Genomic DNA, 72,089 nt, shown 5'->3' with positions numbered 1-72,089 from the left:
CACGGTGCCTGCCACAATATTCTGCTCCACAAATAGTAGTGGTAGGATTTGAAATCTGACAGCCAGAAGGACATTCAACTGTTTATACTCAAAAGAAAGATACATACCCTTGCCATATCCTGATTCCATGTCTACAACAAGATTCTGTGGTCCCCATATCTATATTACTCAACTTTGTGATCATGGGCACCCTCAAAGATTATTGCAAAACATTTAGTTCTAGAAGATTCCAAGGATTATTTATACCAACTGCCCAAGTCTGGTCAATTTACAAAAGAAAGAGGTTTAATAGACATACAATTCCACGTGACTGAGAAGGCCTCACAATCATGGCAGAAGGCAAGGAGGAGCAGCTCCCATTTTTAAAGCCATCAGATCTCTTGAGACTTATTCACTATCATGAGAACAGCACAGGAAAGACTTCCCCCCATAATTCAATTATCTCCCACTGGGTCCCTACCACAACATATGGGAATTCAAGATGAGATCTGGGTGGGGATACAGCCAAACCATATCACCAACCCATGCTTAAAAAGCTCCTACTGATAAATACTTTTGCTGCTGCCTATGTATGTAACATTTATTTAAACTTAATAAAAGGAATAGTATTTATTTTCAAAAATATCCCCTTAAGTGGTATGATATCACTTATTACCTATGCATAGTTTTATGTATATCAACCTAAACTGTATGTTATACAATTCCTTCTAGCTGAGTTTCTGTTTTTCTCATTCTTTCATAGAGTAAGTTATCAGATCTAATTTTGAAATATGAAAGCTATTATTCAAAATGTACCAATATTTCCAGGTGCACTTTATGGAAGTGCAGAACTATTTCTCAGAAGTATAAAAGAGTCATTGAAAAATGCTTTAAAGTGTCAACAAGTTAAAAGTCTTATGAGTTGAGCAGGGTCAAACTCAGTTGAGTGGAACCTCGAGATCCATTTGTGCCAGTCCCACATTCATGATGGGCTTCATATTCAGACTTTTGACAACCTATGGTAAAAAGGGAATTATAATAATTATATATAATAAGTTTTACTTTGAGAGATAAAAACATTATTTTATTCCTTGTACACATTTAAAATATACTACAGTTATTTTAACTCCATGTAATGTTTATTGTCTAATACACTGCAAGCATCAAAAACAGTCCAGGGTCTCTCAAACTTAGAGAAGACCTGGAGGAGACAAAAGATGTTCAGACAGCCTTTATATTCTGATATATTTAATTTGTCAAAGCTTCAAATTGGAACATCAGTGATCAAACAATTTCTCTAGTGATCAGAATTTTGGAAAACTTACACAAGTGAAGGTCATGAGAGTAACTTATAGCAAAACCCCAAATTAATGATTTACTCTTAGAAGTATAGCATATCATTTACACTAAGGACAGGAAAGCTGTTAGGAAAGTCTATTTAGGGGCTGCCATCATGAGTGGAAGCAGTTTGCTGAGTTTATATCTTTTGTTCTTCAACAAGCATTGATTGAACACCTAAAATGTTCTGAGTAGCACCTCAGGTATAATGGCAAGTAATAAAGAGATCAGTAGAATTGGTCTCTTTAGGAGATTTCACTGGCCATTACAGTGGATGCTTAATCCTTAATGCTGAGCTAAACTTTGATCCTTAATGCTGCAGTTGCTCCTGTAGGAATAATTAATAGTTAGCTCCCTACTCTACCTCATTCTAGACTTCCCTCATCCTTGGCTGGCATTGTGTTGACTTACTGGAATTAAACAACCATTCCTGAGGAGTCAAAGCCTTCAATTATACTCTTATGGTTAATGGAATTGCCCACTACCCCTTATCACTGGCCACGGAAGCACACCAGTAGACAACCTAGTGAGTCCTTTGGCTATCAGACATAATTATTCCATGCCCCCAAATTTGTAATCACAACCCAAGGTCCTAATGATAATCAGGATTAACTATCCCAGGCTTTGTTGGTCTAGTTACGTTTAATAAAAAATGGCCAGGTAAGAATTACAGCTTTCAGGTCAGTGGATCTGACTTTGTCTTCTAGAAGAAGTCACTACCATCTGTGACCCAGGAACTCTAACTCAGCAGAGCCTAAAGAGGCAGGTCAGGGAAACAGAAATTCCATAAATGGACTACTGGGAATGGATAAATCCTACTTCCACCTTATATTAATTTGTATCATCATTCAAGAAATACTTTCTACCACTCCAAGATGGTATTGTTTGTTCAATTTATGTATTAAGGAAAAAGCTTGTGGTGGATAAAAGGAAGAAGAACAGGAATAAGCAGTGAGAGAGTGCAATTCAGGTCTGACAACTGTGAAAGAAAGTAGGGAAGGTGAAATACTATCTTTGCAATGTAAATGAAATTGCTGTTATTTCTTCCTACTGCTAGAGATCAAAGGAAAGCATTCCCCAAATTAATAGCTGCATACCAAGTGTCTTGATGCTGTAGTAGCCGAAAATGAAGCTAACAATGCTCACCACCACTAACACACACACACACATATTACATTTCCAGTGCATATAGTATCTGAACATCATAAATCTCCACTCTACCCAGAGAACCATCCTGGTTCAGATCTCCTATTATGAGTGTCAGCTCAGCCACCATATCTTGCAGTCTTCAAAAAGTCTGGATGTTCCATTTTTCCCAGAGTAAAATTACCCTGTTCACGGGGTCTTTGAGAAAAAGACCTGTATATATTTATCATATGTATCTGAGTTGACACTTTAGGTTGTTTTTCCAAGAGGAATAGTCCCTTTTTCACTAGACTCTGGTGCTGTGAACTAGACCCTGTCTGGAAACCGAAGGGTATAGGTAATGATTTTTCCATCGCTATAACTGATGTCGGCTGTCTGCTTTTTAGATATCAATTATTTTTGTTATACAAATCAAGCAACCCTCAAGTCAACTTCCCCTCTATCTTGGTTCTAAGAAACTTATAATCTATTAGCCATCACCATAGATCTGTGGTCAAGGCTCACTGATTGCTACTCTTGTCTTACTGCCAATTATAGCCATCATGTCCCTTTTACCTCTGATAACTAATGCTGCTACCAGCCTCAGTTGTTATATAATAACACCATCGCCATTGATATTGGGATCCAAGTTCTGTGGCCTTCAGAGGACAACCACAGCCAAAGGTCTCAAAGATATTGGGGGTTCCCTTCACCAGTGCTTACTGCTTTAGATAATGGATTTTCCCTCTTTCCTCTCAGGAACATGGTCAGGGGTCCCATGTGCAAATTCAGTTCTAAGATTTCCACCACACTGAGCTTTCTGACCTTTCTTCAATACTCTGGAAAAAAAAGTTCTGACCTCACTACCTTACTTACTGTAGACCACTGCATATCCAAACTTCAAGGAGTTATCTCAACAAATTATTAAGACTAGCTATAGACATACTCATTAGAACACTGAATTGTGTGAAATCCCTATGAATTCTCTTACCCAACCCATATGCTGCACCTCACCCCAGTTAACCCCCTCAAGATCCCATCCTGCATGTATTCCTATTTTCCTGCTGGTGTGTGTGTGTGTGTGTGTGTGTGTATTCATGTATATATATACACACATACATATATATGTGTGTGTATACACACACACACACACATCCTGTTTCTACAATCCTGTTGGTATGTAATTGTTTCTTCTGAATCAGTTCCCTGCTTAGGCTGTGCTGGCACCTAATCCCAGTTACTGTCTGGAAGCAATGAAATATAGTGGGAACAGATCTTAATGACCACGAACATCATCTTCTGAGGCATCGACTTACTCGAAGTAATCACATAGTCTCCAAGGCCTGGCAAAGGTTACACACACTCTCCTTGGCCGCTGGCAAGGACTTGCTTCCAATGGCCAAGGGATTCAGGAAAATTGAGGGTTAATGGCTCTCAGGCATATTCACCCAAGTATCTGTACCCCAACTCTCAGAACTCTTTTCCTTATCAGAACTCTCATTTAGACACAAAGGAACTATTGAGGCTGCACATTTAGTTTTTTTTTTTTTTTTTTTTTTTACAGACTTGCCATCTTATAAACAGATCGAGGGACTGAATTTCAGCCCAGTCAGTCATGCAGTTGCAGGAGAAGAAAGTTTTGTTAAAATTGCTGTAAGGTCCTCTGACTATGTCACATGACATAGGTTATCAGTTAGCTGTCTTAAGCCCATATATATATATTATTTTTTTTGCAAGGCTTCTGTTGATGTCAGAAGCAGCCATCCAACACTGCAATCCTTATAATTATTGTTTTCTCTGATAATGTTCAAGTCCAGGAGATACCATGTTCTAATGCTATATTACTCACCTGTACCTCAGCCAAATTAACCATATGTAACAGCTTTAACAATATATTAAAGCATATTAATATAGTAAAACATACCCGGGGGTTAGTACCATGACACTTCTATACCAATTGCCTTATACTGTGTTTCTTACAGCTTTGTAACTCAAAATGTGATCCACAGACCAGCTACATGGCATCACTTGGGAGCTTGTTAGAAACACAGAATCTCAGTCCCCAGCCCAAGGGTATTGAATCAGAATTTGTACTTCATTGAATTACTCAGGTAATTTTTATGAACATTAACATATGAGGAGGTTTACTCTAGAAAACAGATCCTGAAGCAAAGCTTATATGCTGCCACTTTTTTGGATAATACAATCCCAATGAAACAAGACAAAGGGAAAACTGAGGCAGAAAAAAAGGAAAGCAAATGCATTGTCAATTCACCATAACTCCTCAGGAAATCACAGGCTGAATAATTGGTCACATGGTATTTCTTCAGGGAGACCACATATAATCACAGTAATTTGGAAAAAAGAGCCTGTTGTTGGGAGGAAATGGGGGGATGTGAGCAATTTATGTGCTGACTCATTTCTGGTTCCTATCTATCGGTCAAACATTGCCACAAGAGGCTTTAGTTTCCCAGCACTTCTGGGTGTACTACCTAGCCCCTTTACACAGCCACCCCAGAAGCCAGAGTTTCTTCAGGTCCCTTGAGACCATATCTAGCTGCTGGATCGTACCCAGACACCCAGGGAAAGTCTCTGTTATAAAACACATTAACCAAAGTAAATCTAGAAGAAGAGCATCTTAGAATAAACAGTATAGTGAGGTGAAAACTTTACAAAATCTATTAATAGTTGCAGAGAAGATAAGGTAAGAGAAAATATATTGCTTATTATTTATAGAAAGTGTTAAATATTTCAGTTGAAACTTCAATTTAGTCGTATATCTTCTAGAGTAATTTATATCAGTCTCTTTTCTGCAATGTTACATGATCTAATCTTGAAATATGAAGGCTATTAGTCTACAGTGAAATGAGAGATAAAAGATGGTGCATTTGTAAGGCAAAACAGAAGGATATTTTTAAAGAAACATTCAGGGTAAAAGGGAAGAACCCTTCACAAATAAAATATGATAGCAGAAATGAAAACTATATGGAAGGAATGGAAGTAAATTTGAAGAAATTTTCAAGAATGTAGAGCATAAGGACTAGGTAACATATGAAAGAAAAAGTAAAAAATAAATAAATAAAATAAATAAAAGGTCAGTTTAGGAAGTCCAACAGTTAAACAAAAGAAGTTTTAGAAAAAAAAGAAAAAAGATACAAAGCTAAGGGGAAAATCTACCAGGTAATTTCAGAAATGTTTTTGTATCTGAAGGAGTTGCGATTCTAGATTGAAAGCAGCCCATCTAATGTTCAGTATAATAAATTTTAAAAAGATCTACACCAAGATATGTCACCATGAAATTTTAAGACACTGGGAAGAAAGAAATTATAGGACTTCCAGTAGGAAATAACAAGTTACATCCAAAGAATCAAGAATCAGAAAATCAGATTTATCTATAGCAACATGGAAGCTAGAGGAAAACTGATACAAATAGTGGATTTAATGACTTTAAAAATTGATATAATAAATTTGGAGGAAAATTGATTTTCACCTGAAATTCAATATCAGCAAAACTAAGAGTTTTTGCAGCAGTAAACAACGCAAGAGTAAAACAAATACATTTTAAAACATTCAAGCTCTGAACATTTTTACTCAGTGTGTGTACTTTATCAAGAAGCTATGGAAAGAGGTATTCCACCAAATCAAATAGTACACCAAGAAATAGAAAACACTGAGTCCAGATTACAGAAATCCAAGAACAGAGAGAGAAAAAGAAACTCCCCAGGACTCCCTTAGATCCCAGAACCAGAACTGTGCTTAGAGAGTAACTAGGACAGATTAGAACAGGTCAAAAGACTCTGGGATGCAAACCTAGTAGAAAGTGTAATGTGTCTGAATATATTGAAGAGAGGATTTGACATTTAGGTATCAAATAAGCTCACCTGCAATACCATTTCCATAGTTATATTAATGCAAATACTAATATAGATCTAAGTAAAATTGTGATGTAACTGTATCTGAGGAGGGGAGATGGGAAGTCTGCAAGTGAGTGATGAGGGAAAGAAGAGGTGTGAGAGAGAATTAATTTCCCCCCGACCCAGTGTTGAAAGTTAGTAGATAATGCCTTAAAATGAAACATTAAGAATCTTAAAAACATGGTTTATTTGTAAAAAAATTATTTGTTAACACAATTTCATGTTTTAATTATGTTGCCATGAAGTGTTTGGTGCCATCTGGACCTATTCCTCTTCATTAATCATATTTTTAAGTATGCGCACAAACACCCCTCTGCCCCAACGCATGCGTGCACACACACAAATGCATGCACACACACTTTATTTTTAAAACACTTTTACTGAGATATAGTTCACATATCATACAGTTTACTCATCCAAAGTGAATTTAATGTTTTTAACATATTCACAGATACATGTGAGTGTCATTACAATTTTAGAACATTTTAACCACCCCAGAAAGAAACCCTGTATGCCTTAACTATCATCTCTCCCCACTCTCCCTCAATCTCTTCCAACCCTAGGTAACTACTAATCCACTTTCTGTTTCTATAGATATGCCTGTTCTAGACATTGCATAAGAATAGAAGCATGTAATATATGGTATTTTGTGACTGGCTCCTTTCCCTTAGCATAATAGTTTTCAAGGCTCATCAATGTTGTAGCATGTATCAGTACTTTATTCCTTTTTATGGCCAAATAATATTCCATTGTGTGGATATACCACATTTATTCATCCATTCACCAGTTAGTATTTGGGTTGTTTCTACCCTTTGCCTACTATGAATAATGCTGCTGTAAATTTTACATTTGTTTCTGGGTGAACATACATTTTCTTCTCTCTTGGGTATATATTTAGAAGTCGACTTGTGGACTCATATGACGATTCTATGTTTAATCATTTAAGGAACTGCCAGACTGTTTTCTAACATGGTCACACCCTCTTTTATACTCCCACCAGCATTGCATGACTTCCAATTTCACCACATCCTCACTAGTCCTTGTTATTATCTGACTTTTTGATCATAGCCATCCTAATGGTGTGAAGTGTTATATCATGGCAGTTTTGATTTACATTTCCCTAGTGGTTAATGATGTCAAACATCTTTTCATTGGTTATGGGTTATTTGTATATCCTCTTTGGAGAAATGTCTGTTCAGATCTTTTGCCCAGTTTTAAATTGGGTTGTCTTTTTATTATTCAGTTGTAAGAGTTCTTTGTGTATTTTAGATGCAAGACCTTTATCAGAAATATTATTTGAAAAATATGTGTAGAATTTTGTTTTTATTTCCACAGGTTTTTTGGGGAACGGTTTGTATTTGGCTACACGAGTAAGTTCTTTAGTGAGGATTTGTGAGATTTTGGTGCACCTATCACTCAAGCAGTGTACACTGAACCCTATTTGTAGTCTTTTATCCCTCACCCCCTTCCCACCCTTTCCCTATGGGTCCCCAAAATCTATTGTATCATTTTTATGTCTTTGTATCCTCACAGTTTAGGTCCCACTTATGAGTGAGAACATATGATGCTTGGTTTTCCATTCCTGAGTTACTTCACTTAGAATAATAGTCTCCAATCCCATCCAGATTGCTGTGAATACCATTAATTCATTCCTTTTTATGGCTGAGTAGTATTTCATCATATATACATGTGCCACAGTTTCTTTATCCACTTGTTGATTGACAGGCATTTGGGTTGATTCCACATTTTTGCAGTTGTGACAAGGGACTAATACCCAGAATCTACAATGAACTCAAACAAATTAGCAAGAAACAAATCAAAGAATCCTATCACAAAGTGGGCTAAGGACATAAATAGACATCTTCAAAAGAAGATACACAAATGGCCAACAAGCATATGGAAAATGCTCAACATTACTAATGATAAGGGAAATGCAAATCAAAACCACAATGTGATACCACCTTACTCCTGGCAAGAATGGCCATAATCAAAAAATCAAAAAATAATAGATGTTGGCATGGATGTGAACAGGAACACTTCTACACTGCTGGTGGGAATGTAAACTAGTACAGCCACTATGGAAAATGGTGTGGAGATTCCTTAAAGATCTAAAAGCAGAACTGTCATTTGATCCAGCAATCCCACTACTGGATATCTACCCAGAGAAAAAGAAGTAATTACCTGAAAAAGATACTTGCACATGAATATTTATAGCAGCACAATTCACAATTGCAAAAATGTGAAAAAATATGTGTAGAATTTTATTTGGCATATTTTGGTAACACTCTACATGATCACAATCTCCATTGAGACACATTTTCTGTATTCAAGTTAACTTCAGCATGTTTTGTAATTAAACCCTTAGAATTAAAATTAGATGTGGATACATATTCAGTATTTTCCTTCCCCTCATTAACAGTTCTGTTAGAGTCATGCATACTGTACACACCAACACATGGAGGGTTGAAACATATATACCGTAATGGTTATGTAGGGAGGAAGCACTCTGGAGCAAGAAAGCCTAGGTTCTAACACAGGCCTCACTACAAATTAGCTGTGTTGCTTAGGATGCTACTTCACTTTTCTAAGGCTTAATTTTCTCACCAGTAAAATGAGTCTAGGGATAATATCTACTACATGATGATGTACTAGTGATTAAACTGGGCTAATAGAGTAATGATTTGGCTGCAATTTCAGACAAAAATAGTAAAAGCTATTATGTTTATTATTGTTATTATTACGATGTGTACTCTGTTCCAAGTATTCTGTTTGTCTATGTTATCTAATTTAAACCCTCAGAAAATTATATAAAACCAATATTATCATAGATAATATTTTCCTTATCTCAAAATTCAGGAACACTTAAAAATATTATTGTTCTATAACCATAAATAAAGCATTCAGGCTGGGAGCGGTGGCTCACGTCTCTAATCCCAGCACTTTGGGAGGACGAGGCGGGCGGATCACGAGGTCAGGAGATCGAGACCATCCTGGCTAAACGCAGTGAAACCCCGTCTCTACTAAAACAAACAAACAAACAAACAAACAAACAAATAGCCAGGCGTGGTGGCAGGTGCCTGTAGTCCTAGCTACTCAGGAAACTGAGGCAGGAGAATGGAGTGAACCTGGGAGGCGGAGCTTGCAGTGAACTGATATCATACCACTGCACTTCAGCCTAGGCCACAGAGTGAAACTCTGTCTCAAACAAACAAACAAACAAAATGCATTCAATAACCACTCCCTGGATTAGATTATTTGTTAAAATCATTTAAATTCAGTTTTTCAAAATCCTGGTTTATTTACCTATCCTTGTGGGGTTTAATTATTTAAACCTAGTATGACTTAAATATATACTTGATTTGTTTAATGAAAAATATTGACAGTGTTTATTTTGGCATCCAGATAAATTTTTTAGCAAACATTCACTTTTTTATTAAATGGATTTTCATAGTCTTTCCTCAAACATGTTTTAGTGATTTATATTCACTCATCACATTAATAAAATAAATGATAAGCAATTAATTAAAATGTTTATTTACAAAAATACCAGAGCATAGTATTTCAGAAGACAGAAGTTTTTAAAGCAGCACATGTTAAAAAAGAAAGAAGGAAAATTTTTGTGGCATGTACTATAAAATTCCATTGTCTCTGAAAACAGTCATCATGTCTTGTGTATTTGTTTTTAATTTATAGATGGCATGAGAGTGCTAATTATAAAGACACCTTTTGGAGGGCTGCAGCAAGTTTCTATAGGCAGTTATTATAACCAAATACAGTAATTTGTGTAAGCTATTTCATCTTTGGATAAATAATATATATGCTCAGATTCCACAATTATTTGAGAACCAAATGCTGAAGTGAATGCTATCATATCCCTGGAATATTATTTCTTTTACTCCTAAGAGCAATGAGTAGAGGCAAGTTTTATTATTACCCCTATTTATACAGAACAGAAAAGAGAAGTTAAAAGACGTTGTGTGTCTTGGCAAAAGTTCTTCAGCTCCGAGTATTTAAGAAAAATCTATTCTGTTGCTTGTATCATGAGTAGGTGATGAAGTCTTAATTAGTGAGTAGAGTGGGCTCTCCTTCTCCTCCCCCTCCCCCTCCCCATCCCCCTCCCCCTCCCCCTCCCCATCCCCTTCTCCCTCCCCCTCCCCATCCCCTTCTCCCTCCCCCTCCCCATCCCCTTCTCCGTCCCCCTCCCCCTCCCCGTTCCCCTCCCCATCCCTTTCCCCCATCCCCCCTCCTCCTTCTCCTCCTCCTTCCTCCTCCTCCTCCTCTTCTTCTTCTTTTTCTTTTTGTCCAACAACTCTTCCATTCTTGGTGCTCTACAGCAGTGATACTTCAAGTATAGCCCTGGACCAGCAACAGCAGGATTACCTGGTAACTCGTTAAAAATGCAAATTTCCCAGGCCTACTGAATCAGAATAGGAGGATGGAGGGTGGGTGTGGTCCAGTATTCTGTGTTAAACAAGCCCTCCAGACGATTCTAAAGTGTAAGAATCACCACTCTAGAAATTGCTGTCTCAATGATCACTGTCAAACTCTTAATTCCAAATTCATTGACCTTAGTTTCTATGAAACTTGCCTCTTTGGTGGCATTTAATATAACTCACCAACATCTCATTCTTGAAACTCTGTTTTCTTGAATACATTTTTGTCTGGTCACCCCGTCTGAAACATCCTTTCACTAGTTTTCCTCTTTATTCCTAAAGGAGGAGATTTCCTAAGGTTCCTAAATTCTCTTTTTACCTCTGCTCGATTGTTCATTTCACCAGCTCTCACAGCCTTGAGCATTATACATGTATCACTGACTTCCAACTCCCATCTCCTCCCGAGAACTTTCAATTAGTAAATTACTTTGTCATTAACACCATTTGTTAGGGACACTACAGGAAAAAAAGAACAACATGCCCTCAGGAGCAGATTATAGAAATTTACAAAACATTTGTGTGACCATTAAACCTTCATGTTTTTGGGGCATTATCTCAGCTTTCCCCAAGTTACTAAAATCATCTTTCTCCCTCAACTTTGCTTTTTGAGTTCAATATCAGTTAAAAGTACCATCATCTATGTTGAAGCTATCTGACTCCTCACTTTCCTTTATCCCACATACCTGCCCAATACCCAAGTCTCTGTTTCTGTGAAACCGTGTCTCACATGCATCTCCCTTCCTCACAGCCGATGCCTTGTGTCATGTTCTCATCTATGCTGTAGTAGATTGTAGTATATAATAGACTGTAGTATATTACTACCTGCTTTTCCATTCTTTTCTCCATCTGATACATCTTTTACAGTGTTATCTGACTTATTTTCCTAATATTTAAGATTTAATATTGAAAGTCACAACATTACTCTGCTTAAAAACACCCAAATAAACAAATGAATCACTTTAATGCTCCAAAGTGCTCACAAAGACAAAATTCATAAATGAAACACTTAACGTTTTGAATGTAGCTTTAAATTCACCTTTCCCACATATACACTAGGCTGTGGTGGAAGGTATCAAGGCTCCATCTATCCTGTTGCTGTGTTTTACATGGCCTCCATTCCCAAGGCAGCTAAACATATAAAGCAATTATTTCCACATTCCAGTTATTTTCCTTTCAGGAGGCTTCCCATAAGTTGTCACAATAAGGTAGCTTAGAGAGGGTGATCATAGCCTCTCTTAAAGGGGCACAAACTTGCTATAATAATGGAGAGAACAAACTGCTCAACAGTGCACAAATTGTACCCTGAGTTTGTGGCTAGAACATCCTGCAACAAGGGAGTAAAAGAGCAGAAGGGAAATCCTCATATTCATGCAAGTACAGAAACCCATGATTATTCTCCTTGGGCTGACATATGCTCACTATAATAATAAAAAACACACCCCTGGGTGGAGAATTAAAATGTTAATGAGACATGTGATATATGTACTAGTACATACAGCAATATCACATGCACATCCAGGAGACCACCCACAATATACTCAACAACAATGCCCATTCCCATCCCTTTATGAATAATGATGCAAGATTCCCATAAAGGAAGTTTCCTCAGTGCCAGATGGTAATGTCTCATTCTAGAACAGTCTGCTCTGACCAAACTATCAGAGTGTATTTTCATTTTGCAATAACTTCTTTACCTACCTTCACTTGGACTTGCTCTCAAATTTTGTGTGGTGAAGTCAAGAACCTGAACCAGCCCACTGAAAAAACTTCTGCTTACATCCTATTGTCCAGAATTTAGCGCATAACTGCAGTAATTGCAAGGAATCTGGGAAATGTAGTTTCTATTCCAGGAGCTATGAGTTCCCCTAAAGATTATCAGTTCCAATACTAAGGAAGAAGGAGGAATAAAAGGTGCAAGGCCATCAGCATCCTCTTACCCAGTATTTCAACCTTTCATTCTCAGAGAAATTCCCTAATACACAGTCTCAGTCTCACTCTCCAACAATACATAAAGGAAGCATTTCTGTACTTGAAAGAAATGCTTTTTTTAAGCATTTAAGTGGCCCTCCCACATCAGCATTTTACTGTCAGAGTAGAAAATACTTTAGCGATCATCTCCAGTGATAGTCTATAAATGGTTTGTTACTAGTCCATAAAGAGGTAAGATAAAAAGTTGAGAATAAACACTTAAAAATTCACAGAAATTTTACATTCTGTAACATCTAAGCTCATGATCAGTATACTTACCTCATTGAATAGACTACATACCAGTTTGAGTGTAATCTAATTCTCTCAGTAAATCATATGTGGCACAAGCTGTGTGTAAGTCATGTATACTAGGACCATGTATCAGTACAAAAAGAATTGGAAAATTTTTAAGTTAGTCCTTCACAGAGAGTTTGAGAAGCATGGATCTAAGCCAATTTAAGGGAAGATCTGGGGCCAGAACATGGGATTTCTGACTTCTGGACCAGCATTAGCTGTCAGGTTCTTAACTCTTCAGATGCTGGCATTTATGCCACCAATCCACATCTCTGACCACCTCGGGGGTTCCATAGCCATTTCTCATTAGAGCTCTAAACCTACTGTGGGTACTTCTGAAATCTGATTGGCTTCTTTATATCCAGACTTCAGTGTTCCTGGGATGGTCTTGCACATCTGAGTTCTATGGGACGCATTCCCCAGCATTTGCCTCCACTCTTATCTTTTACCTTCAACACCATTCTATATCCTTCTCCAAATTGCATAAACTGTAGAAAAGTATGACTCTCTTACCCAGCTTTAAAATTTTCCACTGCCTAAATGACACCACTGCAGTATTCCCCCTTCCCTAACACACACACACACACACACACACACACACACACACGTGCGCGCACGTGAAGAAAGCAGTTTGGACACAACCCACTCTCATTTGATCAATAGTCACCCTTTACTGGTCTGACCAAGTTGTTAAATAACTAATTCACTGAATTGTTATTGATTTTTTTCAAAATGTTAGTTTTAGTGATTGTTCACATCAGTAGTTTTCACAGATGATTTCATATGTCTGTTCAGTTCAATATCAATTTCCCATGTGATTCACATTTCCGATGCTGAAGCATTTTTCCAGTATTTAACATTTAAAACATGAGCAGACAAGCTTTCCTTTACATACACTTTACAGCCTTCTCTTTTCCCAGTGGCATATGCCCCAAGCTTGCCTCTACTTCTGCTCATGAGAAGTCTTTTAAAATTCTCCTCTTTCTGGTAAAATGTATTTGTTGGATGGTTACCCTGCAATTGGTAATTTGGCAAATTGATTTTCAGACAACTGATCTAGAGTCACCACCAAGGGTTACCTCCTCTCATAGTTAAATTATGTCTTCATTCTCAAAGCAAATGTTTTCAGCAGCCTGCAAGCAAATGTTTGGTGGAAAAATTATTCACTGAAATTACTGTTTTTACATATATTCAGGATGCCAAATAGCATATCAAAAAATTCTCACCCCCATCCCACCTCCCCAAAATATGTTGTTTCCTATTGGCTTCTTCCATGTGCTGAAATGAAGAGTCACAGCAGTTTGTCTGTGGATGTGGGGGTGTGGAGGGGGGAGAGGAGAAAGCAGAGAGGAGAGAGTGAGATGAGGAAGTACAAGAATAAGGCCTCTCCTTGCCTTTACTTGATGTGGCACTTTACCATCCTAAAGCACTTTAAAATGTATAGTCTCATCCAACCTGCACAGTCAGTTAATGCATTTGCCAGGGCCCACATTACACTCTTCATTTTTCATTTGAGGAAATGGAGGCTCATAAAAGTTAAAGAACTTACCCAAAGTCATACAGGTAGTGAGTGAAAGAATCTGTACCAGAAACAACCTCTCAATTGTTAAGGTTTGCTTTGTCCTGACTCCTACTTGGACACTTTTTGACATTTTTCCCTAAGAGAATATTAGCCAAATATTTTTACCTACATTTCCTTTAGGTATTTTCATTGGTTTGCCTCTGACTATGCTTTCCTTGCTTTATTAGTAGAGTTAATTGATTTTTGATTTACCCTACAGTTTACTTGGCTATAAACTCCTGAAGGCCAAGGTCACATCTTCCGTGGTCTGTACAGTTTATAACATGTATCTCCTGTCACTCAGTGGATCTCCATTAAATTATTTTCTTTGGCTAGAGTCTTCCTTGGGTGTTTTCAATATGGCCAGTGAACATTAGCCAATTAAGCAATTTCTAAGATTTTGGAGGACTTTTAAGACTACCATACAAGTTCAGAAAAAAGAATAATGTTAAGCTATTTTAAACAATAAATGCAATTGTTCTAAAAACAGACAACACAGATGTTTTTCTAGTCTCTTTGACCCAATACAGATTAGCTTGCAATGTCCATTGTCTGTCCTAGAATAGAAAGATTTCTAGTTTTCTTCTCTGCTGTACTTATCATCTGGAAAATGTGATGGTACTGGTGTTGAACCAACTATCCTAAATGGTATTACAATATACTGCTCAGTGAGAAGGTAAAATGCAAGACTGTAATGGAAAAAAGAAACTTAACAAGAACACTGTAACCACTTTTTGGAAGTATAAAGCTCCTTCCACAGGGTAGTTGGGACACTAAAACTTCCATCAAAGCACATGCAAATAACATCAGTGGTCTGTTATCCTCTCATAAATTAACCAGAATTGAGCAAAGACGTTAGAGCAATGTCAGCCCTTGTCAAACCAATAATAAGATTTGACATCTGTTAAATCATTAACGATACAAATAAAGTGTTAACCAAGACAGAGTTTGAAGGATGAGTGCTGATAGCATGCCTTGGACTAAAAGTAAAAGACCAGAAAGGAGGTGATAAATCGTGGATTTTGGAATATCACTACAGCTTGTTGGCAAAACTTTCCCAAGTTTCAAGTCACTGGCAACTACTCTGGTAATAAAAAGACTATGGAAATCTGTAATAGAATGGCTTTGGGGCTTTTAACACTGATATGGCAGTTACCACAATGTGGGTATCCCTTGGTTCTTCACATCCTCAACTTCCTGCGGACACCTTGTTTCAATTCCATGAAATATAATTCTCCCTGACCTCAAAGAGAACTTTGGCCTTGAACCAGTTCCATAAGTGCAAAGCCAAATAATGGCCTACAGCACCCAACCTAGTTTTTACACCTGATTCAACAGTAGATTCTGTTTGGATGAATGGAGGCAAGATGGCGCACTTCCGGGTTCTTCATCCCCCCAACTTTTCCCACGCCCGTGAAAATCCAGCCGGCGACCCGGGAAGGTGCAGACCAACTAGGCATGCGCCAGGTGATGTCAATCTGAAGAGACCAAGATTTACCTGGTCGCACCTGCGGAACGCCCCGGACACGCCCGTGCCCCGCCTATCGCCCTCCCACTCCTAGAAAAGCCGCTCCGGAGGATCGCCAGGCCCGGACTTCCCAGCTTCCCCACTGCGGTGGGTTCCCCACTGCGGTCGGGACTGTTGGAACTCCGTCCGAGAGCTGTACGGGTGACTCTGGGGGCCCCTTTTGTCGGGGGCCAACAGACCTCTCCCTACCCACCTTCTTCCCTTGAAGCTAGGTGACCAAAATAAACTTGCAGTTTTGCTCCTACCCTTGCCTAGTCGCTGGTTCTTTTGTACCCGCTCTGGTGGTCTTAGAAAAACAAAACAGATTCCACTTTCTCTATCATTTGAGTCCAGGGGCATACTGGCCTTGGTGTTTCTCCAGCACAGGAAAGAGAAAAGTTTCCCTTCAAAACTTACGACAGAAAGCTAGGTAGTCATCAAATTGTTTTATTCTCTTTTTCCTGGGCACAAAGACATGCTACATTTCTTCAGATTCTTCTGCAGGTACATTGGGCTTTGGGGATGATATCTTGCCAGTAGAATGTGAACAGAAGTCACAATGTCACTTCCAGGCTGAGGTAATTAAGAACAGGTGCACTTTCTCTATACTCTTTCCTCCCTTTCCACTGTAAACATGGAAGTCAAGTTCCAAATGGCATCACTACAAAAAGGAGTTAACTTCTGGGTCCCCTGAGTCACAAGTTTAAAGAAGGATGCACAGAGGAGCCACCTGATTCACTCAGGGCTCTTAAGTGAGAAGAAAACTATTGAGTTATTCCACAGTTATTCGGGGATTATGTTATATTGTAGTTAGCATTAATTTTAATGACTAATAAATAACTGCTAGAATGTTGATAGTTCCTAAAATGAATAATCCTAAGATTTTCAAGATAAATGTGGCAAAAGTGTATCATATAAAGATTTAGGTGATACATGGATGGGAATAAACATACATCCAACTGAGCTCAAGGAAACCTAACTGGCCTGAAGGAGAACAGAGATCAGCCTCCATGTGTCAATACATAGGGACTCCTACAACTACAAGGAGGGGTACAAAGGAAGTACTATTTAATATCACACCCCACCACACCCTTGGACCTGGCAGTCAAGGAAAGATCTTCAGCAAGAATAGCCAGAGTGCCTTAGCTCACTGAAAAGGACTTTCACTGCTGTGTAGGGATGGGGCTGAGAAGGGAGGAGAACCCAGAGCAGGAGGAAAAGGCAACAAAACTGGACCACTTTAGCAATGCCTCCAACATGCAAGATCCAAGCTTGTACCCAGGCTCAGCAATGGGAAATTGGGTTGACCATGGAGATGGCATCAGTAACAGAAGCAACAGCAAAGTTCAGCAATTTGGTGACATTTAGTAGTAGCAGCAGAAGCTCCAGAAGCACCAATCTTCTAGGGAAAAAGTGTGTGAATTCTGGGCCAGCTGGCCTAGGCTGAGGCTCTGGGTTGCCTACCGCATAAAAGGCTGCTTGGGGGAACTTCAGTTTAAGGTGAGTATAAAGGCCTGGAGGAGGAGGCAGTGCTGCAGTCCCAAAGACCTCACTGGTAGAAGCAGCAAAAAAAAAAAAAAAAAAGACTATAGGGGATTTAGCAGGATTACTCTAAAGATCTAAAGAGCAGTCTACTGGTTATTCTGGAATCCATTACAGAAGAGGAATCTAGAGGCATACCTTTCAAACAGAGTACAGCTGTCTTCTCATTCCTTTTTTTTAAAATCTCCATTTCCCTTGGAGAGTTTTACAGAGTTGGCAAATATGGCCAAGAAAACCATGCCACAGGAATAGGCAGGCCTCTCTGTGTGCCCATACTGGGGACTAGGAAGACACAACTCAATACCCACTACCTATCTTCATCAGATGAGAAAAAATTTCCCCCCATGTGCCTTTCTCCTTTCTGCCATTATAAAGCCTGCTTCTTTTCTGCCAAGAGCTGAATAATTGTTCTAGACCATTTGGCCTGTACCTTCAAACAAAAATAACAAGCACAAGCATGACTGTATATACCTGGCTGACATGCAGACAAGACAGTAATACTTGACAGAGAAGGAACCTATGTGTACCAGTACTACCAAAGTCTAGCTGTCTCTGCCAAACAATGGCAGAGTGTTAGCTTGCTCTCTAACTATTTTTATTTTTTTGAAGCAGGGTCTTGCTCTGTCATGCAGGATGAAGTGCATTGGTGCAACCATGGTTCACTGCAGCCTCAACTTCCCGGGCTCAAGCGATCCTCCCACCTCAGCCTTCTGAGTAGTTGAAACTACAAATGCATGCCACCACACCCAGCTATTTTTTGAAAAAACAGAGACAGGGTCTCACTATATAGCCCAGGCTGATCTCCAACTCCTGAGCTCAAGCAATCTTCCTGCCTCAGACTCTCAAAGTGCTGGGATTGCAGGTGAGAGCCACTGTGCCCAGACATTGCCCTCTTTTTATACCAAATTAGTGTATGTTATAAATAAAGGGTTTATTCACTCAAAAGTACTTATTAAGCACCGTTGTGCAAAACACAGAGCTAGCTCTTTTGGAAACACTGATGTAGGCACCTGTCCTGAACTCATGGGGCTTATGCCTAACAGAGAAGATAAGAAATAGTTTGCAATCACTATAATACAAGGTAGGAGTGCTATATCCATCAAAAGAGGAAGACAGAAAATTCCATGGCAGTTAATTCAGAGAAAGATGAAGTTACTCTCAGTTATAAACTGGATTCAGGATCATAAAATGTTGGTGTTATGTGTCACCATTGGGATCATCTTGTCTAAATACTTCAAGTAGAAGCTCAGGATGTTGAGTAGTTACTCAAGTTCATAGAGCCAGTGATGGAGCCAACAAGCCTTGGGCACCCTCTTCTGACTCCAAGTCCTTGTCCTCCCTGCTGTCATGTGGCTTCTTGGCAGTTTACTCATGGGGCTACATCAAGCTGAAACAAATTATCTGCTGTTCTAGATTTGATCAATCAGTACATAAACATCATAAGGTTTCTGATATTAGGGAGCTTACGATCTACTAGAATACATCAAACATGCACATATATTTCTCCATACTTTTCTAAGATACCATTAACCTTGGGAAATACAATATAGGGTCTTAGATACATGGGATTGATATTTAATCTATTATCAACCCACAAGTTTTTGCAGGAAGAGAAGGGTAAGAGTTTAGTGGATGCTTAGCAGGTGAAAGAAGGGAAGACAGAAGAGGACCAAAAACAGAAGACCTCTCTGGAGGCCAATTGTCTGGATAGTCTTAGGTGATGGATCCAGAACAGAAAACTTGTCTCCACAAAACCTAGCACCACTGCTGGGTCTCAGCAAATACTCAGTTTAAAAGCACTACACAGGAAGTGGCAGGATGAGGAAGGATGCAGGGAAGAGAGTGTGACCATTTTTTAGGCTGCTCCAAATCCCCAGTACTTAATACTGTAAAAGAATATTGACTTTCCGTAGTGACATGCAAAACCTCCCACTCCAAAATAATATTCTTTACCTTCTTTTGGATATACTTACCTCCTTTTGGAACTAATTCATGCCATGACTTATCCCAATATTAAGGCAATTCAGTCAGCTGCCATCCCCACTGGTGACTAGGAGTGTGGCTGCTACAGAGAGCAGTCAGGGACTGGCCCCTCCTGTACTTGCTGATCTAATGCACATCTTACCAGCACTCACTTCTCTCTCCCAGAAACTGACTCCACTCTTTACTACAGACAAGCAGGGAAGGTGAGGGAGCTCAGAGATCTTGCTCATCTTACTGTACCGACAGTTCTTTGAGTTCAAATTTGGCATTATCCTCTGCTCTGAGGCCCAAAAGAAGAAGTACCCTTGAATGGTATGAAATTGTGAAAAGGGAGGAAGGAAACTGACATTTGTGGTACATTGATGACAATTAAAACAATAATAGCCTAACACTTATAAAAAGTTTCTGACATGTCAGGTTATATAATAGTCTCTCTTTCAGCTAATAGGATAGATTTTCTCCATTTTAATAAAAAATACTGGGTCTGAGAGAGAGAGAGAGAGACAGAGAGAGAGAGAGACTACGTGCCTTGCCAAGGGTTATAGCGGAGCAGGAAGTTGGCACTCAATCCAGGTCTGTCTGATTCCAAAATTCAACAGCAAACTGCCTCTCTGTAGAGAAGCAGCTTTAATCTATATGTCACAAAGTAAAAATAGTCCAGGAAGAATAGCTGTGTGTGTTGAGGTGAGGCAGGGACAGTTGGTTTCCCAAATAGAGCAGCATGTTAAACATACTATTGCTACTGAAGCAAATATCATACGATCATCATTATCATCATCATCATCATCATCATCATCATCATCATCTTAGGGAATATATTGCTTTCTGTAACTGATATGATTTCTTCTCGTCTTTTGATAGGGTCATGTTTTGCTTTTTACTTTTGCTGCTAGGAAGCTCTGAGACAAATTTGAAGTTCCTCTTTAACAACTATCTAGGCCCGGCGCGGTGGCTCAAGCCTGTAATCCCAGCACTTTGGGAGGCCGAGACGGGCGGATCATGAGGTCAGGAGATCGAGACCATCCTGGCTAACACTGTGAAACCCCGTCTCTACTAAAAAAATACAAAAAACTAGCCTGGCGAGGTGGCGGGCGCCTGTAGTCCCAGCTACTGGGGAGGCTGAGGCAGGAGAATGGCGTGAACCCGGGAGGCGGAGCTTGCAGTGAGCTGAGATCCGGCCACTGCACTCCAGCCCGGGCGACAGAGCGACAGAGCGAGACTCCGTCTCAAAAAAACAAAACAAAACAAAAAAACAAAAAACAAAAAAACAGAAAACAAAAAACAAAAAAACTATCTAGTATTTCTATGACTATCAGAGTTCTCATTTTCTTCTAATCTTGACTCTGGATTGTGATTTCAGTTTTACCTGGTTTTAATCTTTTACTCACCATTTACATATTTATTATATGTATTCTCCAGAGACTTCGCAAAACCTTAGTGGAATAAGGTAAGGTATGCATGACATTAAAAAGAAAAGTAATTTACCTGGGTAGGGCTTTCATCTGTAGCATCACACAGATTCTTTAATCCTTTGAATTCTACTGCTAAAAAAATTCTGAAGAAAAATCAAGACACCATCTGGCTGCCTTTGGAAAGACAGAGGTAATTCGGGTCTTTGATCTGTTCTGCACATGGATTGGGAGAGGGAGAGAGGACCAAATCTCCCTGACACAGACAATCGTTTGCTTTATTAAACAAGTGTCTTGTATTACACACAGAGAGTATGCATTATGTGGATGCACACAAAAAATATGATGAAAAGTAGATACTGAGCATACTGAGTACTTTGGGTTTTGAATCAGTAACATCACAGCTGTTTCTAATAATTTTTCCCTAAATGCAAGCTTATTTCCACAACATGTACTAATGTAACTGTAACTGCCCCAAAATGTTTCATTTAGTAAAAAATGAAGTCTTAGAAATAACTATGCAACTGAGAGTCCGTAAGCACTTTAGAACACCACCCCTATATGCCTTTACTTTGCTTTTTTTTTTTTTTTTTTTTTTTTTTTTTTTTTTTTTTTTTTTTTTGGTCAGCTATCATTCTACATGGGGGCAGTTTGAAACGGTTGATCTACTTACAAACTTGTGAAATCTGCCTTTCTTAAAAAAAAATGGGGCAAAAATAACTTCACTAATGAGAGAAGTCAAAGAAAGTTATAGGTGGAGTGCCCTGGGATTTTAAATGGAAATGCAGTGGAGGAGTTGCTCATTCATCAAACACTATATGGAGCGATGATAACGGTAACGGATTGTGGGAACTTGACTGGGAAATATCCCTTAGCTGACCAGGGCTTGGGGATACTTGGCATTTTTGTCAGTTGGTTCGTTTGTTCCATTAAAATTCTGAGGTTTAGACAAACCTCTTCATCATAAAATAAAATCTGGGGTTACCTCACACTCAAGCGCAAAGAACACTTATGTTAATATTCCTTTCAGGTCCCTCCTCCTAATTACCTTTTATTTTTAATTGTTTCCCTCCATCCATGTGGTTGCTAGCTTTTCCAAATGGCTTCATATTTTTGTAAACTACTGGGAGACTTAGAGTCTATCTCGCGGAGGTTCGTCAGGCAGAGGGCAGTGCCTTCTTTAGGTCGCTTCTGAGACGACCTCCCTCGAGTCCGCAGCACAGAGCAACCGACAGGGCTTCCCTTTCAGTCTGGGTTGCCATGGGCACAGGTCCTGCTCCTGCCCAGTGTGCCACAGTCTCCCAGGGCTGCTGCCTTCAGCCAGGTGGAGGGGTCGGCGCGGAGCCAGGTGGAGGGGTCGGCGCGGAGCCAGGTACAGAGCTCCTCCGCGCCTGAGGCGGCGGGAGGTGCCGCGCTAGATTGCGCCTCCCCAGGCGGGACTCCAGGCAGTGCGGCGGACGGTCCCCAGAGGGCGCCACATACTCACCCGCCAGCAGCCCGGGGAGTCCGGCGGAACCTAAATTGTCCACGATCCCCTTTCTGCGGGGTGGGGAGAGGGGGCGCAGGCCGGAGCCCGAATACCTCCCACCCTACCCCTAAATCTGGGCGGATTGTGAACAGCCACACAGCGGGATAGTTAAGTGTCTCTGCCCAAGCCCGGTCCTTCCCCCACCGGGATATATTGTCCCTCCACCACCAGGCAGGCAGGCCGGGGATTATTATCCCCGTTGTAACGCAGAGGAGGTTATGGCCGGGACGCGGTCAGGGTCACGAAATAAAAACATGTGGACCCACGTCGCGAACTGAGGTCTGCCGGCCTACCCCGCCCCCGAATCCTGTAGTGCCCGGCTGGCCGCCGGTCGAGGCGAGGCCCAGGCCCGAGGCCGGGGCGTATTCGCCTTTATGTCTGCGGGGAAAGGCGGTGGGTGGTGTGGCTGGCGAAGTCGGTGAGGGACCGAAGACAGCCGGGCCGGGAGAGTCCGGGCGCGGGCGCCGCTGAGGCTCGGAGCCGCAAGGAGGCCCAAGCTCCCCAGGACGCGGCCACTGGACCTTCACAGCCAAAGCGGCATGCGCCCAACGTCAGAGCGCTACCGACGAGAAACCCGGGGCCGCGCGCCCAGGAACTAGAGCTCCTCGGGGGACTTTTAAGTTTTCACTCACTTGGCTCTGAACCTATTTTTAAAAAGCAACTCTTTATTCAAATATCTAGAAGACAATGACAGCTCCCTCTCCGCAACACCATTCCCACCCGAGCTGCCCGGGTATTCGACACCAACCGCCTGAGACGAATCCGCGGGCGCACGCACGCACGCCGCGCGCCTTCTCCGGCTTGGCCTCGCCTCCCAGGCTGCCGGTGCAGTGCGGGAGCGCAGTCCGGGAGCGCAGTCTGGGAGCGCAATCCGGGACACCGTTTGCGTGGTGGTGCGGTCTTATAGGTTCCAGGGTTTCTGAGGCTTTTGGCGAGCATTACGAGTTCCCCTTGGAGTTGCCCGGCGCCTTGTGTGGCTAGTGGTGTGCGGTGGCCGTGACTGCGCGCCCTTCTCGGCCGGCTCTGGGAGGCGCAGGCGCGGCGCGGACGCCCGCACTAAGCTATAACCCTTGACGGGCTCTGAAACGCAGGGGGCTAAGAGGCCTGTTCAAGACAGCCGCCCCGGGAGATGATGTATTTATTCTTCGCACTTACTGTGCACTTAGCACCGAGAGGGCTGTACTTTGCACTTATCAACAGAAACCCGCGTTCCGCGGCCCATGACTCCCCGTGGTCGCCGAGTGACGTGCCCTCGTCGCTGGCGCGGTTCTTGGGCCTGGGCTTTCCAACAGGTGGAGAGAGCTAGAGGCGACCGGTCGGACAGCCCCGCTTAGGCTGACACCCACGCCTCGGGGGTTCGGGGGCGCGGCCGGGCGGGTCTTTCCCGGGAAGGGGGCGCGGGCTGGGCTGGAGCCGGGCTTCCGGAGCGGGGCTTACACTGGAAAGTGAACGCGCAGGCGGCCTCAGAACTCCCAAGAAGCCGTGCTGTAGACCTTCCTAGGCGCCTTCTTTGATCTCTCTTAAAAAGGGTATCATTGTTAATCGCTGAGACGAATCTCCTTTTCTAGTGACTTAAGCAATCAGAGGGACTCCTCTGGGATCCAGAGAAGTTGCGAATTGTTTCGCCTTCCTCAATGCTCCCCACCAAAGTTTGCCCCCCAGGTCTTTTTTATTTTACACATATGCACACACACACACCCCAGTGGAGAATTCTCAGTGATGAATTGATTAGGAGGTCGCTCCTGCGTGGTCTTGCCTTTCTCTCCCAACACCCCCTTTCCCCAGATGACTCCGAACCCCCGGCGGAATCCGATTCCTGCCCGGGCTCCTGCGGCCAAGCCCCGTTCTCTCGGGCTGGGCGAACCTAGAGGCTACTGAGTGCGCCTCCGAGCGCTCAGCTTCCCGACGCCACTGCGACGCTGATTTATGGTCCAGTCGCTCGCTTGAACCCCAACGCTTTGGCTGGGTTAATTTTTGTCCATTGTTCCTCATCACACTCAGATAGTTTGTAGCTTGAGACGGATTTTATTTATCACCCTGCACATGTGAAATACAGTCAGACATAAAAATAACTGACTCTGGAACCTGGCACAGTATTGGAGCCGTCGGGGAATAATTTGGCTAACCGATTTGGACGTTTCACCTTCTAAACAGAAATGCAACTCGCAGTCAAACTGTAAATCAGATTGTCTTCAGCAATGTAAAAAGAAGAAAAAAAAAGCACCAAAACCAGAAAGAACGAAAACTAAATGAAAGAAAACGCAGATATTGCCCCAAACAATATGAGCTTCAGAAACCCAGACTAGATTTTAATTTCAGGTGTGGAACTTCATCGGAAATATGAATTCCTTATTATTTTACCAGTGGGAATAGCCCCAGGGATTTTAGGGTGTCCCCGGAAACTGGACTGACTTATTTCTTTTTACTTTATTGAGAGTTTTGTTACTAAATAATATCAAGTAATAAATGCTACATAAAAATGAATAATCCCGAACTAAGCTTACTCTCGGGTGGAGCCAGGTTGGGGTCCCCTTACAAAGTTCTAATTATAAGTGGAAACAAGGGGACGTGGAATGGCCTGTACAGGGCCGAATAGGAGCTCAAGAAGCAACAAAAACTTAGAAAATAAAAAAATCAGAAATTTCTGCAGCGCTCTCCTTGTTTCCACCTTTCCGTAGGCAGATGGAAAAGAAACTGAGCGGGTTTTCTGCGCCTCATTTCGTCTCCCTCGTCTTTCTGGAATCCCATAATATGAACTGCTGGATTCCTCACTGTCTCACAAGGACCCAGTGATCCAATGCCTGGCCAGGGGGAGCACTGGGCAAGGCAGGAACTGTGAAAGAAGAGAAAACCAATACAGGCAGACCACTCGATAGATCGCAAAGGGGAAATTCAAAACACAACCAAATAAAACTTCTGCCTGGGTAGGGAACATCTGCTGTAATTTTGCATTATTCTCTCCGCAAATCCATTTCATTCTTCTACAACAAAGTGGAGACCAATCTTGAGTGTTTCCCTATGCCTGCACGATGGAAATCTAAAGATGGTTTTCTTGAAGTGAATTCACAGCGAACTTACCTGTAGGCACCTGCCTACTTTCAGGGTATTTATTTGTTTGAACCCATTTTTGACCGAGACCATTCAGATAACTTGCGTCAAACATTTCTCCAAATAAACTGAAACAAGAGAACTCTGAATCTTAAAATCTACAAAATTAAATGTATATTTAAAGATAACAGGGTGCTTCAGGTAGAAAATTAGAGCGATTATTTTTTAATCACTTTGAAGGTGAAGGGAAGATGTCTTGGTAGTTGATAGTATTTGATATCCATTAATAATACTGAGTATGTAGTATTACATTATTATTGCAATCAAAATGTGGTTTCAAACGTGTTAAATAATTAAATTGAATATTTTGATGGAAAAAAAGTCAACAAGTACTTGGAATTTTTTCTCAAAAGCAAGTTTAATTGGTGTGTTTTTGACATTTGCATGGTCCAGATCTTAATCTGATGGTTTTAATATCAGCCCCAAGCTGGCTTTGCTCAATTGATATATCTGCTTCTTTGTATAGGGAATTCAATAAATATAGCACGTCCTGCTGACGGGTACCTCCCGTGTTGTGAGTAATTCTTTGCCAATAGATGGCCTGATGTCCTTTTCAGTATAACAAGTTGAGAAATAAAAGAAAAATATTTGCCACTCCACATATTTATTTGTTAGGGATTTTTTTCTTGATTTTTAAAAATACAACAAGATGAGTTCTTTATCTTAGAATCTCAGACCACGAATATCTCAAAAAACATATTTCAAAAATTAAGTCTACAGATGTAATACACACTGTGAACCCTATAAAATGCGTTTACAATGCTGACTTAAAGAAAGAAATTTATAACTTTCATATGTACCTTCCTTGTGCAATAGGCAACTGCCATATGTTTCCGACTTCCATAATTCAGTTTTCCTGGACATCTGTAGCAGGTAGTGAGTGCTTCTTAAAGTACATTTTATGTAATTTGAGAAGGAACCCGCACTGAAGACTAAAGGTGAACATTAAAAAGCACAAGGCTTTCTAGAAATGCTAGTTATTCTAAATTTACATCACCTGTTACGCATGGTCTGAGAGGTTTTTTTGTTTGTTTTTTGTTTTTTTTTTCATTCCCTTTTCTTCATATGACTGAATTTGATATTTTGGTAGAGTTCCTCTCGTTATGACTACTCTTAGCCTTTTACTTGAAGATTCTCATTTGACTATTTCTGAAAATTCAGCTTGGAAATATATTCCAATATGATTATTGTATTTGAAATAAATTTTAAGAATTTTATATTGAAGTGGGAAAAAACCCTAAGCTCTTTCATTTTTCATTTTTCTTAATTGTTTATGATACACTTTTTAAAGGACAGAAGAGTTTACACAATTTAAAGTGAAGACAAAACCAAAGCAAAAGTCATGCTGCAAAGTCATAACTTCTTGTCAAACTGTTGCTCGTGTGTTTAAGTGCACGGTTCATTCCTAATGCTAATACTATTTTTTAATTTTTCAATAGCTTATTTCTTTTTGCATAATTGCAGTGCTGGCTTTAAATTAATCCATTAAAAATCCTTTCATTCAGCTAAACTGAAATGCCTCATCTGTCAGTACAAAAATATGAATAAATTCCAGCCACGTTTTTCATTGTTTATACTTCCAGCAGATTATATGAATGTGCACAAAATTTCCACTGTTTAAGAACTGTCGGTATCTACAGATGTAAAATATGAGAACAGGACCTAATTTACAGCCAATTAGAGGGTGTAATAATTTTTATTAAAAGCAAAACACTAAATCTAGTGACCGTTAAATAGGGCCTAAATGGGGACATTTAGTTCCATTTTCAATTCATTTTATAAAACCAGCAGACTCAAGGTAACTTTTTGTCTATAAGGAAAGATAACATTAAATATTTAATTCAAATAATAGGAAGCTGTGTATTTTTAAATATCAATTTAAACATGTTTTTATATAGCATAGATTATTAAAATGCTCATTATAACTAAATTAGAGAATATTAGTTAGCTTCCCTATTCAATAGTTTATGTCCAAATTGATCTGTTGCAATGTTGGTATTAACAATGTCCAGCTAGGCATCTTCGAGTATTCATTTACATCTGGGTGTTAATTTCAGTACCTCCTTCAAGCCATCTTATATGTCACATGTTAGTGATAGAGACAAGTGTGGCCTTCTTGAACATTTCTGTTACTGATCCCTCAACACTGTAGTGTTGTGGGAGGGGTGTGGGTCAACAAATGAGGGAGATGGGGTAGCGGTTTTTCACCCACGGGGTGAAAAAAATAATTGCAGTGTTGTTTGGAGGTAAAGCAGATACCGCTGGAGATAGGCCATGCATGAATACGGAAGCTCATTCTCGCAGAGGGTGAATTTTCTTCTGGACGCATTACAGATTCGTTACTTCCTCAATATCCCTCGACTTGGTGGACCAAAAGCCCCCTTCTTTCCTTTCTTTCTCCAAATTGGAAAACTGGAGGGGGGGGCGGTTGGAGGGAGAGAGGAATGAAGACAAGCTTACCCTGGGAGTATACGCTTCATTCCACACTCCAGAAACCGCGCACCTCCCAGGAACCCCAATGAGAAATGATCATTGATTAAAAAAAAAAATCAGCGCTTAAAGAGAAACTCCGCGGGCTCAGACCTGATTCTGATTCTTCTACCTGAGAACTGTGGAGTTCTTCCGTGAGCTGCATAGGTCCTTTGTAGAGGGCCTCAGTCTCAGCTAATCGGAGCCTCAGTCTCAGCTAATCGGAATTGAGAAGGACGACTTGTTCAGGGTGAAGAATGGAAAACAGTCGCCAGCAAGTGGGGAGGCGATGTCGGTGCGTGCCAGTCAGCCACAGGAGTGAGCAGGGAGGAATTGCAGCTCCGGATCGCTTTTCTTCACGGGGCCTGGGTTTGCAGCTGCAGCTGCAGACCCGGCAGAGAAATCCGCAAGAATGCAGTCGTTGAGCCCTGGGACTCCTGAATTTACTCCCATAGCCTTTATAAACTTGTACAAGTTAAAATATTTTCATTAACCCAGATCAGAAGGAGAGGCGAGAAGAGTATGTGCAAAGAGAAGAAAGAGAGTGGGAAAGAGTAGGGACAGGAATGGCGGAGAGGGGAAGCCCTAGCCCATTTGTGCGGCGCTGCCTGGTGACTCAGAGCGGAGGCTGAAGTTCACGTCCCCAATTAGGCTATGGCTCCTTCCCAGATTAAACTAAAGAGGAACGCGGCCAAATAAGTACCCCTCTTGGTGTTTGGATTTGGCCCTTGCCCACCCCTACTCTCCCTCCCATTTCTGCTTCTAGCTCACTTAATCTTTTACTAATAATAAACTTCTCTATTCGTGGCAAAGAAGTCTGGGTCCAGATTATTTGAAGACTCGGGGACCATTTGATGTGCCCTGAGATCAGGGGCAAAGAACAGACTCTTGTCTGAACAGAATCAGGGCTTACCTTATCAAGTCTGAGAAATCAAATATAGGGGTTAAACACAGCGAGTGTCAAGTGTAAAAAAAAAAATTCAGTCTTTCGAAAGAATGAAGACCAGACTCATAGAGCTTTAACATTTATAACTTTAAAAGAAACAATTGTTTATAAATAAAATGTAAGTATCGTATAAATCAGGTAAGATGAAATAGCAAACTATACACAACTGGCCATGTGTCAATGCTATGTAAACAGGCTCCAGGCTAAAAAGCAGAGTGGAAGCCGACAGAGAATTTTTTTAAAAAACAAAACAAAACAAAAACACTATTTCGGAACTGTCCAATTTTAAACTGCACCAAGAAAAATAAAGAAGAGACCGGATGTGCTTTTTAAAAGTCCATCTCCTGGCCCTGCACGCCCCCTCCCACCAGTTAGTGTTGCAGGACATGGATTCCACCCTATACCATTGTCCCAGATCTGGGAGCTCAAGGATCTTTTGCCCTTCCCTCTCTCCGCAAGTCCCTGAGACTGATTCATTCTGACAATATTCTCCTCTGGCTGACTTTTATTTAACATAGAATCCGGCTGGTCTTGAGAGAGGCCTGACAGTTGATTTCAGTTTTGTTTCCTCAATGTAGCTGAATACTGGGAAGAGACATTTTATCTCCTAAAGCAACAGAAGACACACACTCTCAGGTACTTAGACCCCAACTGCCAACAGACACATTTACACTTGAGCAGGTGCACACGCTCACGCACGCATGCACACACAGACACGTGCACACGCGCGACTGGACATAGCCGAATTTTCCCGGGAGATTACATGACCTGTCCCCGCTTTCTTTGCTCTCTTGACTTGCAAAGGGCAAGGGCGTGGCGCTCTCCTTGCAAGGGCGTGCCACGCTGTTGGTAAAAGGCCTTGCTAGGACGAGGCTTTGCTGTGGACACTCTCAAGGCTGCCACTCTTCCCGTCAGTCAACTCGGAATGTCTTTCCCTCCCACGCCCAAGGGAGGTTCTACGCCCCATCTCCAGAAGCCAAGGCTGGAGTGGGCTGCAGTCTGTGACACACTGCCCCTTGGGACCTGTGTTAGCTGGTCCTGCTCAATCCAGTAGCCTGAGCCGAACTTTACGGAAGTCGGAGGCGGCGGGGAGCAGCGGTGTGGCTCTACTGCTATAATTCTCCTTAGCCAGTACCAGGACTAGGGGGCAAACGCCTTGTCCTGTCCTCAGTGCCCTACTCGCACTTGAATTATTTCTAAGGGCCACATTCTAGAAACATCGTGGATGTCGACGAGGCCCTCCTTTCCAGCCTTTCGGCTGTGTGGACACCAGTCCCCGGGTGTCCGCCCCTTCTGGGGTCTGCTGCCAAGGGTGAAGGAGAACAAAATAAAGAAATGGCAGAGGAAAAGAGGAGGGCGTGAGGCTGTATGATCCTGAGAGCACCTTGCAGGCCTGTGTAGCCCTTTCTAAATCAGTTTGAGCTGCAGGACATATACAGGGAGAACTTCTTTGCGGAATAGGCTTTGCGTCAGCAAACAGTGTTTGTCCCTGACAGTTTCTCCGGCTCCCGCTACCCTGGCTGCTGAGCCCCAGCAGGCCCGAGGGCTCCGACGAGTCCACCCCTGGGCAGCAGCGTCTACGAGTCTCTAAAGCTGTAAGGACCACTCGGAGAAGCACCGGGTCCCTCCTTTCTTGGGGTCCCGGAGAGCCTGGGATTGGGGCGGGGCACCTTAGCTGAATGCAACTTCGGGCGTCTACTCCTGCTAAGTTAGCTCCCGTCTTGTCCCACTCCCACTCCTGGCCCAAACTCCCTAGGCGGCCTCTCAGCTCTCCCCGCCGGCGCCCACCTTCGGCTAAGTTTCAGAAATGGAATTTGCGTTTCTTTTTAAGGATATAATACCGGCCTAGGGTACCCCGGAGCTTGGAGACCCACCAGGGACGAGACAGCTCTAAACCGGTCGCAAAGCCTTCATTTTGTAAATGCAAAACAGCTCCTCCCAATTGAGTTTGTTTCTCAGGCGTCTAGAGGACGCTTCCTCCGCAAGGATATTACAAAATCATTTTTGACCTCAAGGCTGCCAGGTTTGCCTGGGCGGCTTGCTCGTGCCTCTGCTCATCGCCTGCCAGGCTCCTGCCCCTGCTGTAGTGTCTGGCCTCCAGAGACCGCGTGTTCTCTTCTACAGTAAAAGGATCAATCTCAGTGGCGAATCTACCCCCAAATACTACCCTACTGAACGCTTACAGAGAAGTCAGAGATAAAAGGGCAGCCAACGGTTGCGGAGATTGAACTAAACAAGGGAGACGAGGGAGAGGAAAAAAATCCTTTGTCATATATATATATATATATATATGTATATATATATGACAAAGGATTATATAGAGAGAGATGTCATATATATGACAAAGGATTATATGTGTGTGTGTGTGTGTATATATATATATATATATATAGAGAGAGAGAGAGAGAGAGAGAGAGAGAGAGAGAGAAGAGCGAGAGACACAGACACGGAGTCTTGCTCTGTCGCCAGGCTGGAGTGCAGTGGCGCGATCTCGGCTAACTGAAACCTCTGCCTCCCGAGTTCAAGCGATTCTCCTGCCTCAGCCTCCTGAGTAGCTGGGACTACAGGTGTGCACCACCACGCCCAGCTAATTTTTGTATTTATTTATTTATTTATATATTTATTTATTTAGTAGAGACGGGGTTTCACCATGTTGGCCAAGATGGTCTCGCTCTCTTGACCTCGTGATCCGCCCGCCTCGGCCTCTCAAAGTGCTGGGAATACAGGCGTGAGCCACTGCGCCCGGCCTGCTGTGTATTTTATACTAAAGATGGAGTAATATTCATGTTTAATTTTATTCCACAAGAGATTTGCTCTATTTATACCAAACATATAAAATTGTTAATCCTAACAAAAGTCGAGTGGAAACTACAAAATAAATTGTACATATATATGTTTGGTGTCATTTAATTAAAGATCACTGGTTTTATTAAATTTGTTTTAAATATATCAGTGGACTCCTTAAAAGCCTGAAGTAGCCGGGCGCGGCGGCTCAAGCCTGTAATCCCAGCACTTTGGGAGGCCGAGGCAGGCGGATCACAAGGTCAGGAGATCGAGACCATCCTGGCTAACACGGTGAAACCCCGTCTCTACTAAAAAATACAAAAAACTAGCCGGGGGGCGAGGTGGCGGGCTCCTGTAGTCCCAGCTACTCAAGAGGCTGAGGCAGGAGAATGGCATGAACCCGGGAGGCGGAGTTTGCAGTGAGCTGAGATCTGGCCAGTGCACTCCAGCTTGGGTGACAGAGTGAGACTCCGTCGCAAAAAAAAAAAAAGAGCCTGAAGTAACAATGATAAATTGTCAAAAGTAGGACAAATGCAAAGTTAAATCACAGAGAAGTTTTTCAAATGGGGAATTTTATTGCGTCTTTATACTTATTTCATTTTGTGAAGTTTTAAGGGGTTTTAAAGTTGTCCATATCGTTAAAGACATACAGAATTAAAATTCCATGACCTACGTTTTAAAATAACTACCACTCTTTGAAAGAAAAGCGGGGCTGCGGAAAGGGCGTGCTTTTTCTGACATTTATATGAGGGACTGAGAGTTAATGTAACATTTTACACTCCTAAACAATTTACATATTTCTTAACCTGGTATCCCCCAAGAAAAAAATCACGGAGTAAAATTTAAAAAAGCCTAAGCCATATCTGGTAGACTGAGTGCTACCAAAAGCAGGAACGTTTAAATGAGAAAGGAGGGGCCTGCGAATTCTTCCCAGCTTCCCCATATTCTGAGTTGTAGCAACATTAAGTGACACGGAAGTGGGACGGCAATTACGGAATCTTGAAAGATTCTTGATATTCTAACTTGTTGAACGTCTAGTTTAAAGCCGGGAGCTTCCGCCTTCCCAGGTCCTGGTGAGGAAAGCTGGAGACTACGGGGCTGGAGTCAGCTAGGGACGTCAGAGAGACAGATGGAGTTCAGCGCGCGTGGGGCTGGCACATCCAAGCCAGACGGCGGCGCTTTTCACTCCTGGCTTTTCGCTACCTTGTAAGGAAGTGGGCGCGGGCTGCGAGGAGTCGGCGCCTCCCGATTGGCCGGCCGTCTGAGTGATGGACAGGGTACCGGGCTCCGCCCCCGCCGCTTTATTGACACTAATGAGCAAGTTCTTCCCACCGCTCTCCTGCCTGGAAGTGCTGACAGATCAAGGCAACAAATTTCAATTACAATCCCTAATTTGTGTCCACAGAGTGTTTTTTACCCATGTTAGTCCTCTCTGGCGCATCAGTTGAGGCAGACCTCGGAGCAGCAGGAGGAGGTGGAAGGGGTGGGAGCAAAGGAGTGCATCAGTGAAAGAGCACGCGAGAGACCCAGGGAAGGAGACTTGGCCGGCGCGTCGCCGGTTCCTCGGATCCCAGCACAAGCGAGAAAGAGGAAACGCCAAATCTGTTTTTTGCCCGCGGTGGGGAAGGGGCAGATCTCGGGAGGCCCCGAGAGCCTATTAGTTTTTGGTAGGGGAAGAGCGAGGACGCGCGTGTGCCCGCGTGAGTGTATATGAGAGAGGGGCGGACAGGCGCGGGGCGGGGGGGATGGCCGAGAAGCGAAGGGGCTCGCCGTGCAGCATGCTAAGCCTCAAGGCGCACGCTTTCTCCGTGGAGGCGCTGATCGGCGCCGAGAAGCAGCAACAGCTTCAGAAGAAGCGGCGAAAACTGGGCGCCGAAGAGGCAGCGGGGGCAGTGGACGACGGAGGCTGCAGCCGCGGCGGCGGCGCGGGCGAAAAGGGCCCTTCTGAGGGCGACGAAGGCACTGCGCTCCCGCCGCCTGCTGGGGCGGCGTCTGGGCCGGCTCGGAGTGGCGCAGACCTGGAGCGCGGAGCCGCGGGTGAGTGGGCCCCTTTCTGCCTAACTTCTCTCCGGCGCGAACCTGAACTTCTGCGAGTCTGTGGGTGTGCGTGTGCGCCGCGTCCCTACGTGGCCAAGGCCACTCAGCCGCGAGCGCATTGGCCGTGTCAGGCGCAAAGCTAGCCGCGCAACCTGGTCACTCTCCAGACAGTTAAGATGCTGCTTCCAGCCTTGCATCCCGGGCAGCCGCCGCCCACTTGGCGACCCGCGCCTTCGGCCGCGGCTGTTTGCGGCGTCTGGCGGTGCAGCTCTGTGTGCTTCCTGCATCTGCCTCCCTTGGGGTTCCAGCCAATGGGTGCTCTTTTTTCTTTCCTAACTTTTAAAAGCACAGGGCGGGGAGGAGGGGAGCGACGGCATACCCCACCCCGAAACCGGAACGAATGCCCTAAACCGTTTGTGCAAACCAGGAAGAGGGCGGCGTATGTGGAAACTTGGTTTCCCGGAGGGTAGTTGAGCGGTTCCCTTCCCTTCTCCTCTTGATTTCTCTGCCAAGGCCGACGGCGACCGCGGGATTGCTTTTCACACGTTCTCTGCTGGGCTGGAAGCGCAGGGCGGCCGGGAGTTTGGCGAAAGCGGGGTCTGCAGAGCCTTTTAGAAGATGCCTCCCGCCCGGCCCAAAACGAGGCCCAAAACGAGGCGCCGCAGACGCCTATGGCTTAAGGAGGCCCAGTCTCTTGGGACCAGAGTCCGGGCGCTTTTGCTGCGTGCGCTTAGAGGCGCAGGTTACATCGGAGTTTGTACTGGGGACTCTGGACTCGGGAGCTCCTCTGACTCCGTGGGGCAAGCGTCCCAGACCCTGGCGGCGGCGTGAAACCTTTTCTGCTGGGGCCTTGACAGTGCGGAGGCCCAGCGGGTGGGATGGACGCTGCCCGCGCGCCTCTCCCAGGCTCGGGACTCTCGGGGACCAAGCAGGCCACACTGGAGCTCCGAATGCGCCCCTTCGACAGGCACAGTGTGGGTGTCTATCGACTGGCTTGTTCTTTAGGAGGATCCGATGGCACCGAAGCTTCCCCTTTTCTCCCGGTCATTTCCCCCTTCTCAGCCACCTGGTGGGCCAGTCTCAGCGGCTGCCTTCCCCTCTGTTTCCCTCACCGGTACCCTCTCTCTGTCCTTTGCTGTCCAGGCGGCTGTGAGGACGGCTTCCAGCAGGGAGCTTCCCCTCTGGCGTCACCGGGAGGCTCCCCGAAGGGGTCCCCGGCGCCCTCCCTGGCTCGGCCCGGGACCCCTCTGCCCTCGCCGCAGGCCCCGCGGGTGGATCTGCAGGGAGCCGAGCTCTGGAAGCGCTTTCATGAGATAGGCACTGAGATGATCATCACCAAGGCCGGCAGGTAAAGGGCAAACTGGCGTGGACTCCCCTCCCCACCCCAGACCCTGTCTTCACCCACCTCTAGTTCAGTCAGGAAGAAGGGACTGCAGCTCCGCAGGGGTTCTGGTTAGCGTTTTCGGTCAAACGGGACAAGGCCCCAGACCGTGGTTCACTTTGGAGGCTAGCTTTGGCTACCCACCACGAGTGCAGTCGGTGCACAGTCCAACTGCCCTCTGGTTGAATGCCGGGAAGAAAATTACTGTCGCCGCTGATGCCACAGCTGTCGCGGTTGATGTTCTGGGTTCAGAGTGGTTATAAATTTGAGGTCGTATTTACCCTTGTCCAGGTATTTATTTAGGCTCTAGTTGTCAGTTCTGGAACTAGGAAACAAATTCTTTTTTGTTTTTCCTTTTCTCTTTTATTTTTAAACAGCAGTTTACTCCAGTAAACTATGATTTGCTTTTTCAGATTTGAAACTCCCAGGCAGATTGGTTCTTTATCAGAAGATATCCTGGCAATTTGATAACATGATCTGTCCTGCTATTTCATATTAGACTAGGAGGAAAAGTCACTGGACTCACCCACAATACATGTTTAATTATGTATAGGTGCAAGAATAATGACCCTGATTTTTAAAAAGCATCCTGTTTATAGAGTACCTGGTTATTTTATTTTATTTATTTTTTGTCCTAAATGGAATCCAACACAGCCTGAATTTGCTGAGGAATACTTACATTTTTTTTTAAATAAAAACTGATATCGGTTTTTCAAAAAGTGTGAAATTCGCCCATCCATTGGTTAGTAAAATAAATGGATTTGTTGGGCAGATCATATTAATTTAAGGTAGGTAGATGAATATTTGCATTTTAAAGTTTTCAGTTTAGTGCAATGAAATCTATGAATAATAAACTTCCTTAAACGGAACTTTAAAAAGCACACACAACTCTTTCAGGGAGTACACATGGTAAAAACCTGGATAGCATAAAAAGTATCCAAACTTATTAGAAATTACAAAAAAAACATATTTTATTGAATCCATATGCTACCTTCTACATTTTCACAGCGCTTTTATTAATGATCCAAATTCAGTCTTCACCAACACAAAGCAATAGTTGTCTTATAAAGGATGTAGTTAAAGACCTTTACTCTTTATCTTACAGGTGCACTGAAATAACACTAAAACAGCCAGCGTATTAAATTGTTCTCATACCTAGTTAGGAGTAATAGACTTTATTTTTTTCTGGAAGTAGTCTTTCATGGTTGTTATAGAAAAAAGATTGGTAAATAACTACTAAAATTTCTGTTAAAAGGTTAAATTAACAAAAAGTAGATTTCCTTGGAAGGGACTTAAACATAAATCATTAGATGATTTTTGAAAAATCAAACTGCTATATTTGTTTTTTATATACATTAATTTACTGTTGTATTCTTTGCTGCTGTGCCTTTTTAAACCGGTGGGTGCATTTACGCTAGCATCTCCTTTGATACACGTCTTTGGGAAGCCAGGATAAATGCAAATTTTCATCTGTTTTAATTAGCAAAGTTTTGAGTAAGTGTGGTTAAGTAAGAAAACATTTTCATGGTATGGCGGGGGGAAGAAATGATTTGGTAAATATACATTGTGTTTAGTTTCTGCTTTCAATAAAGAAGTTTTACTATACCTTTCAAATTTAAAGCAACTTTTGCACTTCACCTTTACCATGCTGCAGACAGGAAGTCCTGTCTCAATAAAGAACATATTGTTTGGTTATAGCATGGCACATTGGCTCCTTGTGGTTTTTTATAACCCTTTAAAAATTTCACATTATAATGTATTTTATCACTTTCAGAGATCCACATTTTGTATTTCTACCATTTGTTACATTTTATTAGTCGTATTACTAAAGTAAATATGCTTATCGATTTTGTTTAAAAACTAAGATGCTTTCTTTTGCGCCATTACTCCTTCAGTGTAAGATTCTTTTACTTTTAGCTATACTGACATTTCAGTAAACACAGAACACACGTACACAGGGCGTAACAAATTACATTTAAAAATATCAGTTTTGATATGTTCTATGTCCCCACTCCTTGAATTACACTGGCAAAGTGAATACTATAAATTTATCCATATTAAAAATAGAGATCCAAGAGGTTTCTTTGCTTGTTCAGTCACCATCCTTAGTCACAAACAGAAACCCCAAACCCTCTTTCTCTTCGCCTTTTTAAATAGGCGCATGTTTCCAGCAATGAGAGTGAAGATCTCTGGATTAGATCCTCACCAGCAATATTACATTGCCATGGATATTGTACCAGTGGACAACAAAAGATACAGGTACAGTGATTAGATACTGAATGATTTAAAAAAAAAAAAAAAAAAAAAAAAAAAAAAACTAGGATTTTGCAGGCTAGTGCCTGTTTGATCTGTGAGGACTGTGATCTTTGTTTCCAGAAGTCTGTAGAATTTCCAGATCCATACTTTAACGCCCATGGGTGCCAGCGGCCCAGATGGTGCCTTTTCTTGCAGCAAATGTGGAAACTTAATTTTTGTTTTGTTTTTAGTAGACACAGAAATGTTTTCAAATATTGAGTACTTTTAAAAGGGGATAATTCGGTGTTGCTAAACTAAATGTGTCTTTTATATTGACTTACATTTCAATTCGAATTTTGAGAGGAAATGTTATGTAATGTTTATAGATATAAATTATATTAAATGGAAAGTCATAATTTCTTCATGATCTTTTTGTCATGTAAATTTCCTTTATCTTGTTACATACAAAACCATCAATGTTTGTAGACTGCTTTTTAATTTCAGAAAATTATTTAAGGTTTTCTACAAGTAAGAAAAACAAAAATCGTATAATTTATGTGATATTAAGACATCACTAAACTAGTAATAAATTTTTTCCTTTCTGTTGTTTTTTTGGTTTGTGTTATAGTAACTTTTAAAAACTTTTAATATTTGGATTTTGAAAGAGAACATATTTATGTAAAGATCAAGTAAAGTTTGAAAATATACATGTTCTTCAGTTTTAAGCCAGTCGTTACTCTTTTTTTTTTTTCTGCAAGAAAACAAATCAGCAATTTTCAGTGACAATGCTTTATATTTTTCTGAAGCATTTAAAACATTAACATTTAAATAAGGAAATTTTGTGTGTTTGGAAGATTAGAAGATACTGTTTTAAATTTTGCTTGTCTTCGTTTCTCGCTTTTTGTTGTTGTTGTATGGGACAGAGCTTTTAATACGTTTTTAAACAAAATCAGATTTGCTTTTTATCACTTCAGCAATTTAAGGAACTGCTTTTTTGAAATAGCCTACTGGTATCAAAAGTACACAGATTTTAATTAGTCCATGGACACATGGAATACTACAAAAAGGGGTAATAAAAAAGACAGTCTTATTATTTGTTTTGTGTATAAGTTATATTATTTTAATCAAATAAATCATTAGGGAGTTTTGCTAAAATGATCTACCACATGACAGAAGCTAGAAAACATTAAAGTTCATTCTTTAAATATACTTGATTTAAAACCCATATTCTAAAATGGGGTTTTGTGCTGAGGAAGATAATATAATTCTTAATAAGCTTAATAATTATTCTTTCTCTTCTAAGTTTGTCTCCTATTTATTTTCCCAATGTCTTCCCTACATTTCGGTTGGTTTATTTTACTTAATTGATTCAAATTTACTATCATAGAAATAAAGACATTTCAGAAATTAGTATTATGATGCCAGGTTTTAAAAGATCAAATTGTAAAACATAATTTGTTTTCACTTATATTGCTTCCCAAGAGAAATTTATTTGTACTATTTGTATTTAGAATGTTTTACAAAGAATGTGTAACTTGTAGCTTTTATTCTGTCAGTGGGTGTGGAGTTTTGACTATTCTAATTGCATACTTTTTCAAGGTTTTGCTAGAGCATATTACTCTATTTGTTTTGGCAGTAACTCAATTCATTTCCACAGTGTAATTTTTCTTGAATTTCTAAGATTTTCATTTCATTTATCAATGTTTTCAGCAATATTAGGAAAAAATTTGGCTCATTTTCTAATGTTAGAGTGGTATTTGGTCAAGTTAAAAATTATTGTCACTTGTTAGAATATAAACTTAATATTCACAAAAGCCCACAATTAGGAACTTATTGAGATTACATCATACCAATTAAAAGAAAAAGGTTTATCTGTCTCTTTCTTCCTTTCTTTCTTTCTTTTTTTTGATGGAGTCTTGCTCTGTTGCCCAGGCTGGAGTGCAATGGCGTGATCTTGGCTTACTGCAACCTCTGCTTCCCAGGTTCAAGCCATTCTCCTGCCTCAGCCTCCCCAATAGCTGGGATCACAGGCGCCTGCTACCATGCCTGGCTAATATTTTGTATATATAGTAGAGACGGGGTTTCACTATGTTGACCAGTCTGGTCTCGAACTCCTGAACTCATGGTCCGCCTACCGCAGTCTCCCAAAGTGCTGGGATTACAGGCATGAGCCATAGTCCCTGGCCTAAAGGAAGATTTCTAAAAGAGTATCCCTAATTTTATGATTACATATTTTTTTCCCAAGAAAAGAAATGAAAGACTAGAAGGTGTATTGAGCCCAAAATGAAATATGTGACAAATAATTGAAACAAAGGGCCTCATCAGAGACGTTCTGAAATATTTTATACTCTCATAAAAAGAAACGTGTATATAACACAGGTAGACTTTTCTGAGACTATTTGCAAATTACGGCTTTAAATTGTATGCTAATCTTAACATAAATGGAAGGAAAATATCTAAGTATAGAATTTTATAATTTTTTCTTCATTGTTATACTAGTTTCTAGTTTTTTAATTAGCTTATTTTAAATTATTAAATGGTAATCTTAATATAGTTAAATATTAATATTTCTTGAGGCATTGTTATTTAAGTGTATTATTCTTACTGAGTCAATATATTTGTCATGTAAAGAAATAGAATAGGATGTTTTATTTTCTAATTAGAGAAGTAATATTAGATATACCATTATTTTCAAAGTTTGATTTATTTTTTGATTAGTAATATTTGAAAATGATTTGAAAGAATTTTTTTAAAAGGCTCAGGAAAGAAATTTAGGAGATGAATAAGGGCCTACATTTTATAATACAGAATGTTCCAATTGAACCAAATACTTTGTCCTCAATATATACCTCAATATATAGTGTCATAGTATTGGAAAAAATACCAAATGATAACAGATAAAACATTTTGTCCTATTAAAATAAAAGTTTCTAGAACTTCTGACTATTTCCTCTTGCCTTTCTACTGTCTGTTCTATAAGCCTGAACATAGTCTAACATGGGAAGCGATCTTGAAGGAAGTGGGACACTTTAAAACGTAACTCTCAAGTATTTTTGAGATTTACTTAAAGGTGAGCTTGACAAGCTGTTTGTTTTTTCATGTCGATGGAATATTCAGAAGAAAAATGGAAAATATCAGAGTTGGAATGTCAAGGGTGAGTAAGTGTCATTCATAAGAATGAAGACACTTGCATTTATGGTGGTGATAGTGTGCATATTTTTCACGAAGCCCTTAACACGCCCCTTAGTCTGAATTGTCAGCAGGCCACTGCTGCCTTAGAAAGGTTTTGAAAAGCACTTGAAATCTCATTTTTAGTGTAAAGAGGAAATTGATTTATTTTAAACCTGAAACAAAATAGGCACACATTTTGTCTGATTCTACTGAGTTGGACATTCCAAGGTACAAATAATATACTGAACGCCTGGTCATTGCCTTCTAGGTATGTTTACCACAGCTCAAAGTGGATGGTGGCAGGTAATGCTGATTCCCCTGTGCCACCCCGGGTATACATTCATCCAGACTCGCCTGCCTCGGGGGAGACTTGGATGCGACAAGTGATCAGCTTCGACAAGCTGAAGCTCACCAACAATGAACTGGATGACCAAGGCCATGTGAGTAGATGGCCTCTCTATTGCATCTATAGATGGCACAGCCACATCTACACTGTGCCTGACTGAAGGAAATGGATGCTTCTAAGATCATAATGTTCATTGCCTGATTGATTAGTATGTACATAATCTGTGCAAAATCAAGTTTATATTTGTATAGACTGTGCCTGTTGCCTGAGTTATCCTATGGGGCATTTAATAGGTTAAAACTAGATACTGCATTTTTATTGCAATGAAAGTACTGGAAGCAGAGATGTTCTTAGGCAAAATATTTGTGTGAAATCTCATGAGGTGTTAATTATTATACTGTGAATATGAACACTTTGGAGTTGGGTTAATAAGGATAATGATTTATTGTGTCCTGCCTACATCTAGCTCTTTGTCAGCGGAGACTCATTGCTTCTCAGTAATTGCCTAAGCTTATGCTGTTTGTATGTTCCATCTGCAAGTTTCCAGTTGTTTTGTAATGACATCTAATGTGTCAAAATGTTGCAACAGTCATTCCTTTTATTCTTAAAACTGCTGAAACATGATACATAAATCAAAGTTCAGCCATTCCAATAATGCAGTCATTTTTAACACCTTAGTAATTTTTATGCAGTATTCTTCCAGGCAAGATTTCTACACTATTATGTTAAAAAATATGTAACTGGATACTTGCTGATTTCTCTTCAAAGCCAGCATTTTTAAAATTAGGTTTATGTTATTTAAGAGAGTTTTGATTAAGGCAGGATTAAAATGCCTTTCGAAGAACATGTCATACATAAAAGAAATACCAACTTGTTTATTTCTTAAAGGAGTGATATAAAGATAGCATATTTATGAGAATATCTTTTAAAACAAAATGCAGGTTGTCATAAACTAGTAATATAGTGATGACAGGATATGGTTTGCAAGTTGCCAAACAGTATCTTAAGAAATTGACCTTAATGAAAACATTCCAGTATAAATTTCACTGTGATACAAATGTAGTAGGTGGATTTTTAAGATGTAACTAGTAAGATCTCACACTGCCAGTGTTTTCATTTCTTGATTGTTGCCTTTTATGACTTGAAACAGAAATAAAAAAGTAACATAGTAGATTTCTTTTCTGCACCCAACTTCATGTCCTATATTTTAGTGCATTACTTCTTCACTCTCCTTGTTTTTATTCCTTATTTTTACAGTTTAACACAGTTGTAACAATTATTTTTCACAGGAATTCAGTGAAATAACACTGGTTTCTTCTGTGTCACTGAGGCAGCTGACTGAAATATGCTCAGCACATTCACTGAAGGACATTTTTTGGAATAGAACATTTTAGGCTTAATGTCTTTAGCATCACTTGTTATCAAAACCTTAAGTACACTACCTTTTCTCGTGAGTTCTACAGTTTAAAGAACATATGCTCTAAAGAGATAAGTGGTGATAAAAACTATATGCCATCATGTATAAGTTATAAGCTTCTTAATAATTTAAATCAATATAGTCATTTTACAGTTCTAATTCTTTCAGTTCAAATTACTGGTTTTCTATTTAATATCTAATGTACCAAATATTAGATGTAGATCTAGTAATTTATCAACCTGTGTGATACTAACTTTATGATTTCAGTAGACTTTATTTAAAACAGCATTCTTCAGAAAATAGGATGTGTATGTGTGTGTGGAGAGAGAGAGAAAAAAAAAAAAAGAGAGAAAAACAGAGACAGAGAGAGCAATTTATTTAAAGGAACTTACCAGGAAAATTTGGGTCCTGACAAGTCCGAAATCTGCACAGCCAACTGGAGACCTAGGGAAGAAATGATTTTGCAGCTTGAGTGTGAAGGTAGTTTTGTAATAGAATTGCCCCTTTCTCTGGGGATCTCAGTCTGTTTTCTCATACAGTCTTCAACTGATTGAATGAAGCCTACCCACGTTATGAAGGGTAGTCCACTTTTCTCAAAGTCTGCTGATTTAAATGTTGATCTCATCTAAAAAATACCTTGGCAGCAACACCTAGACTGGTGTTTGACCAAATATCTGGGTACTGCGGCATAGTCAATTTGACACATAAGATTAACTGTCACACAGCATTTGTTTAAAACACAAAATAATAGATTACAAATTGAAATTCAGTTACTTAAACTGAAATAATTATAATATTTTACTATTAGGGAAATAAAAAACATAGCAGAAAATAGGCAAAACATAGAGATGCATATTGTCTAACTGCTGAAATTTTTCCTTTAAAGTTGTAGCAGAATGTACTAGTTGAGTAAATAGAGGTACATTAACATGTGGGGAGCAGGGAGAGAGATGTATCTGTGCAACTTGGAAGCAAGTGAATTGCCTTTGGTAATGGTAAAAATGTACATACGTATTGCTTGATACTAGAGGAGAAGTAGGAGGGAAAGTGCTCTTTTCCATTATTCATTTAGAAAACATACTTCTGAAGATGTTATCCAATGTGGTAAAAGATACAAAGCTGGGCACGGTGGCTTGGCCTGGGCATGGTGGCTCATGCATGTAATCCCAGCACTTTGGGAGGCCGAGGCAGGCGGATCACCTGAGGTCAGGAGTTTGAGACCAGGCTGGCCAACATGATGAAACCCCATCTCAACTAAAAATACAAAAATTAACCAGGCATGTTGGTGCTTGCCTGTAGTTCCAGCTACTCAGGAGGCTGAGGCAGGAGAATCACTTGAACCCAGGAGGCAGAGGTTGTAGTGAGTTGAGATCATGCCACTACACTCCAACCTGGGTGACAGAGTGAGACTCTGCTTCAAAAAATAAAAAATAAGATAAAGCCATGATCTCTGCTTTCTGTGAGTTTCTAGCCTAGGTGGGGAGAGAAGAAGCCATGCACACAGATTATCATCCTGCCAGCTCAGAGAAGTACAGATGCCAGTGTCACCGTATTCCAGCCAGAAAAGATGAGAAAGGCTTTGTGAAGAAAGAATCTGTTTATTTACTCAGCCTGATGACCCTAAATGAGGCTAGATTAAATATTAGGAATTTGTTTCTAATTCTGTTGTTGATTGTGTTCAGGGTATAAGAAGACAGTAGTATTGTTATGGTAGGACTTTCTAATTCAAACGTCCCTTTGCTGATGCACTGACATCTTGGGAACTTACCGCTCTACCCTTAAACATAGTTGAGGTTCATCCCCTCTGCCCCTGCCCACCCTCAGCCCTCAATTCCAAAAGAAGTAATGCTGATCTCTAATTAGTAAAGCTATAGACTCAAATCAGAGGTGATTTTCTAACTTGCTTTCTAAATTTCTTTTTTTTTTTTCCTTCTCAGTTCCAGTGTTACTCTGCCAAATCTGTGCAAGTGTGCAGCATAGTGACTTGAGAACTCCTTGGAGACCTGGGACTTTATTAATTTAACACAAAATGATGGCAGGAATCAAATCTTTGCAGTGCTTTGACTGGATGTAGGAGCACATGAGACATGAGATGATGTGACATTGAGGTTTTCCCCAAAGTGACTTTTCAGTTGTTCAAATATCATGAATTATTTAGAGAGGAATAATGGTGAAATTCGAGAGTGGAAATGTTCTACCACTCCACAGTTAATCTTTGAATGTTTTGAAGACCTTAATGTCTGCCTGATCATTGGTGAATCCATAGCCAGCTTTATGCTGGCTTTTATACAAATCAAGACTGTTCCTTGAGCTACCTATGTGCAGAGGGGTTAGTATGCTTGAGTAGAGTAATTCCTTCCCATCATGTACATGTTTCCCAATTCCTCTGGAATTTTCCATCTGAAGGAAAACATTTAGATCAGCATTTTTATTAAAAATTAGAAGACATTTAACAGGTAGTGGTGTACCTTAAGCCTCAAGGATTTGTACCCACGGTGCTGTGGTGCTTTGGAAGGAAGCTTGGCCAGACAGCCACAGTGGGGCCTGTGGGAGGACCTGTACCCACAGCTGCTGAGGACTCAGTGATACTGATGCCTTCACTCTTTCTCTCTTCTCCTTGAGAATCAGGTGTGGAAGCAGCATGTTATGGGGAGATTGCGGAGGTCTCCCTGGTGGAAGGACTTTGCAATTGCTTAGAAGTATGACACATTTGTGTTTGTGGGCAAGTCACTTTCACTCTCTGAGGCTTGATTTTCTAATGGGTTGTATATATTGGAATCAGAGAACTTAGGGTGAACCAAATGAACTGATGAACTCAAAAGTACTTATCTGTAAAGAGTCCACTATATACAGCATCATGCATAAAACAAAAAGAAGCCTACCTTGCTACGGAGTTTGTGATCCATTGTTATAGCCTTGACTCCTACCATTTAAAGTGAGTCAGTACATGGTGTTACCAAAAAATGTAGGGAACAACGTTTTTGTTATCTGTTTCTCATTGGTCCTTTGATTGACTTATTACATCATGTGAATTTAGGTCATCTGGAAAAATTCCAGTCACCAGGGAGTGTTTTCTTATTGAGCTATCCTGTAAGACTAGACACAGTTGCCTGTCTGTGAGATCTCAGGCTCTTTCGACTCATCGGATGAGAAATATACAATATTATGCTTTTTTTTGACACAAATCTAGGTGTCCTTAGAGTAGAAAAATGTGTATTAGCCTGTACTGTGAATGCAGTTTGTATTTATGGACTTGTGTGACTGTAATACTAGCTAAACCCAAGAGAAAACAATCCTTCTGAACAGATCAGAGAGCATTGAACATTGCACATCACATAGAGTTATTTGTGTTTTGGAGATGGGCATCATATCATTGTGGTCTTCTTGTTTATAAGACCAGTGGTTCTCCTGGTTCTATTTGCTCTATTAAATAAGCAAAATTTTATGGAGCATTCATGATTATAAGTTTGATAGTTAATAATCAAATAGTTCGTCCCCTGTGCCCCTGCTCACCCCAGAGCCCCCAGTTCCAAAAGAAGTTAACACTGATCTCTAATTAGTAAAGCTGTAGACTCAAATGAGAGGTGATTTTCTAGCTTGCTTTCTAAATTGCTTTTGTTTCTCTTCTCAATTCCTACTTTTACTCTGCCAAATCTGTGCAACTGTGTAGCATAGTGACTTGAGACTCCATATAGACCTGGGACTTTTATTCATTTAGCACAAAATGATTGCAGGAATCAAATGCTTGCAGTGCTTTGACTGGACCTAGGACCACATGAGACATTAAAAAGCATCTAATGCTATCGTACAAAGAAGAACTGAGGCTTGTTTCTCCGTATCTAAAAAATTCCAGGGATACACAAAATTCTTGTAGATAATACTGAATGCATATTACTTTTTCTTGAGCAATCTTCAGATTACTATTGATAGTTGCTCCTTAACATGCAGGCAAGACATACATCAGCCATTTATGTATCCTACTCCAATATATCCCACTTGAAGTCTTTTTTGAAATATGGTAAGGATATTTTGAAAAGTAACTTTAAAATATTTATAACTATATGGAGAAATCTGCTGGAGAGAACAGTCCTCATAAAACAAGAACCTGCTTTTCATTGACTAGTAAAAAGAAACCCAAATGAATCTTTGTTTCTTTAATTACAACTCAGTCCAACCTTCTGAAATTGGCTGTGCATTTATTTTTGTTTGTTTAATGTAAAGTAACTTTTCTCCAGTTTTTCTTCTACTTAGAAATTTGTTTCTAAAAGATATGCTAATTCTCCCTGGGAGTTTATAAATGTCATTGTTCTGTCCCTTGTTGTTTGCTTACCAGTGGCATTTTGTTTCTTAGCTTGGAAAAGAGGAGGAATTCTCCCTTAAACTCCCCTGCTCCCCAAAATATCAAGTGAATATCACTTTCTAATGAGACAAATTAATTAAGAAATAAAGAGGGAGGGGGAAAGCAGAGTTAACATTAATGGTTGCTATGACATGATTGGTCATTTGCTGTTTTATAGTTATATTAAAAGAGTATGTTAAAAGGTACGTTAACTGATGAGACACCAGATGGGGCTTAATTAACTGCTTCTATAGGCTGAGACCCTTTTTTGAGTTTCCTTTGCTGGGCCTGGCCCTGTGATGATGCCTGCCCACAAAATATGAATTCATAATGAATGCACGTGAATGTGGTGGTGAGAGGACGAGCCAAGGGCCAGGGGACCCAGCTTCCAGGTTCAGCCTTTAGGATTCAGAAGTCTCTTGCTTATGCAGACCTTCGTTTTCTATCTATAAATTGGAGTATTAATGTCAGTTTTTTCAGACTTAAATATATCTAAGGTAATGTCACATAGAACCCTGCATATCAAACAGGGAAGGGAGGCACCTCTAATTGGAGGGCGGTAAACAGACCTCAGAATCCATCTTGCCTACTCTTTTTTCCTAATATAGTTATGAAAAGTAATATCTACTGGGTTCACATGTCTGCAAGATACTTTTCAGCCCTGCTGAGATATTGTGCTTCCAAGAACATAAATTTAGATTTAGATTATACCTTTTTTTTTTTTTTTTTTTTTTTTTTTGAGATGGAATCTCACTCTGTCTTCAGACTGGAGTGCAGTGGTGCTATCTCGGCTCACTGCAACCTCTGCCTCCCGGGTTCAAGCAATCCTCCTGCCTCAGCTTCCCAAGTAGCTGGGACTACATGCACGTGCCACCATGCCTAGCTACTTTTTTGTAGTTTTAATAGAGACAAGAGTTGCACCATGTTGGCCAGGATGGTCTCGATTTCTTGACCTCATGATCCACCTACCTCAGCCTCCCAAAGTGCTGGGATTACAGACGTGAGTCACCATGCCTGGCCGATTATACCTTTTTAAATGAGGATTAGTGAACATATTACTCAGGTAATATACAAAAGAAATGAGAATAAAAATATTCTATATTCACTAAAAATCTGTTTAGAGTGTGCTGATCACTAGAACCATTATAATTAAATGTTGCTTCTGTGTTTTTACACACATCAAGATATACATTTTATTTTCTACTTTATTTTGTACTTTTATTTATTAAAAGAATTTCTTGTTGCAACCCTTTATGTTGATTTCATAAGTCACTAATAGGTCATTAAAATTCTTCCCTTTACATAGAGCAAAGAGAAATTTCCAGAATTTCTGGAATTCTGGAAAGAGAATTTTCCTGAGATTGCAGATTTGCATGTGTCTCCAGGTGATGGTGAGGGTTGTTTTCCCTGCTGTCCTTTCCTCACACTCATGCTTCCTCCTTTAGTGTGTCTGGTCGGCATGATCATGTGCTATCTAGGCATTTCTTTCACGGACAGAAGGAAAACTGCAGGGTTAAAAAAAAAAAAATCTTGGCCACAGTGCTGGTTGCTGCCAGAAAGTAAAGAATCTTCTTGTGGCGGCAAACACACTTTCCAGATATAGGACAATCTGTGTTTGGGCTGACCAAATATTCTGAATGTGTCTTATTAAACTGCCCACATCCTAAACACAAGGCAGGCCAACCGCTGCATTTCCCTAAGAATTTTCTGTGAACCTTTGTTCTATAAATTCATAATGGCTCAGAAATTGAATTCAAATCTTATAGCTCAGTAAAGATACAGGTTTCTTAAGGAAACTCCTTAATGAATACCTGAATATGGAATCCCAGCAGCAAACAGAAAATCCCATTGGATGAAGCTGTTTCTTCATCCTACCCCATCAGCCTTGAAAGCATAGAACATATAAAGAAGAAAAAATTCACTCACAATTCCATCATCTAGAGCAATCACTGTTTATATCTTTCTATGGGTCATTTTTACTCTATTTTTATGTAGTTGTAAAAAGCTTATAAACAATTTAGATCATTTTTTAAATTTAAGATTTTAAAAGTATTATTTCATTACATGGTAAAACAAAATAATGCTGTATTTCATTGTGTGGATTTCATTCACCTAAGTAATTTACTCATGTTGGAAATGTAAATGGTTTATAATTTTTCTACTGTTATAAATAATGTGATGCCCATCTTTGTACATGAGAAGCTTTTCTGAATTTGTAATATTTTCTTAGGATAAATTCTCAGATGTGGAATCATTGGGTAGAAGGTAGTTAAACCATATTATCAGATTTCCCCAGCAGCATCTGAGAGGGCCAGCTTTTCTGTTCTCTGCAATCTGAGTAATGGAAGCCTCATTGTGATAGAGGCGCAGACACTGGGTGCTCCCAGCAAACTAGAAACTTTGTGAGCCACACAAAAAACAGATGCTGGAGTGTCCTTAAAATTCCCTTTGCCCTTGAATAGACATATGTAGTCACGAATTGGGGAAACATTTCCTCTGAAAAAAAAGGCTTGTCTGTGAATACTTATCTTTTAGGGGATGGGTGTGGTGCAACTTAAATGATGATTTCAGTCTCATTTGTAGTTTTATTGGTTTGGACTCTGTGCTCCATTGAGCTCATTATAAATAAAATGCTCTTTAATTTATTCCTGTGTTTTTAGCAACAGAAAATTTGATGTTAAGTTCACATGGTTGTACACAGGGTTTCACTAAAATAGTGCCTTTTATTTTGTATTTTTATGTACATTTTACAAATAACTTCTTAGCCTTCCTTCTCCAGTTCTGATATATCTTATTAAATTGACACCTCTGCATCCTTCCTTCTCCAGTTCTGATATATCTTATTAAATTGACACCTTTCCAATCAGAATTGATTGTACACATTAAATATTTTGTTATGGTGTTGAGATTGGGCAGAGGCTCCTGATAAATTTGGCTTTTCCTTCTTTAATACAGATTATTCTTCATTCTATGCACAAATACCAACCACGAGTGCACGTCATCCGTAAAGACTGTGGAGACGATCTTTCTCCCATCAAGCCTATTCCATCCGGGGAGGGAGTAAAGGCATTCTCCTTTCCAGAAACTGTCTTCACAACCGTCACTGCCTATCAGAATCAGCAGGTATTGTTCTCAGAATTGGTATCTTTGTAGACTTTTCATTTCGGGTGAAGAGAGAAAGTTAGGTATCCTTCTCACTCTAAATGTTATGAATTAGCATAAAGCATTTGCCATATATGACATTCAAAGTGTATATATGTGAATAACAGTTCTTTATCCATGATTTTCCATGTAAGGCTGCTCTAAGGTTGACTTCTTTAGACAAACCATGTCTCATGACCGACAGTGTAGGTTTACTTTCCGTTTTGAGCTATTGAATTATGATATCATAATTAAAATTAGAATGTATTTTTATTGCCTAAAAAATAGACATGTAAAATATTAAAAATGAATTGTATCATAGAGCATGCAACTTGATAGCTCACTTTATTTTTAAACTATATTCTAAAAATATTTCAGAAACATCCTGTTTAGTCTTTTTGGTACATATACAAAGGGGTATTTCTTTCAAGATATGCTTTAATTGTGATAGAAAATGATAAACATGCTTATAGTCTGAGAGATCAGCAATGGTGGAATAATCATTTCATAAAGTTAGAAATAGTTTGAGAAGTGAAATATTTCCTTTCTATATGTGTAAACGTATATATTTCTCTAAGGCTATGTTTATATGGGTCAGTTAGGTGGAGAATTGAATCAGAAGCAATATGTAATCCATGCTGGAATTCCAGCTGGTTTTCATAAGAAATATCCATGTGATATAAGCCATTGTGGCCTGTGGTAGATTTCTTTTTTTTCTTTTATTTCAGTGGTCAGCAGAATTGTTTTAGGTCTCCATTTCTCTTTACATTTATATACATTTCAATTACAAATTTAAGGCTTTTAAATCTCTCTGTTGTGGTTTCTGTTGTTATAAAGCTTCTTAGAAGATTTAGATCCTATCCCATGTGTTCTTTGGGCTGAGAGGCTCAATAGCTCTTATCCGTATGGAGACATCAGTCTCAAAACCGAAGCTGTCCTGTCCTCTCACACTCATTTTGCCACTCTTTTATAAGCTTTTAGGAAGGAGCATGAAATGTTATTTTTTAAAGGTCCATAGATAATATATTTAATAATATATTAAAACATATGTAATGCATATTTATTAATATATTAATATATCTACTAGATTATCAGATATATTAATATATTCAAAAATATGTAAAATATATTTAATGTAATATATTTAATAATACGTTGAAATATATTCAATATTATATATATATTTATGGAATGCTTCATGAATTTGTGTATCATCCTTGTACAGGGACCATGCTAATCTTCTCTGTTTTGTTTCCATTTTAGTATATGTGCTGCTGAAGCAAGCATAATAGATTTAATATAGCATGTTTAATGTGTTATATGTAACATATATAATATATTTAATATAATAAATATATTAAAATAAATATTGATATAAATACATAAATTGTATAATACACTATGCAATAATATATATTATGTAATTATAATATGCTTAATATAATTACATTTAGTACATTATATGAGATATAAGTATGTATTTTATATATTAAAATATATGAGGGACAGAAAATGATTTTTTGGGAGAAAAGTAACACATGAGAAAATAGCAGAGGCATTTAGTATTCTTTTAACAATCTCAATTTGTCATCTCTTTTTCTGTCTCTCTTCCTCTCTTTTTGTCTCTCTCTCACACACAAATTAACTGTGCTCTTTCTGTATTTTCTTCCACCCTCAGTGGTACAGTAAGTGCAGTTTTGGCACATGTTGTGACTAACACAAATTAATTAACATTGAGAAGTTGATTAAGATGATAGACAGATTAGAGGGGAAATTGATAATAACATGCAATCATATTTACTTTTTAGTTTCCTGGCTACTATTTTTAAGAACTTAACGGAACATTGTAAGCAGATTAGTGGTTAACAGCATGAGCTCTGGAGCCTGTGGTCCTGGCTTACTTAAGCTTCAGTTTAAAATAAAACACAAAACTGAGATAATAGCTATATATAAGTTGCTCTAGTAATTAAATGAATAGTATGCATAAAACTAAGCACAGTGTACATTTTATGCACTCAATACATATGTTAGTAATAAAAATGATGATAGTAGCAATTGTGTTATATCTCTGTTTTAAGAAGGCACCATTATATAAATCTGTACTTTTTAAAAAACAATATTTTAAATGAACATTTACATTGCTTAATGTTTTTTAAACATTATTAAAATAAACAGAAAATTGAGCTATATTGATCTGTAAAGAAGAATTGTTTCAAGGACAGAGTGGCAGACATGATGACTTAATTAGCAAACTTTTTCATTATATCATTTATAATGTAGTTTTATCCACATGCTAATATAACATCATATGGAACACATATGTCTTAAGTGTTGCGTGGCCGAATGGAGAGTATGCACAGGCAATGTAGGGGGACTGCAGATGACTTTTATCCAACAGTTTTTGTCCTTAGCCAAGATGGTGCAATTAGAAGTATGTTCATTAACTTTGTAGAGTTCATTAAGCCCAGGAATTTAGAAGCCAAAACATGATGTGTCTCTTAGAAAATAGGCTGTAAATTCCTCTGGTCAAAGTAGAGATCTGGTAATAAGCAGATGGGATGGTATTTATTAGTGTCAAGTTCAGGATGTCATAACTAAAAAAAACTATTAATGGAGATGATTAAACCATTTGTAAAAATTTTCCCCCTAAATCATGGTGTCTTAGTGGGCAAAAAGCTGGTTATGAGTCAACAAATTAGAACTCTTGTTAAAACTAAAACATCATATATAGGAACCATTTCACTACCTATACATATCTCATAGTATGTTGTATACCTCAGTATAACACAATACAATTTATTTTGAAAGAAAATTAAAATGAAAACATCATTTATTTTTACTCCATTCAGTATGAGATTTGATGTCATTAGAACCTTCAAGTAGTAGTTACCTCTGTTTAGACATTCACTGTAGTGCTCTGACCAGGTTAGGACTCCACAGATAAAATAATAAAACTTTCAGATAAGAGCCACAAAGAATATTAAAGGAGAGACAAAGAAAAATACAGAGGCAGAAAATTAAAGGAGTGTGCATATTATTACCTAATTTTGAAGAAGAGAAAGCTGTGTAGAAGCTTAACAACATTTAAATGGCTGTTAAATAGAAGTTGGATACTAGTTATTCCTCATTACCTTTATTGAGAGAGAAACAGGATTAAACCACATCTCAGAGTTAAAGGGAAGAACTGCAATTCAGAGGGAATTGTCAGTTATAGGGCAAGTTACCAACAGATGATTCAGAATCTCCTTTTCCAGGAATATTAGAAAACAAAACTAACATATCTATTAATGCAGATTGAAAAGGAGTGAAGTATCTTTTTTAGAGCAGATGAAATTTTTAGATGATTCCTGCAATTTTCCTTAGCTTTACTGCTAGGATATTAAAATACTTGGGGAATAAAAGAGGGGTATACAATAGAGTCCTCTAACAGTTAATTTTTTAGTCATTGTAGTTTTGCAACCAAGTTAAAACCTTGCTTGACATTTATGTAAGATTTGTTTTTTTTTTTTTTTTTTTTCTGCTCTGCAGATTACTCGCCTGAAGATAGATAGGAATCCATTTGCTAAAGGCTTCCGAGACTCTGGGCGCAACAGGTGGGTCTTAGTGAAGACCATTCTGGTTGTGATAAATATATTTGATATTTTATTATGAATTTTCTATTACAGAGTAAATGGCTAAATTTACTAATACTATATTGAAATCATTTCTGATGAGGACCATTGTGCCGCGGAGATGACTTATTTTTGTAGTGTAATGGTGTGACCTACCCTAAGGTGAATGTTCATGTATGCTGCTGAGCTGAAAATGGAAGTTCTCAGGGTGTACAGTGCATGCTGTTTCTGAAGGGGCCTTGAAGAAGCCTGCCCTTACAGGCACAGAGGCTTCAGTATCCCAATTAAATATCCTCTCTGCCTCTACTATTGGTTTAGAATTTCTTTGGTGATGATGTAACCATCTGTTGATACTGTTTGTGGAGTATGATAAGGTCTTTCATTAAGTCATATTTCCAGCTGGGATATGAAACTACTCTCCATTGCCAAGAGAGCTGATGTTCTTTAGTTTCCAAATTTGTCTTGGCTCTGCTGACAGCCACACACTTGTTTATTTTTTCTGTTTCACGTTTTGTGGTGTTTGTACTAAGTGGTAGAGCCACAATAATGAATTCCACTCTATTACTTTTATCAAAAAGCAGATCACCTAGTCTATGTGCCAAAGGGTTTTTGAATTTATTGATATGACTCTACTCCAATATAGTTCAGTACAACATTTTCTAAAGTAACTAAGTAGTAATAGAGAGTAATAGTAGACTACAGTTCTACAACTGCCTTTTCAGCGTAAGGCTTCTGCTTAAATGTTTTTAAAAGCAACTTGATTTTGAAAAGAAATAATTGAACAATCTTTATGACTTTACTCCTGAAATTATTCTAATAGTACTTGAAAATCCCCAATTATTTTAGAGACAGTTTCCTCTGAAATTTTAGAGGGAAAACAAGCCATTCTTAGTTCTTTCAGTTGATTAATTGGACAAGATGGGTGACAGAGACCTTTCCTCAGAATACACTCAAGTGCTTGCAGAGACGTGATGTCATTTTTATATGCAGTGGCATCATTGAAACACCATGCAACACGAGGACTGAAATGCAGCTAAAATGCACTGAGAGTAGAGTAGCCTTCAACTTAGTGCAGGCAGATCAGGAAGACTAATAGCAGGGCTTCCCTCTGAAATTTTTCACTCTGTAGGAAAGTTTGCAGATATTCCTAACACATGAAAGTTGTCTGCTGTATTGAAATTATTTTGTTTTTCGGATGTCTGTTTCAATGTAGAGAAAAAAATTGCTTGGCTTTTGTTTTATTACAGTAGCTCCTGGTTAACCTTGTTTTTCAGAGGTGTTTCTGAAAATTAAATGTAAATTGAAACATCATTTAATAACTGGAAATGGCCACTTAATGAGGTGACTGAAGAGAACCTTTGGGATGATTCCTGTTCTACCTTGGCAAATGCTTTGATGGAATTATTTTGTGATTTTTGTTACAGCAGAATAGTATTTGTCCATTTAAGAGTCTTGTATTACTTTTAGTTTTTTTCTTAAGCAGAAAAGGAATTTATTAAAACACTGAAATTCCAGGAGAGAAATATTCAGGCTTGAAGAATATACAACCAGCAACTACATCCAAGCTATCAATTGCTCTAGCAAAGACTTCACTGCTACTGACTCAAGGGTCACATGCTTGTATATAGTCAGTTCATTTTTGAAGGAATAAATTTAAAATATTTTTTGAAGTATATTTTGAACAGATCATAGTGAACGAACCTCTACAAGAAGGGAGATGATAGATGCATATGACAAGATTTTAGGAAGAATTCTAGATATTCAGCATAATGAAAATACATTTGGTTACTTACATTTGGTCAGTGAAAAAGACAGTGGTGTTGTTGAATATAAATTACTAGGCCTATTGTTTGATATGATGAGGCCAAAATGCTAGCTTTGATATGGATTCTTCTATCCCTTTGGCTATTTCAGGAGTATGTAGGCATGACATCCATGGTGCTTGTTACTACTTCTTCCCTGACTCTAAAACTTTAAAAATTTTGGAGGAACACACAGAAGACAGTGAATTATGTTTTAATGCTTTTAAAATTTTGTTAAAATTTAAAATTTTTATTTTGTTCGAAGTGTTTAAACAATATTATATTTCATGAAAAGCACATTGAGCCTATATATGACTTTCTTGCTAGTGAAATAAAGTTTCAACTTTTTTCCTTGTTGAAACTCTCTTGCTTATTATAGACAAGCTATTTACTAATACTTCTCACTTTGGAATGCTAACTATCTATAAATCATTATTCCTCTATTTAAAAATCTGATTGTAACATTTCCCATTGACAAATGCAAAAGACACATTGGGAGAAGAGATAATTCGGTCACCTGAATTACATAAGTGAACATTTCTAACTTATGTATTAGTTTCTTTGAAAAAAAGAGGCCAAGTTATATGTAAGACTTGGTGGAGGGCACAGTTGTTTGGGGAGCATGGGCATGAAGGGGCATGATTTTTAAAATATAGTAGTAGAGAAGTAAGGCTATGAGAAAAAGTTTAACATATTTCTTTATTACCCCTAGTTCTATTGTGCTGTTGTTAGTGTTTTTCTTAAAACAAATTCTATTTTTATTTTCCCCACCCTGTACATGAAATATGCAAATTGACCAGGACAAGAAATAAACACAGACTTGGGATTGTTTAAACTTTATAAAACAATTTGCCTTAATTAAAAATTATCCTTTTCTGGCTATTTATGACTCCACAGCCTATTTTACAGGAATCAGTAGCTTCGGCCCTTAAAAGCTCTCCTGCAAGACATTTGCTATGTGAGAGAGAATTTATGTGCTGAGAATAGTTTCATTCTTCAGTTAGGCCTTAGGTTTGACCCTATAAAATTTTTTACTCAGGAAGGTACAAAAATTTCTTCTCTTTAAATACTTCAGGAAAAACATAACCATTTTACTAAATAAACTTGGCCATTTGATAGCATAAATTAGGGTGGTGATAAAATGTGGAAATTGTTCAAAGGCATCTTGTATAAATTATCGCCTTGGCTGCACTCCTGCAGGACGTGCCTTTTATCTTTTCTTTAACTAGCCAGGAAAGGTCTCCATTACTGGAGAAAATGAAGGCTTTTTAAAAAATGTCCAGATTCAGCTAATAAATATTTTATAACTGTTTCCTGCAAAATATCTAAAATCCTTTCTGGAACTTGCAGTGTGAAACAGCAGCCTTAAGAAAAATATCGATTGCTCCAAATCAGATCACTTGCAGATATGTCACCTTCAGAGCATCTCTTTAAAGCTTAGGGTTATATATTTGTGATGATCAATAACTTCTCCCTAAGAATTTAGTTTATGGATTTGCATTTGAATCGTAATAAAGTTTACACTGCTAAAGCAAATAATGCAGTAAGATACATCTCTGTAGTCAGTTTCTAAGTCCAGTGCCTGCTTGTTAATTATCTTAGTAAACTTCCCTCAAGACTGCTCTATAATCACTTTAGTATTTTTAATATTTAAAACTACAATTACTCAAACTCATCTATGTGGTAATAATAAGCTGTTTTATATTAAGCTGTGTCTTAACATTATTTTGCATTTAAAATAGTTGTATTTCTAGAAAGTCACAAAATTTAGTATTGGTATAAACTGAATAGAGGGTGATATTCTAAACAGGACTCAGAGTTCATTAGTCCAGTATTAAACACACCCACAGGCAACATGGGGTTTGGAACTGACCACGTCTGCCAAACTGCCCAGAAATCAATACACTAGTACAGAAAATACTATCAAGTGGCATGAACTTGGATTTGGCTTGTAGTTTGGTCACAGATATGATGAGTGGTTTGGAAAAAAAAAAATCACTTAGAATGAAACAATGTTAGGATTAATAAGGGTTTCAGAGCTTTTGTAATCTCATCCTCGCTTTGTGAGAAACTTAAGTCCAGGGAGATTAGCAAATTTACTTAAGGTCAGACAATGAGTTTAAGTGAGTTGCAGTGCCAGCCCAGTCACTGTGACCCCAGTCTAGTATCCTTACCACTAAATAATTCTGTCTCTGTGACACATTGATTACATCAGAAGCCAGATTCTGTTCTCTCTCAGGGTAGGCCAGGTGGAGCAGGTGCAGGTCCCCTCTGTGCTCTGCTCTTTTCTTTGGCAATCCTGCACTATCCCATCTGGGGCTGCAGACATCTCTTTGAAGTGCTCCCAGAGCTGCATCCCCAGAGCTTGTGACTTAAGAGATGAGTCAGGCTTATGTGCAACCTCATGAGGTGTGTTCATGCATGCAAGTCTGTGCATGTATACACACCACCCCTCCACATATGCATAGCTACATCATTCTATCACTAAGATGGGGTGGGCATATTCCTCCAGAGTGAGCACAGAAATCAATTAACAGAGACTATACCCTGAACACTCTAAGGAAGCAAAGTCTGTGTGTGAAGCCTTGGAACAGATGGATAAGTAGTGTAAGATAATTTTAACAGCACAAGTCACTTACCTTTGGTGTTTAGAGAGCTTTCGCATATTGTGTATGTGGTATGACTCTCTGGGGTGGATTACTCTAGTCTTAGTTTGCAGGTTATGACTTGGGGTGAAGGGACTCCAGAGGTGGTAGCACCTTGAGTCAAACTATTAAAGATACTTGAAATCACAGGAGATGTCTATTATTGGACATCCCAGGAAGCAAGTATTTTCTACAGTAGAGCTACAAGTTTCATAAAAAGTATAATGTTATCTAGATCAACAAATTACTTAGGGCTGAGGTGGTTGAAGGAGGAGCGATGAGGTCTCAGGTGTGGCTGTCTTGAGAATGATCTAGTTGAGTGAATGGCCTCGTTCCCAGAACCCAAAGGACTTAGTCACTTGATATACAGAAGGGAAGTCTCTGAATCATTCATGGTAGGAGATGGTTGATATATGTATTTAGAGTAGTTGCCCTTGTTTAAAAATATACATATGTCATGTAAATAGTCTGTATCAAACTTATCCTGTCTCTTTAAGTATCCATTCATTAAGTGTATTTCAGGGCTTTAAAATGATTTGTGATTTAATAATAACTCCATATACCAGATAGCCCTGTGAGGTCACCTTCCTGCTCTCCTCCCACACTGCAGGGAGAGGCCAGTGCCATCTCTTCATGGCCCTCCTGTTGCTGGTGGGAGCTCAGCCTGGCTACACTGGGTTTGGTAGAGATTGTGTTCCTGAGAAAGAAGTCAATCAATCTTCTTTGGATGAGTGCTCCCCTGAACTGGCTGCTGAGGCACCAAATGATGGGCGGTAATGCCTCTTACAAAAGAGCTGGTTTTCTAGGAATGTGCTTTCGTGGCAATGCCTTCCTCATTTAGAGGGAGAAGTAACAGGACAAGGAGAGAGGGTGTGTGCTAGATCACAGCAGAGCCTTGGACTCACAGCAGCCAGAATGGTCTCTCCACCTCAGCTCCTTAGCCCAAGGGAACAGCTTTTCACCCCTCAGGTCAGCTGAGTTTTCCAGAGAACATTAACAGGCATCTTGGGTGGGTGGTTTCAGTTCTCTCCTGCTGCTGGTAACAGAATGTTAGCCCATTGCTGAAGCATTTCTTCTTGCCAATGCAAGCTCCTAACCTGACAATGTGGGGGTACTGTCAATACCAGTGTTGTTTTGAGATGCCTGCTGCTGCTAAAAGCTCCAAATGCTCCTAACTAGACTTCTTTTGTCCACCCCTATCCTGACCGCTTCCATTTAGAATGGGTTTGGAAGCCTTGGTGGAATCATATGCATTCTGGCGACCATCATTACGGACTCTGACCTTTGAAGATATCCCTGGAATTCCCAAGCAAGGTAACTCACAAAGTCTCCTGGGTCATATATACAGCCCGTTCCTGCCTAGAAACTCGGTCACTAAAAGTGTATAAGTCATTATTTATACTTACAATAATGACCTCATCACCAACATTGTCCTACAGATTCCACCTGTCTTCTGCATGGTATGGGGATGGATCAGGAAAAAATGGCTCTCATGGTTACAGATTAAATCTTAGATGTCTTAGGCTGTTTATATATTTCATGACCTTTACCTCATCCTTAAATCTAGTATTAAAATTAGAGGTGCTCTCATGCCAGGTGCTCTTCACAAGAAATTGTTGATGGTGCCCCCACTCCACCCTTTCTTCACATCTTGTTTGTTTTCTTTCTTCAGCAAAATTGCCTCTGGGCAGGGTTCTCCTGTTGGGTTAATGATGAGAAGGTCAGGTACATTCAGGCAGACTCTCCTGGGCTCATCTTTGAATATTTCTCAGCAGCCCAGGGCTGATTTCTCCTCAGAGGGAACTGCATGGAAAGCGATGTTGCTTCCTCTCTGGTCTGCTCCATAGGAAACACTCTCAGCACACTCCTACATTCAGACTTTTTACCACCATCCTGCCCAGCTTCCAGTGAGAATTTACTGTGCTAGGTTTCAGATAATCATTGGTTGGACTGGGCTTTTGGATTATTTTGAGACACTATGTAAAACAGCATCACTAGAGCAATGAAGGTTTTACAACCTGTCCAGTCCTTTGGAATTCTCCTCTCCCCTTAAGTTCTGTCAAATTTGCAAGCATCAATCTGCCAGCAGATCCAGAGGGGGCACCATCGCTGCCATTGGTTGGACACAGGGTTAACTACCCTCTCTGAGTTTCACAGGACTGTTTATTTGTTGGACCTCTGCTCTTGTCTTAGCATGTGATTCAACAACTTGTTTTCTAATTGGAAATGAGATTTTTCAACCAGATAATTCCTTGAAAGCTGAGACCATCTCCTTTTCATCTCTGTAGCATTCCCCCAACCCTTGCCTTGTAACAAGCTGTGTCTAGCTCATATTTACAAAATTGAAAGGAAAGGATGACTGTGGAGTCATTCTTTACATTTCAACTTCCTTTGTAGGCAATACAAGTTCCTCCACCTTGCTCCAAGGTACTGGGAATGGCGTTCCTGCCACTCACCCTCACCTTTTGTCTGGCTCCTCTTGCTCCTCTCCTGCCTTCCATCTGGGGCCCAACACCAGCCAGCTGTGTAGTCTGGCCCCTGCTGACTATTCTGCCTGTGCCCGCTCGGGCCTCACCCTCAACCGATACAGCACATCTTTGGCCGAGACCTACAACAGGCTCACCAATCAGGCTGGTGAGACCTTTGCCCCACCCAGGACTCCCTCTTATGTGGGCGTGAGCAGCAGCACCTCCGTGAACATGTCCATGGGTGGCACTGACGGGGACACCTTCAGCTGCCCACAGACCAGCTTATCTATGCAGATTTCAGGAATGTCCCCCCAGCTCCAGTATATCATGCCATCACCCTCCAGCAACGCCTTCGCCACTAACCAGACCCATCAGGGTTCCTATAATACTTTCAGATTACACAGCCCCTGTGCACTGTATGGATATAACTTCTCCACATCCCCCAAACTGGCTGCCAGTCCTGAGAAAATTGTTTCTTCCCAAGGAAGCTTCTTGGGGTCCTCACCGAGTGGGACCATGACGGATCGGCAGATGTTGCCCCCTGTGGAAGGAGTGCACCTGCTTAGCAGTGGGGGTCAGCAGAGTTTCTTTGACTCTAGGACCCTAGGAAGCTTAACTCTGTCATCATCTCAAGTATCTGCACATATGGTCTGATGAAGCCTTTAAGTTAAATGACATTTGAATCTGTCTAATGTATTTTCTTTTTCTTTTTTAAAAGCTATGTGGAAACTCTCTGTAGTTTATAAAATGTACATATAATAGAAAATGAAGGCTCACTGGGTTTTTTGACTTTATCATGGTGAGATTGTAATTATCTATGGTATATATGTATGCTGTATATACATAGCACATGGAATATTACAGCCCCTATTGTTCCTCTGCTTCATCCAGTTGCAGAGTATTGGCATGTGTGTAGTATGTTTAAGCAAAGTTCTCAGACTCTTTTAAAAACAAGATGGTAAACTTAAAACTTGGCAATGATACTATCCAGATGAACACTTATAACTTAATTTATCAGAAAAATGCCCTAAACAGTTTCATACTTGATGTGTTGATAACCAACAGTAACCAGCATGTAGAGTCTTGTGATTTCTGTTATTCTTGGACACAGTGTGAGAATCTAAAATACAAAAGCCAGTTGAAGTCTTAGCGTTAGTTCTGAGGTATTTGTAATCAACTTTTTCACTCCTGCTTATTCTTATTTACCACAGATACCATATGACCTTGGATCTATAAAAAATCATAACCCATAATAATTGTTATTATCTTAAGGAAGGTAAAGGAGAGGCTTGTGATTTTTTTTTCACTTTGCATTGGACACATAAGAGATTCTTATTCATCTGTAGAGAACAAATTTCCTGTATTTTTGATTTCTCACTTATTTTAATTATCAAATAGACTGTTAAAGAATGTTCTATAAACATTTTTAAATTCCAATTTTCACCAGGGGAGGAATATGTGATATGAATGCAATGGCAAAAGGAAAACAAATCCACCTCAAATCCATTGATTCCAATGAGAAATGTCTATCTTTTAAATCAAGAGTAATACTATTGTTAACTATACCTTATGTTTTTGTATAGTTTGAGCTTACTGACCCATAGTATATAAGTAAAAAATGCATTTATGCTACTTATTTATATCTTGTAATTCTGCACATTCAATCCTTTCCCCCTCCTTAACCTTGTCCGTCTGCCTGCATCTTTGCCAAAACAGATAGTTCCTAAGCCTGTATGGTGTTAAATAACGCAGTGAGGAATTTCAGTAGGTTATCTCCAGCAATCTGTCTTTTGGGAGCCATAGTGCAAAGGCCAAAGCCCATTACTATAAAGACCCTTTTGGACGACTAAGGAGGAAGATACTAATTATGATAAAGGAACTATAAAACTCTTAACCTCAACAGAATTTGTAACCTCAGAACTGGAGAAATTAAAATCAGTATTAAATGTTTTTAATTCCTAAAGTAATGTATGCATGGTTGAAGAGTTAAAAACAAGTAACTTTGAGAGCACATTATGAGATAAATAAAAAAGGCTAAGAATGCATGATGAGGCACATTCCCCTTCTGAGGAGAAAGTAAAATAACATGTCTGTGCATTGACCCATTCATTACATTTCATATATCTTAAGCAAAAGAGCATGATTTCCTCTCATTGCTAAACAGAATTGCTTTAACTCATCCCTGGATTTGGTGGGGAAAAGGTACAACTCCTGATTTGCTGTTTCACTTTGAAACAACACAATTTGTTAGATATTTAGGGGGATATACTGTTGAAATTGCACAGGATGTGACTCTGTTTATACATATTAACAAATTTCCTTTTGGATTCCTTAGCAGTTCATCAAATTAGTATTGAATTTTTAAATTTAAAACTAGCTTGAAGGGACATGAAATATTTGCAGTAGGTAGATCTATGTAAGATGTTTGGGTATGGCATTAATAGCTTGACAAAGATTTGGGGAAAGGCGTTAAGAATGAGTCCATCTCAACCATAGTGCTTGGTGTATAATTCAAGAACAGAGAGTTTTCCATCTTGAAAAAACATGGAAAGTAATGCTCTATACCCATATGTATTAATAAGAACATTTTCCTTCTTGCTGTTGATAATTTCAGATGATACTACAATATGAGTATAATTTTTTATTAACCCTTTTTTGTGGTAAAATTTTAGCAATCTTGTACAAATGCTGTTTGTTTTTTAGGTTTTACTGTAAATATTAATCACCATGTCACTTCAGAGACTAGCCTTTTATTGCTGAATTAAATGACATGCATACTTGGATAGTTATATATCTGTATTTTATTAAAAAGTACTTAAAATTATATTAAAGTGTGTTATTAAACCCTTTTATGATTTTCGAGGGTGATCATTTTAGTGTCTAAAAATATTGTTTCAAGAATAAGCACACACATGCATACCCCAAATGCAAATTCTGTACCTCTCAATCACATGGCAGAAAGAAATGGGCCTGCTGTTCATTTTTCATGTGTTAAATATAATTTCTTGGTGTGTTGACCATGTCATTGAAGGTGAAGGCCCTGACAAATGTTGAACACATGAAAGTTTGAATGTGAGAGGAAAGGGATGGGGTGGTATGTTTTGTTTTGGGTCCAGGGGAGAAAGGCAAGGTTACAAGAATGAGTGGCTTGCACCACTGACTAGTGATGACAGATTACTTCTATGCCCCTTGACTAGTAAACATTCCAAGGGACATCGTGATGGGGTGAGGTTGCTGCTATCAAGACCGGTCACATTTTGAAAATTAACACTTGCTTCCTTACAAGCTGCCTTCCAGAGGTCAACAGCTTTTCACAAGTGAGGCACCCAGTTGCTGACCCTTGATTTCTGGAATGTAGGGGGTCAGGAATCCTTGGTGGCCCCCAGAGGAGGTTGGGGCACAGCGTAACCTATATAAGGAAAGATCATACTCACTCTTTACATCAATTAGCAAAATTCTGAGGAAAAGCAACCTCACTTTTAAAATGTAAATAGCTCTTCATCACCCCTCCAGACTTAATCCTACCGTTAACTCACACCTTAGTGTGAAATTAATAAACAGCAGCTTTGGAGATAGCTGGAGGTTTGACTTGGAGGAAAAAAAAGAGTAATTTTTGTAGCAGGACAATTCTGGGAAGATTTGTATGGGAAGGAGAAGGTGCAAGAAGAGAGATCCCTAGCTAAACTCTGCAGTGTCCTGGTGCAAAGCATTAAAATAATTAAAAATAATCATTTCATAAACTTCTTTCAGGAGCCTTGGTAAAGCTGTTGGATGCTACCCTGATGCTGTCTCTAATTAGAGAGATTTGTAAAGAATGCTTTGTTGCAAAGTGTAACACAGTGTTATTTCCTCATGAGAAATTTATTGGCTCATCTAAATGAAGGTTTTTCTAAGCTTTCCCTTAAGAACTAATTGTGTTGAACTATTACCATGTTGTGTTTTAATCTCATTGTTCATCCTTTCTAAAAAGAAATGCTCAGATAAGTTGAGAGTAAGGTTAAATATGTGAGCAGTTAAGTACTCATACATGATTACAGCATTCTAGGAGCTTAAAAATTATCAGTGCTAGAAATCGACACATATATTCAAGTATACAAACATTCAACAGATGCATAAACTTAGTATCCCTCTACATGCTGATAGATTTTCAAATAATGTGCTTTCTTTTCATTGAACTTTGGTATGATGAGAACAACATTGCCTTGGGAATTAGAGAACTCAGTTTCAAACTATGGATTTCTCAATCATGATTTTGGGTAAAAAATTAGCTGCTTTATGTCTCAGTTTTGGTACGTGTGAAAGGAATGGCTGGGATGATAATTGTTACTATTCCTTTTAGTTTCTAACTCATATGATCCTATTATATAAATATTTAGCTTGCTATTGGGAAACTAGTTTTATAAAACTATTGTATCTTTTGGAGTATATTCTGTTTATTTTTGAATATATATACTGTATGGCTTTACAAAGAACATAACACTATCAGTATTATTTTTGATTTGTTGAATTTTGTGGAATTTATCCTTTAAATGGAACTGTGCTTTAGTTTTATAGGATAAATTTTAGTATTTTAATATTAGAAGAAAGCTATACTTAGTAACATATTTACTACTTTATAGTGAATAGTAAAAGATATTAATAAAATTTCCTTTTCGTGATGCTCTTAATTACATGGCATTAAATTATTTTGTTTTGAAATAAGTATGGCAGTCTATTATAATATATGGAGATCATTCCAAGTCCATTCAAAATACATTTAAATCCTCAAGAAAACACTTGAACTTGTCTTTTTGAATGATTTTATTCCTACTGAGACTCAGATACAATAATATGATGCAGTTTATTACTCTGCAGTTCACTGACTTTATACAAGGCTGAATCAACACACACATCCTATGTCCATATTTTAAAATCATATTAATTACGTCACTAAATTACTTAATAAAAAGACCAAGACATTTTTCTAAATAACACCTATATTGAGATACAATTCACATGCCATATAATTCACCTATTTAAATTGAACAATTCAGTGGTTTTAGATATGTTCACAGAGTTGTGTAATTATCACCACAATCAATTTTAGAACATTTTTATCACTCTGCAAAAAAACTCCATGCCCATTGTTAGTCACCTTCCTTTTCCCTTCACTCCTTCCTTATCACCAAGTCCTAGACAACCACTGACATGCTTTCTGTCTTCATAGATTTGCCTGTTCTGGGCACCTGTGTCAAAGGAATTATACAATATGTGGTCTTTGCACTGACTTCTTTCACTTAGCATAATATTTTCAAGGTTCATTCATGTTATGGCATGTATCAATATTTCATTTTTAATGCTGAATAATATTTTGTTGTATCAATACACCACAATTGTTTATCTCTTCGTTAGTTGATGGACACTTGGGTTGTTTCCACTTTTTAGCTGTTATGAATAATGCTGCTGTAAAAATTTCTGTACAAGTTATTGTATAGACATACATACACTTTCATTTCTCTTGGCTATACATCTAGGAGTGGAATTGGAAGGTTCTGAGGTCACCTTTTGAGGAACCACCAGACTGTTTTCCAAAGCACTTGCACCATTTCCCATGCTTACCAGCAATGTGTGAGGGTTCTAGTTTCCCCACATCTGCACTGAGAGTTGTTATTATCAACCTTTGTTATTACAGCCAGCCTAGTGGGTGTTATGTCTCATTGTTGTTTTTATTTGTATTTCCCTAATAACTCATGACGTTGAACATACTTTTCTATGCTTTATTGGCCATTTGTATATCTTCTTTGGAGAAATATCTATACAGATCCTTTGACCATTCTTTAATCAGGTTGTCTTTTTATTATTGAGGTGTAATAATTCTTTATTCTAGATATAAGCTTCTTATCAGATATATGATTTGTAAATATTTTCTCCCATTCTTTGGGCTGTCTTCTACTTTTATTGATGATGTCTTTTGCAGCATAGAAGCTTTTAATTTTGAAGAGATCCAATTTATCTATTTTTTAAAAAATATTTGTTGTTTATGTCTTTGGTGTGAGGACCAAAGCATTTTGATGAGCTCTTTCAATCAGCCTTTTGACATTCCTAGTACTAGTAGTAGTAGTAGTAGTAGTAGTAGTAGTAGTAGTAGTAGCAGTAGTAGTAGTAGTAGTAATATATTTCGAAGGTGCTTTTCAGGTGTATACATTTAATAGTACTTGATAAATTACCCCTCTTCCCAACACACCTGAATATTCTTGGAAAAATAAATGATTCCTTCAGTATCTTAAAGGAAGACAGAAGGATACCAAAGTATCACAAACATTTTATTACCATAAGAAATGGTTGGCAATTTCAATATTTATTAAATTAATAAATATTAAGTATTGACTATTTCCTTGGCATCATTTTAGTCATTTGGGATACAACAGTGAAGAACACTGTTGATATAACTGAACATCTTGTAAAAGCTGAAATGCTGGTTTGCTGGCTATATATATATATATATATATATATATATATAAAATATATATTCATACTCCAATATATCACAGTTGGCAGGAAAAAAAATCATTGCCTCTTGGCTTTTCTATGAGTTGGTGCCCTCACCCTTATTACTATGTTACATATCCCAGATGGTCGCTGCAAAATGCTTGCTTCTGTGCCAAGGTATACAGGGATGCATTATCGCCTTAACTCTGAGTTTGTTTTGTGGTTTTCTTTGGAAACCCTAACGTCATTTAAAATTCATTTTTTTCAGTTTGGCTGTTTACAGCACTGTAATAAGATATTCCTCTATTAATAGCAGAAAGGGAAAACCGTGCTTGTTTAGGACTTTGGAAAACTCCTGCACGTTTTTCTTAAAGGTATTTGGTGAAATGGATTGCAGAGATTTGCAGATTCCTTTTTCTTAGTTTGTCTAAATGAATTTCAAGGGAAAATGTGTTGAACCATATGTTTTTCAAACAAAATCAAAGCTCTCACTCAGCAATAATAAAGAGAATCTTAAAAAGCACTTCTATCACCGGGTGCGATGGCTCATGCCTGTAATCCCATCACTTTGGGAGGCCGAGGTGGGTGGATCACCTGAAGTCAGGAGTTCGAGGCTAGCCTGGCCAACATAGTGAAACCCTGTCTCTATTAAAAATACAAAAATTAGCCGGGCATTGTGGTGCAAACCTGTAATCCCAGCTACTCGGGAGGCTGAGACAGGAGAATCGCTTGAACCTGGGAGGCAGAGGTTGCAGTGAGCCGAGATCATGCTATTGCACTCCAGTGTGGGCTACAAGAGCGAAACTCTGTCTCAAAAAAAAAAAAAAAAAAAAAAAGGCACTTCTATCAAGTAATGTTACAAAGCCCTAGTAGTCCATTGCCTTGGGGAAATTTGGCCAAGAATGAATGAACACTATGGTAGACCCCTTGCAGATTTGTTCATTTTGTCTTTCTAAGTTGGATAACCTTGGTGTATGGGGAAGAAAGGAACTAGAAATTGTATATGTTTAAATATTTGCTGTCTACTCAGTTTTACCTTGAGGATACTAAGAAGACAAACAGACAGAAACATAAAAATAAAGAACTGGAAGGTCCTTAGAGATCAAGTAGGAGTGAGTTGTGTGGAGACCCATGTGACCTTCAGAGGTAACCACTGTGACCCATCTAGAAGCTTCAGCAACTTCAGTGACAGTCCCCTTGGCAGGCTCCATAGAGCATTTTCAAGCTTCCTTGTCTTTCTTCACATTTTTTTTTTTCTCAGTCCTAGATATCCTTTCTCACCTACCTTCTCATTTTCAAGGACTTACTCAAGGACTTTCGTCCTCAGTGAGGACTTTCCCAATTTCTATTTCTCTAATCTCCCTTTCCCCAGGAGAAATAAGCTCTCCATCTAAAATACTGTCACAACACTCTGTGCCCTCTTGAAGAACACACCTCAACGTTCCCTTTTCATTTAGATCAACCAGCCTAGCTATAATGGGAGTCCTCTGGGGTAGGAGCTGTATCTCATTTACGTATTTGCCACAGGACCTAGCAAAGATAAAATGATTAATAAAAGAGGGAGTACATAAATACATATGTGAATAAATGAGTAAAGCAGTGAATTTTGTAGGCTTTGGAATGAAACCTCAAATTGGGAGGTCTGGAGGTTTTGCTTGGTCAGCTGCCCATTTGCCGTATCAGAAGAGACAAAGAGGACTCGTTTCCTCACAGATAGGAAAGGAAATGCTTCTTTCTTTTTCTTTTCTTTTCTTTTTTTTTTTTAATTTATTTTTTCCCCCTGCTTGAGCACAGTCTTATGGACAGAGGGTTGGGGCTGACATCTAAATAAGATACTCCTCCTAAAATTGTAGGTGTTTTATCATCAATGTCTCCCAAAGCCATTAGGATGTTATATGAATCTAACAGAGAACTACTCCTAAGGGAAGAAGGTAGTTCTCTGTATGCAACTTGGACATCATTCCAGTCTACGGAGAACTTCAGCTGTAGTTTCAGGAGTTGACAGTTTCTGTTGCAGGTACCCCCTAGAGTCTAGTTTAGGAATAACATCAGGAAAGTGAGGCCTTTTATGTTCCAGGGCATCCAGCTTGCCACAGATGTGGTGTTGATAGCAGTGGGATAGTTAATGTGACAGAGAAGCCCAAGCTTCACAAGAGATGGACATATTATATCCTGATAGGTATGGGCCCAGGGTCTCTGAAGGGATTGATGTGTTAGGTTACTAATATGGTTACTTCTAGTTTATCTCTGTAAGTGTGTTGATATTGCAATAAATATTATTTTATCTAGAAAAAAGTGCTTGTTTTCTTATATAGAACAGTAAGAGTATCTAGAGCACTCTCTAATACCCCATAGATTAGAGGTACTCTGTCGTACAAAACATTTTTTTTCTCTCTAAGGAGGGATCCAAGACATTTTGGAGAAAACCTCTCTTCTGATAAAAAAAACCACATTGGTGGTTGTGGACTCAGAAACTGGTGCTGTGTGAGGATAGGTCCTTTAAATGAGTGATGCACTCCGTATTGGGGCACGCATGCTCATTCTTGCTGTCTGCCTCATTCCCTTTTCTCTGGAACATATGGGACTACTTTGGCTTAGTATTTCCTCAGGTTCTTGTGGTAAGAGCACCTAAGAGATTGGGGAAAAAATAGGCATAGACTGAGAAGAGGAGGTATAGAGTAGTCAGGAGGCCTTCCAGAGTTCCCTATCCCAGCTTTTACTATAGCTCTGTTTTGTGGGTACCAGATACCTGCCCAGATTAATAAAACTATTTTGTTTCTACATTTTTTCCCTATTCTTCATGTGTGTGATGCATCTGTCAGAATTTCAGGGGGAAGGATATGAATGACACCTTAAGTTCCTAACATGTGTTTAACTTGTTTGCTCGAAGTTCAATCATTCATTCATCCCTGCATTTAGCATTTGTTGAGCACCTGCCAAGTGCCATATTCTGTTGCTGGAGATGTGGTGATGAGGAAGGAAAGTTGTTCTTTTGGAAAATTTCAGACTCATCAGAAGGTCACATGTGCAAACACATAATCATAATACAATGTGATAAGTGTACAAAGAGAGGTGTATTAGTCCCTTTTCTGTTCCTTATACAGAATACTGAAACTGGGTAAATTATAAAGAAAATAAATTTATTTCTTACAGTTATGGAGGCTGAGAAGTTCAAGGTCAAGGGGCTACATTTAATAAGAGCCTCTTTGCTGGTGAGAGCTCTCTGAAGATTTCTGAGGCTTTGTAGGACATCATTTGGTGATGAGGTTGAGTGTGTTGACATGCTAGCCCAGGTATCTCTTCCTCTTCTTATAAAGCCACCCATTTGCTTCTCATGATAACTCATTAATCTATTAATCCATGCGTGAGTTAATCCTTTCATAAGGGCTTTGCCCTCACTTCTTCTTTTTTTTTTTTTTGAGATAATAACACATTTTTATTTTGTCATGAACTCAGTAGAAATTTTATATTCATAAATTTGACAGTCTTGGGTTTTTGGCATTTTTTTTTTTCTTTTTCTTTTCCTTTTTTTTTTTGAGATGGAGTTTCGCTCAGTCGCCCAGGCTGGAGTGCAGTGACGCGATCTCGGCTCACTGCAAGCTCCGCCTCCCAGGTTCATGCCATTCTCCTGCCTCAGCCTCCTTAGTAGCTGGGACTGCAGGCACTCGCCACTATGCCCGTCTAATTTTTTCGTATTTTTAGTAGAGAAGGGGTTTCACCTTGTTAGCCAGGATGGTCTCAGTCTCCTAACCTCGTGATCCACCCGTCTCAGCCTCCCAAGCCACAATTTTTTTTAAACTTCAGGTTCTCGGATACATGTGCTGAACATGCAGGTTTGTTACATAGGTATTCATGTGCCATGGTGGCTTGCTACACCTATCAATCCGTCATTTAGGTTTTAAGCCCCACATACATTAGATATTTGTCCTGATGTTATCCTTCCCCTTTCCTCCCACCCCCCAACATGCCCCAGTATGATGTTTCTCTCCCTGCGTTCTCATTGTTCAACTGCCACTTATTAGTGACAACATACAGTGTTTGGTTTTTTGCTCCTGTGTTAGTTTGCTGAGGATGATGGTTTCCAGCTTTGTCCATGTCCCTTCAAAGGACCATGAACTAATTCCTTTTTATGGCTGCACAGTATTCTGTGGTGTATATGTGCCACATTTTCTTTATCCAGTCTATCACTGACATCTTCCCTCACTTCTTAAAGGCCCCATCTCTCAATAATGCCATATTGGTGATTAAATTTCAACATGAGTTTTGGAAGGGATATTCAAACCACAGTAAGAAGTATTTACAAAGAATGGTATAATAGCTAGGGAAGAGTGATGGAAATGGTAAGTGAGTATTCTGGAACAGTACTATTCAATAGAACTTTCTGCAAAGATGTAAATATTTTCTGTCTACACTGGCCAGTACAGTAGCCACTAGACTGTGTAACTACTGGGCACTTGAAATGAGACTAGTCTGCCTGAGAGTCTAAATTTCAAATTTTATTAAATAGTAATTAATTCAAATTTAAATTTAAGTTTAGCCCCATGTGGCTAGTGGCTACCATGTTGGGCCGTGAAGCTTTAGAAACTATGCAAAGCATTAGGAAATGAGGAAGTCAAATTGTCCCTGTTTGCAGATGACATGATTGTATATTTAGAAAACCCCATCGTCTCAGTTCAAAATCTCCTTAAGCTGATAAGCAACTTCAGCAAAGTCTCGGATACATAATCAATGTGCAAAAATCACAAGCGTTCCTATACACTAATAACAGACAAACAGAGAGCCAAATCATGAGTGAACTCCCATTCACAATTGCTTCAAAGAGAACAAAATACCCAGGAATCCTACTTTTGGGGATGTGAAGGACCTCTTCAAGGAGAACTACAAACCACTGCTCAATGAAATAAAGGAGGACACAAACAAATGGAAGAACATTCCATGATCATGGATAGGAAGAATCAATATCATGAAAATGGCCATACTGCCCAAGGTAATTTATAGATTCAATGCCATTCCCATTAAGCTACCAATGACTTTCCTCACAGAATTAGAAAAAACTACTTTAAAGTTCATATGGAAGCAAAAAAGAGCCCGCATTGCCAAGAAAATCCTAAGCCAAAAGATCAAAGCTGGAGGCATCAAG

General features: G+C 39.4%; 1 protein-coding gene and 1 non-coding gene across 2 annotated transcripts; one reads left to right on the top strand and one right to left on the bottom strand.

Moving 5' to 3' along the window:
- The first annotated feature begins 33,584 nt into the window (after positions 1 to 33,584).
- TBX18 (T-box transcription factor 18) lies at positions 33,585 to 63,331 on the top strand. The gene is made up of 8 exons (XM_010383966.2): positions 33,585 to 33,925; positions 35,069 to 35,273; positions 37,464 to 37,565; positions 40,981 to 41,152; positions 49,770 to 49,937; positions 53,484 to 53,548; positions 59,233 to 59,327; positions 60,411 to 63,331. The coding sequence occupies exons 1-8, from the start codon at positions 33,634 to 33,636 to the stop codon at positions 61,133 to 61,135; spliced, it is 1,824 nt and encodes a 607-aa protein (XP_010382268.1). The 5' UTR covers positions 33,585 to 33,633; the 3' UTR covers positions 61,136 to 63,331.
- On the bottom strand, positions 51,136 to 51,238 carry LOC115897086. The gene has a single exon (XR_004057033.1). It is a non-coding gene; the product is annotated as a U6 spliceosomal RNA (small nuclear RNA).
- Positions 63,332 to 72,089: the final 8,758 nt, after the last annotated feature.

This window comes from Rhinopithecus roxellana, chromosome 4 (assembly GCF_007565055.1).
Source record: "Rhinopithecus roxellana isolate Shanxi Qingling chromosome 4, ASM756505v1, whole genome shotgun sequence".
NCBI lineage: Eukaryota > Metazoa > Chordata > Mammalia > Primates > Cercopithecidae > Rhinopithecus > Rhinopithecus roxellana.
Note: the sequence above shows the minus strand (reverse complement) of the source record. Positions and strands in the feature narration are given on the sequence as shown.

What these genes read in the sequence shown, in the direction of transcription:
- TBX18 (XM_010383966.2), top strand. Translation starts at nt 33,634, where the DNA reads ATGGCCGAGAAGCGAAGGGGCTCGCCGTGCAGCATGCTAAGCCTCAAG. An exon ending in CCTGGAGCGCGGAGCCGCGG is followed by an intron (nt 33,926 to 35,068) that starts GTGAGTGGGCCC and finishes TTTGCTGTCCAG; the next exon opens with GCGGCTGTGAGGACGGCTTC. An exon ending in CTGCCTATCAGAATCAGCAG is followed by an intron (nt 49,938 to 53,483) that starts GTATTGTTCTCA and finishes TCTGCTCTGCAG; the next exon opens with ATTACTCGCCTGAAGATAGA.